The 69,540-nt window shown below is 43.1% G+C and overlaps 1 long non-coding RNA gene, 1 other non-coding gene and 1 pseudogene across 2 annotated transcripts; 1 reads left to right on the top strand and 2 right to left on the bottom strand.

Moving 5' to 3' along the window:
• Positions 1 to 13,795: 13,795 nt before the first annotated feature.
• LOC132225318 (U6 spliceosomal RNA) lies at positions 13,796 to 13,902 on the bottom strand. Its single transcript, XR_009450844.1, has one exon. It is a non-coding gene; the product is annotated as a U6 spliceosomal RNA (small nuclear RNA).
• A 196-nt stretch (positions 13,903 to 14,098) lies between these two features.
• LOC132224177 (uncharacterized) lies at positions 14,099 to 64,558 on the top strand. The gene is made up of 3 exons (XR_009450613.1): positions 14,099 to 14,532; positions 15,002 to 15,065; positions 64,372 to 64,558. It is a non-coding gene; the product is annotated as an uncharacterized LOC132224177 (long non-coding RNA).
• LOC132224607 (small ribosomal subunit protein uS2-like) lies at positions 20,034 to 20,559 on the bottom strand (annotated as a pseudogene).
• Positions 64,559 to 69,540: the final 4,982 nt, after the last annotated feature.

Here is a 69,540-nt window from a genome sequence, read left to right as displayed (position 1 = left end):
AAATAAAGCCTAAACACCCCAAATCTTTCTGCTAGGAGAGCCAGATCTGCAGAAGTGCCTTGAGCAGGGGCCACTTTCTTTTTTAAAGAAAAAAAAAAATAGTAAAGTCTTTGGTAACTTAAAACTTTGGAGTTATGCTGGATTAAAAAGTAAAAAATTATTAAGTATCTAGGTATTTTGAAATAACAGGATACTGAAATATTAATTAATCTTAGTTTGCCTACTTTTGGCTTCTTATTACAGAGAATCTAGAGCAGCAGTTCTCAACCTGTGGGTCGCAACCCCTTTGGTGGTCAAACGACCCTTTCACAGGGGTCACCTAAAACCATCCTGCATATCAGATATTTACATTACAATCCATAACAGTAGCAACATTACAGTTATGAAGTAGCAACGAAAATAATTTTATGGTTGGGTCACAACATGAGGAACTGTATTTAAAGGGCCAGAAGGTTGAGAACCACTAGAGGATGCATTTGAATCTGTTAATGAATATGTCTTGCATTTATTTGAAGTATCTCTTTTTTAAAATTTTGTTTTTATTAATTTCAGAGAGGAAGGGAGGGGGAGAGAGAGGCAGAAACATCAATGATAAGAGTGATCAACCAGCTGCCTCCTGCATGCTCCCTACTGGGAATCAAACCTGCAACCTGGGCATGTGCCCTGTCAGCCATGACTTCCTGGTTCATCGGTTGACATGCAACCACTGAGCAACACTGCTGGGTCTGAAATATATCTCTAAAAATGTGAATGTGGGTGGCTGTTACTCGGACAGGCATGGAGGAATGCGCTTACCTCTGCGGCTTGGGCCCTTCTCGAGGATGCCGCTGTCGCCAGCAGCATCAGGGCACAGCTGAGAGGATGGCGGCCGGCAACTAGCTTGCCTGGCTCTGGCCAGGAAGAGGAGCATGACATCAAGGCAGACATGGCGGCGAGTTGGCGAGGTGCTGTGCGGGTAGTGGCGGGATCACGAGCCCCCGCCGCCTCAGCACTACTTTTGCTGCAGGACCTGCCTCCCCAGATGCTGCTGCTGATGGAGATTGCCTCGCTCCCCAGCACCAGTACCGACCTGCCCAGCCTGCCCCAAGTTCCACCGCATCCTGCACACCGACAGCAACTGGAGACCGCGCTGCCTAGAGGAGTAAGGCGTTTATGAAAACTTGTAGAACCTGGAGATCATGGGTGTGTCTTGACCGGAAGTCTATGCGAAGCTGTCGCACCCAGGCAGACACATTTTGGGATTGTGGCAGCCAGATATCGGGCCCTATGGAGGACTGCTGAATGTAGTGGTGGACGGTTTGTGCATTAGTGGTTGGACTACCTGCCTTCCCACAACACCCATGTGGATAACCCAATGCAATTGAAGCACCTGATGGAGAGGAAATCAGCCACAGTGGAGTGCATGTACAGCCACAGAGGGCCCCACAGAAGGACAAGTTCTCCACCAAGTGCAACCAGACAGACCACCACAAGGTGTCTGGTGGGAGCAGAGAGGAATTACGAACATGGCTGAAGGAAGAATGGGGGTGGACGCTGGAGGACATTTTCCAGGAGGACAGGCTGCAGTTCATCCTGATGAAGTTCATCCACAATTGGTATGACAATGCCTGACCTACTGCCGCATCTACCTCCCATCCCGCTACCTGGATGACCTCATCAGGTCAGGGCTCTTCAAAGGTGCCTGCAATGCCCATGGTTTAGAGATTGCCATGCTCAGCTTCTATGGGAAGCATGGCCAGGGCCACCAAGAGAGACCCTAAAGTCCCTGCCAGGCAGTAGACAATAGAGATCGACCTCATGCTCTGCATCTAGCTGCCTGATGTCTAGATCTTCCACAACTTCAACAAGCTCTCCCGCATCGTCCAGGAGGTTTGCAAGCAGGTGATCCAGGAGCAGCAGCAGCAAGAAGACAGGACTGAGGACTGCAAGGGCCACACCTGGCAGAGCCCTGCCCAGCCCAGTGTCGGGGAGTCTGGGGCAGCAGCTTTGGAGGAGCAGCTTATCCAGTTTGTTCTGCCTGTGGGTGTGAGCTCAAGTAACCATTCTTGCTGGCCATGGCTTCACCAACTCCAAGTGCATCCCTGGAGTCTTCATCCTGTTTGATGAGGGCCGCTTTGGGTTCAACTGGCTGGAGCTGAAATGCTTCAGCCTGTACAGCAGAGTCCAGGTGACCTTCCAGAATGCTGACCCACCATTCCCACAGGACTTTGAGGAGATGCTCAAAATGCCCTGTGCCTACCTCCTGATGGCCCCTCCCTTGCCCAGGGGCAGACAGCAGGGAGAAGCGGCTCCAGATGGAGAGTAGCAGCATGCACTTTGGAGATTTGACCTTCTGAGCAGATTACCCACCTTCTTCTTTGTTTTTGTTTGTTTTTTTAATCCTCACTGGAGGATATTTTTCCATTGTTTTTTTTTTAGAGAGAATGGGAGAGAGAGGGAAAGACAGAGAGAAATATCAATGTGAGAGAGACACATTGGTTGGTTACCTCCTGAACCTGGGCCCAGGCCAGGGAGGAGCCTGCAACGGAGGTATATGCCCTTGACAGAAATGGAACCTGGGACCTTCAGTCTGCAGGCTGACGCTCTATCCACTGAGCCAAACCGGCTAAGCGGGCATACCCACCTTCTTTTTTTAAAAAAAAATATATATTGATTTCAGAGGGGAAGGGAGACGGAAAGAGAGATAGAAACATCTATGATGAAAGAGAATTATTGATTGGTTGTCTCCTGCACGCCTCCTACTGGGGATAGAGACTGCAAGCCAGGCATGTGCCCTTGACTGGAATTGAACCTGGGATCATTTAGTCCACAGGCTGACACTCTATCTAACATTGATGTATTGATTGATTGCCTATTGCATGTGCCCCAACCAGGGCCTGGGCCAGGAAAGAGCGTGCAACTGAGGTAGAATTGAACCCGACCATTCAGTATGCAGGCTGAGGCTCTATCCACTGAGCAAAACCAGCTAGGGGTGAGCATGTCTTTTTAAAAAGAAAAAAAGAGAAAAGGTCCTAAAATTAGATAGTGGTGACAATTAGATTGTACAACTCTGAATGCAATAAAAACCACTAAATTATACATTTTATTTTATTTTTATTTTTTTAAATATAGTTTATTGATTTTTTACAGAGAGGAAGGGAAAGGGATAGAGAGTTAGAAACATCGATGAGAGAGAAGCATTGATCAGCTGCCTCCTGCACACCCCCTACTGGGGATGTGCCTGCAACCAAGGTATATGCCCTTGACCAGAATCGAACCTGGGACCTTTTAGTCCCCAGGAGGACGCTCTGTCCAATGAGCCAAACCGGCTAGGGCTAAATTGTACATTTTAAAAGGATGCATTTTTATAGTATGTGAATTATTCTATATAATAAAAGGCTAATATGCAAATAGACCAAACGACAGAACAACTGAATTGAACTGGTCGCTATGACATGCGCTGACCACCAGGGGGTGTGCGCGGGACATGGCAGGCGTCGGCAACAGGCAGCAGAGGGTGGAACATGGTGGGCATCAGTCACAGTAGGATGGTGGAGCAGGTGAGAGGGGAGCCAGACCAAGGCGGGGCGCCAGTCACTGTCATTGGGGCGAGCCTCTGGTGGTTATTGAAAATTCCTTGCTCGTGCAAACCACAGTCCTGCCCAGTGCTCACACCTGCTGCTGGCACCAGAGCTGCCACTCCCACCAGCTGCCAGTGCCCGGACCCCGGCGCCAGTTCCGATGGCTAGGCAACGTCAGCAGGTGAGAGCAGTGGCTGCTAGCCCTGATGGCCCCTTAGGGCTTCTCCACCTCCCCTTGCTCCTGAGGGACGATCATCACTCCTCTGTCACCTGCTGCTGGTGATGGCCCTCCTTGTAACTGCTGCCGGTGCCAAAGCTACCATTTGCACCCATTGCTGGCGTCGGCACTGGTCCCAATTGCCCTCCACCTCCTCCTGCTCCTGAGGGGTGACTGGGACAGCAGCTGCCACTCTCACCTGCTGATGGTGCCAGCCCTGCTTGCACCTGCTGCTGGAGAAGGCCCCAATCGCTCCTTGCCATCAGCGGTAGTGAGAAGGCTGGCACTGTCAGCATATGGGAGCGGTGGTGGTGAGAGCGGGGCTTCCAGCAGACAGGGGGCCAGGGGCCGGGATGGGGCATGAAAGATGGGCCAAAACCTGCCCCTATGCCCACCGCAGCCTCATGGCCCACAGTTCCTTTCAAGGTGCATGAATTCATACACTGGGCCCCGAGTATCTCAATAAGCTGTTGTTTTAAAAATGTGAATGTCGAGGAAAAACCAAGATGGCGGCATAGGTTAACGCCGGAGATTGCTGCCTCGAACAACCACTTCAGAGATATAACTAAAGGACAGAACGGACATCATCCAGAACCACAGGAAGGCTGGCTGAGTGGAAATTCTACAACTAGGAGGAAAGAGAATATCATACCCAGACTCAGAGGAGGCGCAGTGCTGAAGTGAAATAATCAGGTGCGGAGTGCGCGCGCGGAGCGGGCTGGCGACAGAGGGCGCGGTTGTTGTTTTCAATCGAGAGGGAGTTTCAGACTCTGAGCTCCAGATCCGGGCGAGTCTCTGGGGACCCAGACTCAAACGGGAGAAGCGGGACTGTCTGGCTTCGTTCGGAACTCGAAAGCAGCTTTCTCTCCGAGGTTTGCAGCGGTTGCTGGGACTCTGAGAGGCAGAGCCCCTAGGGACGGAACTGAGAGCAGCCATAACTGCTTGTTCAGCCCGCCTTGTAGATCCCCGGGGACCCACCCTGCCCAAGCCCTGCCCATAGCCATTTGCCAGATAGCCTCAGGTAAAGGCTAGATTAGCACCGCCCTAGAGATCCAGCACAGAAGCTCTCCCACTGCAGACATAGCTGACTCTCATAGCCAGTTAGCCTGGAGGTCAAATCACCCATGGTATTGCCGACAATCAAGGCTTAACTACAACAAGACTGCCCACAAAGACCACTAGGGGGTGCACCAAGAAAAGATAAAAAAAATGTGGAGACAAAGAAACAGGACGCAAATGTCAGAAATGGAAGATATAGAGCTCAAAACCACACTTTTAAGGTCTCTCAAGAACTGTCTAGAAGCTGCCGATAAACTTAGTAAGGCCCTCGAAAAGACTGGTGAGACCGCCGATAAATGTAGTGAGATCCTCAAGAAATCTAATGAGACCCTCGAGGTTGTGATAAAGAGCCAACTAGAAATTAAGCATACACGGACTGAAATAAAGAATATTATACAGACACCCAACAGCAGACCAGAGGAGCGCAAGAATCAAGTCAGATTTGAAATGCGAAGAAGCAAAAATCACCCAACTGGAAAAGCAAAATGAAAAAAGAATCCGAAAATACGAAGATAGTGTAAGGAGCCTCTGGGACAACTTCAAGCAAACCAACATCCGAATTATAGGGGTGCCAGAAGAAGAGAGAGAGCAAGATATTGAAAACCTATTTGAAGAAATAATGACAGAAAACTTCCCCCACCTGGTGAAAGAAATAGACTTACAGGTCCAGGAAGCGCAGAGAACCCCAAACAAAAGGAATCCAAAGAGGACCACACCAAGACACATCATCATTAAAATGCCAAGAGCAAAAGACAAAGAGAGAATCCTAAAAGCAGCAAGAGAAAGAAAATCAGTTACCTACAAGGGAATACCCATACGACTGTCAGCTGATTTCTCAACAGAAACTTTGCAGGCCAGAAGGGAGTGGCAAGAAATATTCAAAGTGATGAATACCAAGAACCTACAACCAAGACTACTTTATCCAGCAAAGCTATCATTCAGAATTGAAGGTCAGATAAAGAGCTTCACAGATAAGGAAAAGCTAAAGGAGTTCATCACCACCAAACCAGTATTATATGAAATGCTGAAAGGTATCCTTTAAGAAGAGGAAGAAGAAGAAAAAGGTAAAGATACAAATTATGAACAACAAACATGCATCTATGAACAAGTGAATCTAAGAATCAAGTGAACAAATAATCTGGTGATCATAATAGAATCAGGGACATAGAAAGGGAATGGACTGACTATTCTTGGGGGGGAAAGGGGTGTGGAAGATGCAGGAAGAGACTGGACAAAAATCGTGCACCTATGGATGAGGACAGTGGGTCGGGAGTGAGGGCAGAGGGTGGGGCGGGAACTGGGTTGAGGGGAGTTATGGGGGGAAAAAAGAGGAACAAATGTAATAATCTGAACAATAAAGATTTAATTATAAAAAAAGTGAATGTGTTGCTAATCTGAGGAATTCTAATTCCTTATTTGTCACCTAAAAATTAAGGTTTTTAAGAGTTAACAAATCTAATTAAATTGGAAAGAAATTGTACGATTTTGGTAATAGAAGGCATGAGGTACGGACATACATTTTGGGTTTTTAAAAATCTTTATTGTATTATTTTTTTTATTATTTTCAAAAGCACTTACCTTTTTTTTTAATTAAATCATTATTGATCAGATTATTACAGTTGTTCCTCTTTTTTCACCCATTGCTCCCCTCCACCTGATTCCCACCCCACCCTCCGCCCTAACCCCGCCCCCCCCCACTGTCCTCATCCATAGGTGGATGATTTTTGTCCAGTCTCTTCCCGCACCCCCCACAACCCTTTCCCTCCCAATAATAGTCAACCACTCCCTTTCTATGCCCCTAATTCTATTATATTCACCAGTTTATTTTGTTCCTCAGATTATTTATTCACTTGATTTTTAGATCCACTTGTTGATAGATGTGTATTTGTTGTTCATAATTTGTATCTTTACCTTTTTCTTCTTCTTCCTCTTCTTAAAGGATACCTTTCAGCATTTCATATAAAACTGGTTTGGTGGTGATGAACTCCTTTAGCTTTTTCTTATCTGTGAAGCTCTTTAGCTGAACTTCAATACTGAATGATAGCTTTGCTGGGTAAAGTAATCTTGGTTGTAGGTTCTTGCTATTCATCATTTTGAATATTTCTTGCCACTCCCTTCTGGCCTGCATAGTTTCTGTTGAGAAATCAGCTGACAGTCGTATGGGTACTCCCCTGTAGGAAACTGACTGTCTTTCTCTTGCTGCTTTTAAGATTCTCTCTTTGTCTTTTGCTCTTGGCATTTTAATTATGATGTGTCTTGGTGTGGTCCTCTTTGGATTCCTTTTGTTTGGGGTTCTCTGCGCTTCCTGGACTTGTAAGTCCATTTCTTTCACCAGGTGGGGGAAGTTTTCTGTCATTATTTCTTCAAATAGGTTTTCAATATCTTGCTCTCTCTCTTCTTTTGGCACCCCTATAATTCGGATGTTGGTACGCTTGAAGCTGTCCCAGAGGTTCCTTACACTATCATCATATTTTTGGATTCTTTTTTCATTTTGCTCTTCCGATTGGGTGATTTTGCTTCTTTGTATTTCAAATCTTTGACTTGATTCTTGCAATCCTCTAGTCTGCTGTTGGAACTCTGCATAATATCCTTTATTTCAGTCAGTGTATGCTTAATTTCTAGTTGGTCCTTTTTCATAACCTCGAGGGTCTCACTAGATTTCTTGAGGGTCTCACTACATTTATCGGGGGTCTCACCAGTCTTTTTGAGGGTCTTACTAAATTTATCGGCAGTTTCTAGAAAGTTCTTGAAAAACCTTAAAAGTGTGGTTTTGAACTCTATATCCAGTCATTTGCTTTCCTCCATTTCGTTCATTTGTGACCTGTTTCTTTGTCTCCTCATTTTTTATGCTTCCCTGTGTTGGAAGAGTGGCTTTGTGTGCTAGGTGTCCTATAGGGCCCAGTGGCTCAGTCTCCCCAATTACCTGAGGTGGACACTCTTGGTACACCCCTTTGTGAGCTTTGTGCACAGTCTTGTTGTAGTCAAGCCTTGATTGTTGTAGGTATCAGTGGGAGGAATTGACCTCCAGGCCAATTGGCTGTGAGAGTCAGCCGTGTCTATGGTGGGAGCAGTTCTGTGCTGAAGACACTCTTATGAGGCAAGACTTGCTTCAGTGGGGCTTTGGAACTCACTGAGTCTGCCCCTGAGTGTATCCCTTATGGATCTGAGGAATTGTAATTGGATGGTCCCACTCTAACCACTGGGTACACTGGCTCTTGGATCTAAGGAGGTGCTAATTTAGCCTTGCCTGAGGCTACCCAGCAGAAGCTATGAAGAGATCTGCAGATTCCCCTTCATTGTTTGGGGTTTGGAGGTGCCCCAAAGAGGCCCAGCTGTGAAGCAATGCAAGCTGCTGTGGGGCCTTGGGCCTTGTTGTGGAAGTTCTGGGTCTGTCTGACCCAGCTGCAGTTTGTTAGGTAATTTCTGATTGTAAAGGGCCAGGCCATTCATATGCAAAAGCCTCTGCTGCAGCTTGGTTGGGGCAGTGTCTCAGGGAATCAACAGGGCGGAGCAAGCAGCTATGGCTGATCCTCAGCCCTGCCATAAGGGTCCCCGAGTCTCAGTGTCCCGGTAATGGGTAATCGCTGCAAGCACCTTTGAGAGAAAGCCGCCCTCAAGTTCTGAGTTCTGCCTGCTGCCAGACAGTCCAGTTTCTCCCTGTATGAGTCTGGGTCACCAGAGACTCACCCAGAACTGGAGTTCAGAGCATTTGGGGGCTTGTGACTCCCGCCCGATTCAAAATGACAGCTGTGTCCTGAGTTGCCAGCCCTTGCCGCATGGGCCTCCATACTTCCGCACTTCCCCACCTCCTCTGAGTGTCAGCGTGCCTCTCTCTCACCTTCCAGTTGCAGAACTTCCACTCAGCCATCCTTCCTGTGGTTCTGCATGATGTCTGTTTTGTAATTTAGTTGTATTTTTGAATTCGTTGTGGGAGGCAGCAATTTCCGTTGTTTACCTATGCCGCCATCTTGGTTTCTCCCACTTACCATTTATTCAAAGTATTTTGAAGTATGAGAAGAAACAAATTCCTAGGCAGTCGGTATATACTACAAGCCAAGCACACTTAAAATCACAAAGGAATTGATTTGACTAAGAAAAATAGTTAATAATTAATTCCACAATTATTTTTTATGTACATTAAAACAAAAATAATATTTGGAGCCCATAATATTGCATATAAATTATTGCTCATAATGAAATGTACCTAGATTTTTTATTAGTCTGAATCACTGTTTTTTAGAAAACAAAACAACCATCCAAGTACATACCTATTATAATTTGAAAATGTAAATTACAGACCTGACTTCAAAGAAATTAAGACAATAACATATTTTTCAAGTACTGTGTCTATCCATAAAGTGCAAACTAATATTTTCCTTATAATAACTAATATCCATTACTTTATGTGTGATGTGTTAGATAACCTTAAAAGAATCATGGTTGAAAAAAAGTTTAAAATACTGCCTAGTTTAATATTCAATACTACCATTCAGTTTTCTTCTTCTTTTTTTTTAATTTATTGATTAAGGTATTACATATGTGTCCTTATCCCCTCATTACCCTCCCCCCCATGACCTCACCACTCATGCCCTCAACCCCTTGGTGTCTGTGTCCATTGGTTAGGCTTATATGCATGCATACAAATCATTTGGTTGATCTCTCCCCCTTACCCTCACCCTCCCCTACCTTACCTCTGAGGTTTGACGGTCTGACCGATGCTTCTCTGTCTCTGGGATCTGATTTTGTTCATCAGTTTATGTTGTTCATTATATTCCATAAATGAGTGAGATCATGTGATACTTATCTTTCTCTGACTGGCTTATTTTACTTAGCATAATGCTCTCCAGTTCCATCCATGCTGTTGCAAATGGTAAGAATTCCTTCTTTTTTTTTACATCAGCGTAGTATTCCATTGTGTTGATGTACCACAGTTTTCTAATCCACTCATCTGCTGATGGGCACTTAGGATGTTTCCAAATCTTAGCTATTGTAAATTGTGCTGCTATGAACATAGGGGTGCATATATCCTTTCTGATCGGTGTTTCTAGTTTCTTAGGATATATTCCTAGATATGGGGATCACTGGGTGAAATGGAAGTTCCACTTTTAGTTTTTTGAGGGAACTGCATACTGTTCTCCACAGTGGCTGCACCAGTCTACATTCCCACCAGTAGTGCAAGAGGGTTCCTTTTTCTCCACATCCTCTCCAGCACTTGTCGTTTGTTGATTTGTTGATGATAGCCAATCTGACAGGTGTGAGATGGTACTGCATTGTTGTTTTGATTTCCATCTCTCGGATTATTTTTGACTTTGAGCATGTTTTCATATGTTTCTTGGCCTTCCTTCTGTCTTCTTTCAAAAAATATCTATTTAGGTCTGTTGCCCATTTTTTGATTGGGTTGTTTATCTTCCTTTTTTAAGTTGTATGAGTTCCCTGTAAATGTTAGAGATTAAACCCTTATCAGTGATAACATTAGCAAATATGTTCTCTCATGCAGTGAGTGGGCTTTCTTGTTTTGTTGATGGTTTCGTTTGCTGTGCAAAAGCTTTTTATTTTGATGTAGTCCCATTTGTTTATTTTCTCTTTAGTTTCCAATGCCCTAGGAGCTGTATCGGTGAAGAAATTGCTTTGGCATATGTCTGAGATTTTGCTGCCTGTGATTCCTCTAGTATTTTTATGGTTTCCCATCTTATGTTTAAGTCCTTTATCCATTTTGAGTTTATTTTTTGTGTATGGTGTAAGTTGGTGATCTAGTTTCATTTTTTTACATGTATCTGTTCAATAAAATCTTTATTGAGAATATTATAGATGTCACCCTTTTTTCTCCCCATTACCCCCCCCCCCCACACACACACACCTGGTTCCTACCCTGCCCCAGGCCTTCCCCACCCTATTTTCTGTGTTATAGGTAATGCATAAATGCATATGAGTTCTTTGGTTCATTTCTTCCCACCCCTCACCCCCTTCCCTCTGAGATTCTTCAGTCTGTTCCATGTTTCCATACCTCTGGTTCTATTTTATTCATCAGTTTACTTTGTTCATTAGATTCCTTGCTTGTTTATTTTGATTTTTAGATTCAATTGTTAAGAGATATGTATTTATTGCCATTTTATTATTCATATTTTTTATCTTTTTTTTTCTTCTTCTTCATCTTCTTGAAGAATACCCTTCAATATTTCCTGTAATACTGGTTTGGTGGTGATGAACTCCTTTAGCTTTTACTTGCCTGTGAAGCTCTTTATCTGACCTTCAATTCTAAATGACAGCTTTCCTGGGCAGAGTAACCTTGGTCGTAGGTCCTTGCTATTCATCACCTTGAATATTTTTTGTCATTCTTTTCTGGCCTGCAAAGTTTCTGTTGAGAAATCAGCTGACAGTCATATGGGTGCTCCCTTGTAGGTATCTAACTGCTTTTCTCCTATTGTTTTTAATATTCTCTCTTTGGGCCCGGCTGGTGTGGCTCAGTGATTGAGTGTTGAACCAGGAACCAAGAGGTAACCGGTTTGATTCCCATTGGGGGCACATGCCTGGGTTGTGGGCTTGTGGGCTTGATCCCTCCCCCCAGTAGGGGGTGTGCAGGAGGCAGCTGATTTATGATGTTTCTCATCAGTGTTTTTTATCTCTATCCCTCTCCCTCTCTCTAAAAATCAATAAAGACATATTTTTTAAAAAGCCCTAGCCAGTTTGGCTCAGTGGTTGGAGTGCCGGCCCATGGACAGAAGGGTCCCAGGTTTGATTCTGATCAATGGCACATAACTTGGTTGCAGGCTTGAGGGAGGCAACCAATGGATGTGTTTCTCTCACAATGATGTTTCTCTCAGTCTCTCAGTCCCTTCCACTCTAAAAATCAATGGGAAAAAATGTCCTCGGGTGAGGATTAAAAAAAAAGATTCTCTCTTTGTTTTTAACCTTTGTCATTTTAATTATGATGTGTCTTGGTGTGGGCCTCTTTGGGTTCATTTCGTTTGTGACTCTCTGCCCTTCCTGGATTTGTAAGTCTATTTTTTTTTCACCAGGTAGGGAAGTTTTCTGTCATTATTTTTAAAAGTATATTTTTATTGATTTCAGAGAGGAAGGGAGAAGCAGAGATAGAAACATCAATGATGAGAGAGAATCATTGATTGGCTGCTTCCTGCACACCCCCTACTAGGGATTGAGCCTGCAACCCAGGCATATGCCCTTGACTGGAATCGAACCCAGGACCCTTCAGTCTGTAGGCTGACAGGAGACAGTTTTCTTATTTTTGGAACAATTACTTATGAATGAGGAAAACTGGGCTATCATAGAGAATGAAATAAGTACTGACTGGACCAGTAGTCCAGGAAGCCAACAGGATCAGCCTTGAGTAGCAAATATTTTAGCCTGGCCACCAACCTCTGTCTCTGGTGTTTCTGCAGGCATTTTTCTTGGTTGGAATGAAAGCAGGCAAACTGGGGAAAATGTGAATGGGTAGAGGCAGGGATATAACTTTTTCACCTTGACTGTAAATTAATATTGAGAGCTTTTCTAAACTTATGTCTCTGGATCTAGCATTTTAAAATTTGAAACACCACTAAATAAAACCAGTGCATTAGGTTTCTTGTCCCCTGAAATTGACTAGGAGCTTCACACATCTATTGTTCTACTATTGCTTCCTGCCAGTCACTTATTTATATTATTTCCTTAAAATACAAATGGTCATTTGTTCCAGAAAAAGTCCTGAGAGTAACCAAAAATAATACTACAATAGGGTTCACTAATTTCCCCCCACCTTTTCTATTTACCATTACATTACTGCAGAGTTGTTATGTGCCTAGATCAAAGTAAATACATTTGTCATTCAACCAAGAGATATGCTACTGGATGGGAAAAGATGTTTGAAGCCACAGATCCCCTGCAGTACTCGGAACTGATCCTTCATTTACCCTAGGTTGACTGGCTGAATACCTCCTCTCTTAGGATGAGTTCTTCCTCAAAAGTTCTCAGTAGACTTCTGGTGTCTGCCCTACCAATTTCCAAGATGTGCACAGACAAGTCTAAACGCTAGGAAATGACACAATTTAAGCTAAGAGTTCTTCATTTTACTACACACATTACTGATAAAACAGGTGGGTTCCATGTAGTGTTTTATACAAGAATGGCCATACATGAAGGCCCAACTGTCTACACAATTCTCTATCATTACATTATATTTGAGGATGAAAATGGAAAAATAAGGAAAAAGTAATGATGTAAATTAATAGCATAAGAGGCATTTTATGCTGGGTTCTTGTAGAAAGTTAGAGATAACTTTAGAATGTAGAGAGAAACTGTATTTTTTTCTAAAGCGATTAGAAACTCTCAACTGTCTTTTCCTTAGCTATGCAGCACAAACTTCCCCTCACTAACTTTTTATACCATTTATACATAATACTTTCCAAACAAATTTCAGCCTTTTCAAAAAAAAATATGTTTTTACTGATTTTAGAGAGAGGAAGACAGGGAGAGAAAGAGAGAGAGAGAGAGAGAGAGAGAGAGAGAGAGAGAGAGAAAAAACATCTATCAGTTGCCTCCTGCACACATCCCCAAAACCTGTGCCCTAACCCCTAATTGAATCAGCAACCCTTCCATGCACAGGACAATGCTCAACCAACTGAGCCCCACTAACCATGGTTCTTCTTCTTTTTTAAAAAATGTTTTTGGGGCTGGCATCCAGATAGTGTATCTTAGAAGAGTCAGGACTTGAACTGAGTCTAAAAGAACAGGAAGGGATTTTATGCTGGAGAACAATATTCTAACACCTTTAGAAAACCGCTTTCTATTGCAGAATCAAAAAAGGAAGAAGCTTGTTTTGAATAAATTTTTGTCATTGACTTACAGTATGAAGTTAGGCTCAAACCTTCCCCATTTCTGTCTTCAGTTTTCCCATCTTTTTAATTAGTTGGTTGAAGTAGAGGAAAGTGAAAATAATTAGGTTCTTGGTGTTTTTTTTTCTCTCAAAAAAAATATGGTCCGCTTCTCGAATTTGCGTGTCATTCTTGCGCAGGGGCCATGCTAATCTTCTCTGTATCGTTCCAATTTTAGTGTATGTGCTGTCGAGGTGAGCCCATTAGGTTCTTGTTTACTCCAACGCTAGCTGTTGCAGTTTTTGGGAAATTGCTTCATTTCTCTGGACCTTAGTTTCAGTAGTAGACTTTTCTCATCTATAAAACAGAGAAAATCAGTCCTTAGCTTACCTTATAATGTTGAAATACTTTGGTGAAATAACAGAAATGCAGGTTTGTTATAAGATGCCGCACCCTTTGAGGTAAATGAAAGTTGAGAACAAGAGATAGCTAGAAATGTAGAAAGAAGAAAGGACTCAGGGCGAAGGTGAAAATATATTGGGGTTGTTAAAAGAAACGAAGGGAAAAGAAAATACGGAAGAACGAAGGAATTTCAACGGAGATAAAGGCTGCGAGAGAACTGCAAGCAGTCAGGAAAACTGGGGCAGGGGCCGCAGGGCTGCTGGGTCACGTTGCCGGCGGAGCCTTTTGGGTAGTGCACGGCGGTTGCGCGCGGGCGTATTTGGCTGTAACGCCCACCACAGGCTTTGTGGTTGTATCGCTCTCGGCTTAAGACCCAAGATGGCGGCGTCCGCTCCGTGCAAAAATACGGCCTGCGTACCAGGTGTGGAAAGGCAGCCAAAGGACGAATTTACTGAGGAAAGTGGTGAAACTGGACAGTTTTTGTGTGGTGGTGAGTGCCGAACCTCAAATCGGTAGAAAAGCGGTCGTTAGCAAGGCTACACACTTCCGGATCATGTGGCCTATCTGAATGGGGGGGTGGGGGGAAGGGGGAGGAGACGGCCTGTATTTCATTTTTCTTGCTAGTCTCTCTTCAGAATATCAGACAATAATTTCTCTCTCCTTAATCACCTTACCACCACTAACGAGGCTAGGTGGTTGCGGACACTAACTTTTAGGAGGGATTTGGGGATGTTTTCCTCTCGTCTTGCCTTGTTTAGATAGTTTTTGTTGATACCATGCCGCCCCCAAATGAAAGATTCTATCTCCCCACAGAGCGCTTTCAGGAGTAACCTAACCTGTTGGGCTTACCCGTCTTATTTCGTGTTCTTTATTGTGTGCAATCATAGTTTTGATAAACTAATCAGTTTGTAACATTCGTTATGTGCTAGATTACATTTTTTTCCCTATGCCCTTTATAGATACTCCAGATGGGGACTTTTAAGCATATTAATACTTATCATTTGTTCTGGAAACATCTCAGAGGTAGGGGTGTGTGTGTGTGTGTGTGTGTGTGTGTGTGTGTGTGTGTGTATGTGTGTGTGTGTGTGTGTGTATAAAGGTAATCTTTGGGGGGGAATTGCTATATTATTTTGTGGATTGTTGATTACTCAGTTTCCTGTGTTCAGATTTCTTGGTGAAAATAAACTTATGTTACACATAATATGTTTACTGTATGGGGAAGACAGTGAAAGATTACATCTAATCTGATGTTAAATGTTATATGATTAAAATAAATTCCCGTTAAGAAGTGCCCTTATCTCACTTTTGTTGCTGGAGAGAGTATGGCTTGCCTACAACCTTTTGAAAAAGTAACCTGGAAATGTTAAAGAGCCCGTCTGTACTTCATAAGCCAGATGAATGGGTTTGCTTGCTTTACTTCTTTAATAAAGATGTATACTTTAATAAATTGACTTTACACAACACAATCAAGGTCTCTCATATATATATTCATTTATATGAGAAGACAAGGATTGAGGTTGGGGACAGCCCTTTCCCACTGACTCAGGGGGCTGTCCAGTAACACCTCTCTGGTGTCCCTGAGAGGTGCCTCTAACATGGTGATGGCGAACCTTTTGAGCTCGGTGTGTCAGCATTTTGAAAACCCTAACTTAACTCTGGTGCCGTGTCACATATAGAAATTTTTTGATATTTGCAACCATAGTAAAACAAAGATTTATATTTTTGATATTTATTTTATATATTTAAATGCCATTTAACAAAGAAAAATCAACCAAAAAAATGAGTTTGCATGTCACCTCTGACACATGTGTCAGAGGTTCGCCATCACTGCATTCTAATGCAATATTTAGGGAAATTAAAAAACGGAACCTAATAGTCTGACTTTTAATAATCTGTTCTACTAGGCCCTGGCTGAGCACTCAGTAAATTAGAATGTTGTTCTGCTATGCCAAGATATGCCATGGTTTTGGGTTTGATCTCCAGTCAGGGCACACACAAAAAGCAATCAGTGAATGCATAAATAAGTGGAACAGCAAATGGATGTGTATCTCCCTATCCCCCCCCCTTCTCAAATCAATAAATAAAAATTTAAAAAGAAAAGGAAAAAAAGAATCTATCCTGTGGGGATAGAAGTACCAATAAATTATTTATTATTATCCTATCTAATAATACAGAAACATGGTGATTAGCCGTACCTCCGCTACCCTTCCCATTGGCTAATCAGGGCAATATGCAAGTTAACTGCCAACCAAGATGGCGGCCAGCAGCCAGGCAGCTTGAAGCAAACAGGAGGCGTGCTTGCTTCAGTGACGGAGGAAGCTAACGTTCCCCGCCTGCCTTGCCAGCCTCTGAGCTTGCAGTTTAAGAAACATTGTTACAAATATAGAAGCTAAACAAAACCCCAGAAACCTTTCAGCCAGCCAGGCTTCAGCCAGCAGGACCACAACATTGTTTCAATTATAGAACAAATGCAGATCCCTGCTTTCAGCCAGCCGGGATCTCAGAGCTGGAGTGAGCAGGACCGCAACAGTGCTACAATTATAGAACCCAAAATAACCAGATACCTGCTTTCAACAGCCGAGGCCTCAGAGCTGGAGCCAAGCCTCAGAGCTAAAGCTGGCCCAGAATAAAAAAAAAAAAAAAAAAAAGGACAGGTTGGGAGCTTTAGTCACCCGCCAGGCTGAAAACAGCCCTCAGCCCCTCACCCAGACTGGCCAGGCACCCCAGTGGGGACCCCCACCCTGAAGGGTGTGTCACCAGCTGCAAATAGCCATCATCCCCTCATCCAGGCTGGCCAGGCACTCCAGTGGGAACCCCCACCCTGAAGGGTGTGTCACCAGCTGCAAACAGCCATCATCCCCTCATCCAGGCTGGCCAGGCACCCCAGTGGGGACCCCCACCCTGAAGGGGGTGTGACCAGCTGCAAAGAGCCATCATCCTCTCATCCAGGTTGGCCAGGCACCCCAGTGGGGACCCCCACCCTGATCCAGGACACCCTTCAGGGCAAACCAGCTGGCCCCCACCCGTGCACCAGGCCTCTATCCTATATAGTAAAAGGGTAATATGCCTCCCAGCACTGGAATCAGCGGAGCAGCGAGGCCTCCCGGCACCGGGATCAGCGTGACGGGGGGCAGCGACCAAACCCCCTGATCGCCCTGTGGCTCTGTGTGTGACAGGGGGCGGGGCCACAACCTCCCTATCCGCCCTGCTCTGTTCGTGACAGGGGAAGGTGCCCCAACCCCCTGATCAGCCCTGCTCTGTGCCTGATAGGGGTGGCATCGCAACCTCCCTATCCGCTCTGCTCTGTGTGTGACAGGGTGCGGTGCCCCAACCCCCACCCACCCCCCACGGGCCCTGCTCTGTGTGACAGGGTAGAGCATAACCTCCCCATCAGCCCTGCCCTGAGTGTGACAGTGGCGGCGCCCCAACCCCCTGATTGGCCCTGCTCTGTGGGTCATAGAGGGCAGCGCCCCAACCCCCTGATCCACCCTGCTCTGTGCGTGACAGGGGATGGTGCCCCAACTCCCCTATCGGCCCTACTCTGTGAGTGACAGGCGGGAGCTCCTCAACCCCCTGATCGGCCCTGCTCTGTGCGTGACGGGGGGGAACTCCTCAACCCCCTGATCGGCCCTGCTCTGTGTGTGACAGGGTACGGAGCCCCAACCCCCCTGATGGGCCCTGCTCTGTGCGTGACAGGGGGCAGTGCCCCAACCCTTTGATCGGCCCTGCTCTGTGCATAACAGGGGGTGGCGCCGCAACCTCCCTATAGACCCTGCCTTGAGTGTGACAGGGGGCAGTGCCCCAACACCCCAATCGGCCCTACCCTGAGCGTGACTGAGGGTGGCATTGCAACCTCCTGATCTGCCCTGCTCTGTGCATAACAGGGGGTGGCGCCCCAACTCCCCAATAGGCCCTGCTCTGAGCCCGACCAGGGGCTGCACCTAGGGATTGGGCCTGCCCTCTGCCACCCGGGAGCATGCCTAAGCCAGCAGGTCATTATCTCCCGAGGGGTCCCAGACTGCAAGAGGGCACTGGCTGGGCTGAGGGACCCCCCCCCCCCCAGTGCACATATTTTTGTGCACCGGTCCTCTAGTTTTTATAATAATAATAGAGAGAAACATCATTGATGAGAGAGAATCATCTGTTGGCTGCCTCCTGCATGCCCCACATTGGTGATCAAGCCTGATACCCCTGCATGTGTCCTGACTGAGTATTGAACCTTGACCTCCCTGGTTCATAGGTTGACGTTCAGTCACTGAACCATGCCGGTCTAGCAAAAGTACTAGTATATTAGAACATGAACAGGATGCCTTTGCAGCTTTGTTTTTGTGACAAGTAACTGGAAACAACCCATGTATTCATCAGTAGGAGAATGTTTTTTGTTTTTTTTTAATTTAAAATTTTTATTGTTTAAAGCAGTGGTCGCCAACCTGTGGTCTGTGATGTCCGAAAGGTTGGTGACCGATGGTTTAAAGTATTACATGTGTCTCCTTTTTCCCAGATTGACCTCTCCCAAGCTCCCAGCACATGCCCCAGCACATGCCCTCACCCACTTACTGTCTGTCTCCATTGGTTATGCTTATATGCATGCATACAAGTCCATTGGTTGATCTCTTACCCCCACTCCCCCGCCTTCCCTCTGAGGTTTAATGGCCTGTTTGATGCTCCTATGTCTCTGGATCTGTTTTTGTTCATCAGTTTATGTTCATTATATTCCACAAATGAGTGAAATCATGTGATATTTATCTTTCTCCAACTGGCTTATTTCACTCAGCATAATGCTCTCCAGTTCCATCCATGCTGTTGCAAATAGTAAGAATTCCTTCTTTTTTACAGCAGGGTAGTATTCCATCGTGTAGATGTACCACAGTTTTTTAATCCACTCATCTGCTGATGGGCACTTAGGCTGATTCCAAATCTTAGCTATTGCAAATTGTGCTGCTATGAACATAGGGGTGCATATATCCTTTCTGATTGGTGTTTCTGATTTCTTGGGATATATTCCTAGAAGTGGGATCACTGGGTCAAATGGAAGTTCCATTTTTAATTTTTTTGAGGAAACTCCATACTGTTTTCCACAGTGGCTGCAGTAGGAAAATGTTTTAATAAATTGTCGGACATTTGTATTATGACATTTTGCAACCGTGGAAACATTTACCTCTTTATACTCTTGAGCTGGCTAATGCTATAATGGATTGTCATGTGAGAAAAGCAAGTTGAGTAATAATCCATCTAGTGTGATCTTGTGCTTTTGGTTGTGGTAGTGGAGGTGAAAGAATGTAAAATTAGCCATAACCGGTTTGGCTCAGTGGATAGAGTGTCGGCCTGCGGACTGAAAGGTCCCAGGTTCAATTCCGGTCAAGGGCATGTACCTTGGTTACGGGCACATCCCCAGTAGGAAGTGTGCAGGAGGCAGCTGATCGATGTTTCTAACTCTCTATCTCTCTCCCATCCTCTCTGTAAAAACTCAATAAAATATATTTAAAAAAAAATAATATAAAATTAGCTTTCTTTTGTTTGTCTTTTTTTTGGGGGGGAGCTTTCTTTATGTGTTATGAAATATTTAAGGAATATACCGACACCAACCAAACATCAAAAATAAAACATTACCATTATAGTTGAAGTTCTCTGTGTACCCACCCCTGATTGCATCTCTCTTCTCACATCCCTAGGGGTAACAATTGTTTTAAACAGTGATTATTTTTCCTATGCATTTCTTTTTTTCCACTTTTAGAAACAATTTCTTTTCCATCAACCTTATTTCCATTCTGTTAAAAGTTTGTGGAAGAACAGTTTGAGACCACTCAGTGGTTGTTCCTACCCATTCAGTGGCCTGAGCAGTGGGGGCTGCAGACCAGTCTTCAGTGGCAGGCTGAGGGCTCCAGTCTTCAGTAGGAAACTGCTAAATAGGAAAGGAAGACACCTGCACCTTCAGACCAGTCTGCGATCTCAGGCTGAGCAGCAGTGAACTCTGAAGCTGGAGCAGTCCTTTCACCCTAAAATTCTTCCTTGGTCAAAAGCCTTTTCAGCAGCAGTCTGCTCTTTTCAATCTCTTCAGGGTCTCTGTAGAAGTTAAGATGAGACATGACCTCCCATGGGTGTTCATGGGAGATGGTGCCACGCATGTGCAGTACTTTCGGGCGAGCATTCACCACATCAGACCCACTGAGTAAGCCCTCGTGTTGCTAGGGATGGCAATGTCCACACAGTGCAGAGGAGAGTCTCTGTTACAAAGAGGAATGGTAGGCAGGTTAATATAAGATGCCTCTGTGAGAGGCTGGTGGTCAGCCCTTGGATCAGTAACCACCAGAAGTCTCAGTTCCTGAAAAGCTGCCTGGATCTGGTTAGTGAAGGTTCTAGGAGTAAGGTGGCCAGCAATAGGAGTAGCTCCAGTGGCAGCAGCAAACTTCAGCACAGCAGGGTTTTCAATGTCAACAGTGTCATGAGCTGCCAGCAGAAGCTTCTAGATTCTCTTCAGATTTATGATGCAGATGCCATCACTTTTACATTTGTAGATTTATACTACTCTTCCATTGGAAGTCAAGGTTGGTGCCAACTAAATGGGTTCCTGTTGCAAGGAATTTGAGGACATCCTCCTCGTCCATTTGCTGGACATCAGGGGCTTCAGACATTGAAAGTTTCCCTTTACTAGTAAGTTATGTGGGAACCCAGAGCAACATTGTATGGGCCCTTCTCTGGGTAGCTCCTATGCATTTCTTAAATTTTTGTGACATGTGGACTTTTTCTAGCATATGTTTTTTGTTTGTTTGTTTAGAATTTTTATTTATTGCTTTTTTGCGAGAGAGGGAAATACCGATTTGTTGTTCCACTTATTTATGCATTCACTGATTGATTCTTGTATGTGCCCCGACTGGTGATCTGACCTGCAACCCTGGTATATCGGGATGATATTCCAACCAACTGAGCTACCTGGCCAGGGCCTAGCACAGGGGTGGGCAAACCTTTTGACTTGAGGGCCACAATGGGTTCTTAAACTGGACCGGAGGGCTGGAACAAAAGCATGGATGGAGTGTTAACACTGCTCCTGGTGAAGGAGCGGAGGGGAGAGCAAGAGAACCCTCCACTCTTTCGGCTCCGCGGGCCGGATAGAACAGCCGAATGGGCCGGATCCGGCCCGCGGGCTGTAGTTTGCCCACGGCTGGCCTAGCATGTGTTATTTTTATATATATTTTTGAAGAGAAATTTTTAAAAAGTCAATTATAAAAGGTTATTTTTACCTAAATTACAGTAACAGGTCAATTGAAGTTTCTTGTTAATTAAGGGTAGAATTTAATTTTTTTTAAAGAAGGAAGTAAATCTTGGAAAGAAGTAGAGAAATTGGACCCTTTGTACATTGCTGCTGAGATACATAATAGTACAGCAACTGTGGAAAATAGTTTAATGTTTTCTCTTTAAGTGAAGCTTAGAATTACCATACTTCCTTGCCAACATTTGTTATTTCCTGTTTTTGGTTTTTAGAACAATTACAACCATCCTAGTATGATTTAAGCATTATGTCATTGTGGTTTAGATTTGCATTTTCTGAATGACTGATTATTTTGGGTATCTTTGTACTTATTGGCCATTTGTGTATTTTCTTTCCAGAAATGTCTATTCAAGTACTTTGCCCATTTTTAAAATTGGGCAGCTCATTTTTTAAAAATGGGTTCTTTTTGTTGTTTTTGAGTTGTAAGAAGTCTTTATATATATATTTTGGATATAGACTTATCATATATATGTGATTTGCAATTTCCCCCTCATTCTGTAGGATTTTTTAATACTTTTTGATAATGTCCTTTGGTGTACAAATTTGAAGCCTAATGTATCTATTTTTTTCTTTTGTGGCTTGTGCTTTTGGTGTCATATATAAGAATTTCCTTTCCAAATCCAAAGTCTTGAAGATTTATCCCCAAGTAGTCCTCTTAAGTTTCCTATGATCTTAGCTCTTACATTTATGTCATTGATCTGTTTTGAGTTAATTTCCTATATAATGCGAGGTCCAACTTCATTATTTTACATGTGCATAGACAGTTGTCCCAGCACCATTTTTAAAAAATGTTTATATTGATTTATTTTAGTGAGAGGGATAGAGAGACAGAAACATCAATGAAAGAGAAATATCAAGATCAGCTGCCTCCTGCATGTTCCCTATTGGGGATCAAGCCCTTACCTGGGGTATATGTTCTGACTGGGAATCGAACTGATGACCTCCTGGTTCATGGGTCCACACTCAACCACTGAGCCAAAACAGTCAGGCACCATTTTTTGAAGAAGCTTTATTTCTCATTGAATGGTCTTGGCACCCTTTTTGAAATCAATTGGCCAGAGATATATGAATTTATTTCTGGTCTTTCAAATTCACTTTATTTGTCTCTGTGTCTATCCTTATGCCAGTACCATACTGTTTTGATTACTATAGATTGTATGTCATAAGTTTTAAAACTGGGCAAAGTCAGTCCTCCAACTTTGTTCTTTTTCAAAATTGTTTTGGCTATATGGGGCCCCTTGCCATTACTTATGAATTTTAGGTTCATCCTGTCCATTGCTTTTTATGTCATATAGAAAAGAAAGAAAAAGAGGAGTTATAAACCAAAAATATGATACTGGCTTTTTACATTTAGCTATGTAGTTACCTTTACCCATATTCTTTATTTCTTTTATGCTTTTGAGTTACTGTCTGTTATCCTTCCATTTTATCCTGAAGAACTCCCTTTGATAATCCTTTTTAAAAAAATGTATTTATTGATTGAGAGAAAGACATCGATTTGTTCCTCTTATTTGTGTATTGATTGATTGATTGATTGTTCTATGTGCCCTAACCTGGGGTTGAACCCACAGCCTTGGTGTATTGGGATGACACTCTAACCAAGTGAGCTACCCGGCCAGGGCTATCTGAGAATGCCTTAATTTCTCCTTTCAGTTCTCTTTTGACATTTATTGAAATATAATTCACATACCATGCAATTTACCCATTTAAAGTGTACAATTCAGTGGTTTTTAGTATATGTGTAGGCATCACCACAGTCAATTTTCATCACCTCAAGATGTCCGTATTTGTTAGCTATAACCCCATACCTCCTTGAACCCGATCTACCCAGCTCTAAGCAACCACTAATTTACTTTTTTTGTCTATAGATTTCCCAGTTATGAATATTTCATATGAATGGAATAATATAATAGAATGTGTTGTCTTTTGTGATTTTTTTAAAAAAAAAATTTAAATTCTTTCTTGTTTAAAGTATTACATATGTCTCCTTTTTCCCCCATTGACCTCTTCCCGGCTGTTCCCACCCCCCTGTCTTTTGTGATTGGCTTCTTTAACTTAGCACAATGCTTCAAGTTTCATCCTTGTTGTAGTATGGATATTTGAGATTTTGTTTATTTGTTTATCCATTAATGGACATTGGGATTGTTTCCATCTTGAGGTGATTAAGAATAATTCTGGGTGGGTGAAATAGTTGAATGTGATCAAGAGTTACAAATTTCCACTTAAAAGATAAATATGTGGATGTGGTGTACAGCATAGTGACTGTGGTCAACAATATTGTATTGCAAATTTGAAATTTGCTGAGGAAGTAAATCTTAAAATGTTTTCATCGAAGGAAAAAATGTGTTAACTTTGTATGGTGACAGATGGTAAATAGCCTTAGTGTGGTGATCACTTTGCAGTGTATGCAAATGTCCATTATGTTGTACACCTGAAACTAATATAATGTTGTATGTCTGTTATATTTCAATAAGAATGGTGGAGTATTACCACCCATTCCACTCACCAGATAATGACATGAATTAGTCTATATAGTTTAGTTCCAATTAAAAAGGAGAATTCTGCTAAAACATTCATTACAATTTCTGTGTAGACATATTTTCATTTTTCTAGGTGTATACTTATGAGTGTTATTGATGGGTCATATGATAACGCTATGGTTAATTGTTTGAGAAACGCCAGACTCTTTCCCAAAGTGACTGCACTATTTTACACACACATCGGCAGTATGTGAGGGCTCAGATTGCCTACATTCTCACCAACATTTGTCATTATCTGACTATCCAATTCTAGCCATCCTAGTGGTGTAAAGTGCTATTTCATTGTGATCTCCTTTCCTACCAGGTTAGTGCCCTGATGTTGCTCCATAGGGAGGTGCAATTTGAATATGTCCACAATCACCCTGGGGTGGAAGTGATTTTGTTAGGGCTGTCTTTCTCTGATCACACCCAGCAGCCAAACTCCACTAACTGGAATGATTGTTTAATTGTTTTCCACAATACCCTGGGGTACTGAAAACGAATCCAGTCAAACTGCAGGTCCTTTGTGGATAAAGTTTTTGAAATTAGTGATTGATGTTTTGACCCCAGAACTCCCAGTTGCCTTGTTCCCTAGTTCTCTGCAAACTAATTGTCCTACAGTTTACGGTGTATTTTGAATCTTTTCCTAATTGCCTTTTCACTGAAACCTCATTCTCTTTTTCAGGGTTCTTTCACCATGCTCTTGCAAATGAAGTGAGTTCCTTTGGGAAGAGATTAGGAGCTCTTGATTTTAGTACAGCCGCGGGCAAACTATGGCCTGCGGCCAGCCATTTGAAATGAATAAAACTAAAAAAAAAAAAGACCATACCCTTTTATGTAATGATGTTTACTTTGTTTTTTTTTTTTTTTTTCTAGTCTCTCATTTTTTTAATTAAATTTATCGGGGGCAACAATGGTTAATAATTATATAGGCTTCAAGTGTACGATTCCATGATACAACATCTGCATATTGCATTGTGTGCCCACCACCAGTCAAATCTTTTTCCATCATCATATATTTGACCCCCTTAACCCTCTATTACCCCTCACCCTCCTTCCCTCTAGTAACCACCATATGGTTGTCTGTGTCTATAAGGGTTTTTTGTTTGCTTGTTTGTTGTTCCTTTGCTGCTTTCAGTTTAATATCCCACGTATGAGTGAAATCATATGGTTCTTTTTTTTTTTTTATTGCTTAAAGTATTACAAAGGGTATTACATATGTATCCATTTTATCCCCCCGCCCTAGACAGTCCCCTAACCTCCCCTATCCCCCAGTGTCTTATGTCCATTGGTTATGCTTATATGCATGCATACAAGTCCTTTAGTTGATCTCTTACCCCCCTACCTCCTGCCCCCCAACCCTCCCCGGCCTTCCCGCTGCAGTTTGACAATCTGTTTGAGGCAGCTCTGCCTCTGTATCTATTATTGTTCAAAAGTTTATAATGGTCTCTATTGTCCATGAATGAGTGAGATCATGTGGTATTTTTCCTTCATTGACTGGCTTCTTTCACTTAGCATAATGCTCTCCAGATCCATCCATGCCGTTGCAAATGGTAAGAGTTCCTTCCTTTTTACAGCAGCATAGTATTCCATCATGTAGATGTACCACAGTTTTCTAATCCATTCATCTACTGATGGGCACTTAGGCTGTTTCCAGATCTTAGCTATGGTGAATTGTGCTGCTATGAACATAGGGGTGCATATATCCTTTCTGATTGGTGTTTCTGGTTTCTTGGGATATATTCCTAGAAGTGGGATCACAGGGTCAAATGGGAGTTCCATTTTCAGTTTTTTGAGGAAACTCCATACTGTCTTCCATAGTGGCTGCACCAGTCTGCATTCCCACCAGCAGTGCACAACTGTTCCTTTTTCTCCACATCCTCTCCAGCACTTGTCGTTTGTTGTTTTGTTGATGATAGCCAGTCTGACAGGTGTGAGATGGTACCTCATTGCTGTTTTGATTTGCATCTCTCGGATGATTAGTGACTTTGACCATGTTTTCATATGTCTCTTGGCTTTCTGGATGTCCTCTTTTGAAAGGTGTCTATTTAGGTCCTTTGCCCATTTTTTGATTGGATTGTTTATCTTTCTTTTGTTAAGTTGTATGAGTTCCCTATAAATTTTGGAGATTAGGCCCTTATCAGATATGTCATTGGCAAATATGTTTTCCCACACAGTGGGTTTTCTCGTTGTTTTGTTGATGGTTTCTTTTGCTGTGCAGAAGCTTTTTATTTTGATGTAGTCCCATTTGTTCATTTTTTCTTTAGTTTCAAGTGCCCTAGGAGCTGTATCAGTGAAGAAATTGCTTCGGCATATGTCTGAGATTTTGTTGCCTTTGGATTCTTCTGGAATTTTTATGGTTTCCTGTCGTACATTTAAGTCCTTTATCCATTTTGAGTTTATTTTTGTGTATGGTGTAAGTTGGTGGTCTAGTTTCATTTTCTTGCATATATCTGTCCAATTTTCCCAGCACCATTTATTGAAGAGACTATCTTGGCTCCATTGTATGTTCTTGCCTCCTTTGTCAAATATTAATTGAGCATATTGGTTCGGGCCGATTTCTGGGGTCTCTATTCTATTCCATTGATCTATATGCCTATTCTTGTGCCAGTACCAGGCAGTTTTGAGAACAGTGGCTTTGTAATACAACTTGATATCTGGTATTGAGATCCCACCTACTTTGTTCTTTTTCAGGATTGCTGCAGCTATTCGGGGTCTTTTTTTATTCCAGATGAATTTTTGGAGAGTTCGTTCTAGATCTCTGAAGTATGCCATTGGTATTTTAATGGGAAGTGCGTTGAATTTATAGATTGCTTTGGGTAGTATGGACATTTTAATGATGTTGATTCTACCAATCCATGAACACGGTATGTTCTTCCATCTGTTTATGTCTTCCTCTATATTTTTTTTCAACGTCCTGTAGTTTTCTGAGTAGAGGTCTTTTACCTCTTTAGTTAAGTTTATTCCTAGGTAGCTTAATTTTTTTGGTGCAATGGTAAACGGGATTGTTTTTATAATCTCTCTTTCTGAAAGTTCACTATTGGTGTATAGAAATGCCTCAGATTTCTTGGGATTAATTTTGTATCCTGCTACATTGCCAAATTCATGTATTAAGTTTAGTAGCTTTTTGATGGAATCTCTAGGGTTTTGTATGTATAATATCATGTCGTCTGCAAATAAGGACAGTTTTACTTCCTCTTTTCCAATTTGGATGCCTTTTATTTCTTCTTCTTGCCGAATTGCAATGGCTAACACTTCCAGTACTATGTTGAACAGGAGTGGTGAGAGGGGGCATCCCTGTCTTGTTCCTGTTCTTAGGGGAAATGGTGTTAGTTTTTGACCATTGAGTATGATGTTGGCTGTGGGCCTGTCATATATGGCTTTTATTATGTTGAGGTATGATCCTTCTACTCCCACCTTGCTGAGAGTTTTTATCAAAAATGGGTGTTGAATTTTGTCAAATGCTTTTTCTGCATCAATTGATATGACCATGTGGTTTTTTTCTTTCAATTTGTTTATGTGATGTATCACGTTTATTGATTTGCGGATATTGTACCATCCTTGCATCCCTGGGATAAATCCTACTTGGTCATGGTGTATGATCTTTCTGATGTACTGCTGGATCCGATTTGCTAAGATTTTGTTGAGGATTTTGGCATCTATGTTCATGAGGGATATTGGCCTGTAATTCTCTTTCATTGTGTTGTCTTTACCTGGTTTTGGTATTAGGGTGATGCTGGCTTCATAGAATGACCTTGGAAGTGTTCCTTCCTCTTGAATTTTTTGTAGTAGTCTGAGGAGGATAGGTTTTAGTTCTTCCTTGAATGTTTGGTAAAACTCCCCTGTGAAGCCGTCTGGTCGTGGGCTTTTGTTTGCTGGAAGCTTTTTGATGACTGCTTCAATTTCTTCCATAGTTATTGGCCTGTTGAGATTTTTAGATTCTTCCTGATTGAGTTTTGGAATGTTGTATTTTTCTAGGAATTTGTCCATTTCCTCCATGTTGTCTAGTTTGTTGGAGTAGAGCTGTCCATAGTATTTTTTAACAATCATTTGTATTTCTGTGGGGTCTGTTGTTTCGCCTCTATCGTTTCTGATTTTATTTATTTGGGTCCTCTCTCTCTGCTTCTTGGTGAGTCTGGCTAGAGGTTTGTCAATCTTGTTTATCCTTTCAAAGAACCAGCTCTTGGTTTCATTGATTTTCTGTATTGTTTTTTTGGTCTCTATGTCATTTATTTCTGCTCTAATCTTTATTATCTCCTTCCTTCTGCTCACTCTGGGGTTTTCTTGTTGCTCTCTTTCTAATTCTTTGAGTTGTAGAGTTAGATGATTTACTACCATTTTTTCTTGTTTTTTGAGATAGGCCTGTAGAGCTATAAACTTCCCTCTCAGGACTGCTTTCATTGTGTCCCATAGGTTTTGGATTGTTGTGTTTTCATTGTCATTAGTTTCCAGGATGTTTTTAATTTCTTCTTTGATCTCATTGGTAACCCAATCAATATTTAATAACATGCTATTCAGCTTCCAGGTGTTTGAGTATTTTGGGTTGTTTTTATTGTAGTTTATTTCTAGTATTATGCCATCGTGGTCTGCGAAGATGCTTTTTATGATTTCAATCTTCTTGAATTTGGGGATACTTTGCTTGTGACCCAATATGTGGTCTATTTTTGAAGATGTACCATGAGCACCTGAGAAGAACGTATATTCCCTGGCTTTGGGGTGAAGTGTTCTGAAGATGTCTATTAAGTCCATCTGATCTAGTGAGTCATTTAGGATTGCTGTATCTTTGCTGATTGTTTGTCTATAGGACTTATCCAGTGCTGTCAATGGTGTATTAAATTCCCCTACTATGATTGTATTGTTGTCGATCTCTCCTTTGATATCTTCCAGGAGTTTTTTTATGAATTTGGGTGCTCCTACATTGGGTGCATATATGTTTACCAGGGTTATATCTTCTTGTTGTATTGATCCCTTTAGTATTATGAAGTGGCCTTCCTTATCTCTTGTTAAGGCCTCCACTTTGAGGTCTATTTTGTCCGATATAAGTATTGCTACCCCAGCTTTCCTTTCCTTTCCATTTGCCTGAAAGATATTTTTCCATCCTTTCACTTTCAGTCTGTGTGAGTCCCTTCTAATGAGGTGGGTTTCTTGTAGACAGCAGATGTATGGGTCATGTTTTTTTATCCATTCAGCCACTCGATGTCTTTTGGTTGGAGCATTTAGTCCGTTTACGTTTAAAGTTATTATTGAAAGGTACTTGTTTGTAGCCATTTCTTTGTGTGTGTGTGTGTGTGTGGCTGTTTTCTTTCTGAGCTTTTTATTTCTTCTTTTTATACCAGTCCCTTTAGCATTCCTTGCATTGCTGGCTTGGTGGTGACAAACTCCCTTAGCCTTTTTTTTGTCTGTGAAGCTTCTTATTTCCCCTTCAAGTTTGAATGATAGCCTTGCTGGATAGAGTATTCTTGGATTCAGTCCTTTGCTTTGCATCACTTTGTAAATTTCAGTCCATTCTTTTCTGGCCTGATGTGTTTCTGTTGAGAAATCATTTGACAGTCTAATGGGAGATCCCTTGTATGTAACTTTCCGTCTCTCTCTTGCAGCCTGTAAGATTCTCTCTTTGTCCTGAACATTTGCCATGGTGATTATGATGTGTCTTGGTGTGGGTCTTTTCGGGTTCACCTTGTTTGGGACTCTCTGGGCTTGTGTGACTTTTTTCTTCCCCACCTCAGGAAAGTTTTCTGATATTATTTATTCAAGTAGGTTTTCTAATCCTTGTTCATCCTTCTGTTGTTCTGGTACTCCTATTATTCGTATGTTGTTTCGTTTCATGTTGTCCCAAAGCTCCCTTAGGCTCTCCTCCTGTCTTTTAATTTTTTTCTCCAATTGCAGTACATTTTGGGTGTGTTTTGCTTCCTTGTCTTCTCATTCACTAATTCGGTCCTCCGCTTCTCCTAGTCTACTGTTGATACTTTCAATGGAGTTTTTCATTGCAGCTATATCACTCTTCGTTTCTTCTTGGGTCTTACTTAAGTTGTTGATTTTTTCATCTGTTTCTTCTAGCTTCTTCCATATGTTATCGATTTTTTCATCTGTTTCTTCTTGCTTCTTGAAGAGGTTGTCGATTTTTTCCTCCATCCGGTTTATGCACTCTAGGACCCTTATTCTGAATTCTTTATCTGTCATGTTGCATGCCTCTGTATTACTTAGCTGCTTTTCTGGAGAGTCCTCCTTCTCTTTCCTTTGGGGGTTTCTTTGTCTACCCATGTTTGATTTCACTGACATATCTAGATGTTGAGTTGTTCAGTGGTTGCTCCCTGGGTGGCAGTGACTCCTTTGTCTGTGGTTGCTCTTCGGGCGGTTGCGGTAGCTGCTGCTCTTCAGTTGGCAGCAGCTCCTCTGGTGGGTGCTGTTCACAGCTGTGGTGGCTCTTCTGGCTGGTGGGGCGAGGTTTCACGTACAGCTGCTGTTCCTCAGCAGAGGATGTGGTGCTCAGGAGGTTGCTGTTGCTTGGATCTGCTGCATTGATTTAAAGGCACAAAATACAACACAACAAGGCACCACGTACCATGCACTATACACAAATATATTCACGATATTAATAACCCCAAATAAAGGTGACCACCTGAATTAAGAGAATTAGGGGATAAGGAAGAAGGAAGGGAAAAAGATAAAAGAGAAAAAAGAAAAGAAAAGTAGGGACCAAAAAAAGGAGTGCAAAAATGAAATCGGGAAAAAGGAGGGGGGAAAATAAAAGCGAGAAAAGAAAGAAAGAAAGAAAAGCGAAAAGAGAGAATGAAGTGGAAGAGGGGAAGAGACTTTTTATATGAGGAGAATACTCCTATAGAACAGCCATTAATCCCAACAAATTCCAGCAACAGCTCCCTGGATATGGATGCAAACTAGAATCAAGCAATAATATAACAATGAAAATAGAATGGAGAACACTAATCCCAAAATAAAATAAAGAGAAAATAAAATGGCACTATAAAAAATGGTAAAATGGTAGCAGTAATAATACTGGTTAAAAAATAAGAAGGTAGTAATTAAAAGGGTAAAATCAGGTGATGGAAAAAGAAAAAAAAAAAAGAACAGAAAAAAAAATTAAAAAAAATTGATTTCTTAGTTAAAAATTGAAAAAAGAAAAAAAAAATGCAGTAGTGAAGGTCCTTCGGTTCTTCTATTCTTCAGTGTGGCTCGCCTTAGACCTTCCAGGTATTCAGGAGAGTGTTGAGTTTCCCTTCGATATACTGTTCCTCTGTGTTGTGAACCACAGTCCTTATTTTAAAGCAGGTCGCATTTATTTCCCAGACTGCCTTATTTTGTGTTTAGCAAAGAGTCAGTTTGTGGGTCAGCCTCTGGGTGGCAGTGTTCTGGGGTTGGCCTCTGAGGCTATAGGGCCTCTCTTTCCAGTGGAAGTTCACTGCCCAGAGCTGACTGCGTAATAGTTAGTTACCGGCGCTATGTTGTTGCTGGGATTGAAAATCCCTCTATAGGCCAGACCCTGTTAACTCCCAGGGACTGATAAGGTTATTCTAATCCTTGATCTCATACAGGGTGGAATCTGGGTGTGGCTGTGCTCCTTGCCTGGGGGCCGGGGGGAGGAGTCTCATTCTCTGGAGAGAATGGCTGCCCCAGTCTTGGGCTCAGGGGTGTCTCAGCACTCAATTCGCTGCCACCTCTCCCGGCTCCCCCTCTCTCCCCAGTCTCTCCCCAGATTCCACTCCTCCGCACACTCTCCCTCTCTTCAGCACAGGTGAGTGTCTGTATCCGAAATGTCCCATGAACAGGATTCAGTGAAAACAGACAAACAAACGCCGGCCGCGGAAACGGGGAAGGCTTGGTTTCTGGAAGCTTCTTCTCTTACCGGGACTGCATGGTCAGGTCAGCTCTTCAGGCTGCCCCCTTTAGGCCCAGTCCTCCGCGGTCACAGAACCCAGCTCTCAATTTCCCTGGCGGCGCCAGGAATCCCGCGGTTCTCCTTTCCCCAGTCAGGGGCTGTGCCTGTCCCAGGGGACGCGGCTGTCTGCCACGCGATCTCCCTCCGACTCTCTGGGCTCAGAGGTCCGGCAAACTTTCCTGCCCAAATCCCTGGGTTTTTTTTTTACCTTTCCAGGGGAGTTCTGCTCTTCCCGGCTGCAAACCCTCTCACCAGCTGAGCAATTTCGCCAATTCGGTGTGGGTGTTACTAGTTTCAGCTGCTCATTCCATTTGCTCCGGGACACGACCTCAATGATGTTTACTTTGAATTTATATTAGTTCACACAAACACTCCATCCATGCTTTTGTTCCGCCCCCCCCCCCCCCCCCCCCCCCCCCAGTTTAAGAACCCATTGTGGCCCTGGAGTCAAAAAGTTTGCCCACCCCTGTTTTAGTATCTGCTTTCTTCCTGGTACAAAAGCTCTCAGCCTGGTCTCTGGTGGTAGGGATAGGAACAATGGCAAGTTTCTCTCTGAGTGACAGTTCTGCTCTCTTAGCTGAGTGTTTGGTGGAAGGGAAGGCATAGCCAACGATCTTTTCAGTTTGCCTTTCCTCACAACCCAGGAGCCCAGTCTTTTCCATGCACCACACCCAGTTAAAGTCTACATTCAATCAGTGGTGCTAGGTGGCAGAAGAGAACCTCTGCCTCTCAACCACAGTTGTCAAGGACTCAGCCCTAGCAAGAAGCAGCTGGGTGCTGGATGGGAAACTCTAATGCTCCGTTCTTGGAAGAAAGCTTTCTGAATAGGATCTGAGGGGGAGAGGGAGCCCTGTGTTCTTGGCTGCAGGAGTCTTTGAGTGGAATCTCCCCTTCCTTGAGTTAAGATGGGAGCTGGAGGGAGGGAGTAGACTTGGTTCAAATACTACTGACACACCTTTCTTACGATTTTTTGAAGCTGTTCTTGAATAGGTGTCTCTTCATTTGCTGCTTGTCCTTAGAACTGTTTCCAAATGCTTTATAAAAGGTTGTTAAAAATAATTTTTATCAGTTTCAGTAGGGAGCAGGTTACTTGAGCTTCTCACACTGTCATGCTGTAAGTTGATATCTTTATTTTGGAAAGATAGTTTTGTCACATACAGATTTGTTGGTTGACAGCTTTCCCCCCCCAGCACTTTAAATGTGCTATTTCATTGCTTCTCCATTTTTTGGCTAAGATCAAATGTAAATATGTAATTTCACTACCTTCTAGCTTCTGTGGTTTCTCACAATGAGTTACTTTTGTTGCTTTTAGGATTCTCTTGTTTTCTTGGGTTTCAGGAATTTGATTATACTTCATCTCAGTGTGACTCTTGAATTTATTCTCTTTGGGGTTCATTGAATTTCTTTTTTTTTTAATTAAATCTTTATTGTTCAGATTATTACATTTGTTCCTCTTTTTCCCCCCCCAGAATTCCCCTCCTTCCAGTTCCCACCCCACCCTCCGCCCTCACTCCCCACCCACTGTCCTCATCCATAGGTGCACGATTTTTGTCCAGTCTCTTCCCGCATCTCCCACACCCCTTTCCCCCCTAAGAATAGTCAGTCCATTCCCTTTCTATGTCCCTGATTCTATTATAATCAACAGTTCATTCTGTTCTTCAGATTATTTATTCACTTGATTCTTAGATTCACTTGTTGATAGATGCCTATTTGTTGTTCATAATTTGTATCTTTACCTTTCTCTTCTTCTTCCTCTTCTTAAAGGATACCTTTCAGCATTTCATATAATCCTGGTTTGGTGGTGATGAACTCCTTTAGCTTTTCCTTATCTGTGAAGCTCTTTATCTGACCTTCAATTCTGAATGATAGCTTTGCTGGATAAAGTAATCTTGGTTGTAGGTTCTTGGTATTCATCACTTTGAATATTTCTTGCCACTCCCTTCTGGCCTGCAAAGTTTCTGTTGAGAAATCCGCTGACAGTCGTATGGGTATTCCCTTGTAGGTAACTGAGTTTCTTTCTCTTGCTGCTTTTAAGATTCTCTCTTTGTCTTTTGCTCTTGGAATTTTAATTATGATGTGTGGTCCTCTTTGGATTCCTTTTGTTTGGGGTTCTCTGTGTTTTCTGGACTTGTAAGTCTATTTCTTTCACCAGGTAGTGGAAGTTTTCTGTCATTATTTCTTCAAATAGGTTTTCAATATCTTGCTCTCTCTCATCTTCTGGCACCCTTATAATTCTGATGTTGGTACGCTTGAAGCTGTCCCAGAGGCTCCTTACACTATCTTCGTATTTTTGGATTCTTTTTTCATTTTGCTTTTCCGGTTGGGTGTTTTTTGCTTCTTCGCATTTCAAATCTTTGACTTGATTCTTGCGTTCCTCTGGTCTGCTGTTGGGAGTCTGTATAGTATTTGTTATTTCAGTCCGTGTATGCTTAATTTCTAGTTGGTTCTTTATCACAACATCAAGGGTCTCATTAGATTTCTTGAGGATCTCATTAAGTTTGTCGGCGGCTTCTAGACAGTTCTTGAGAGACCTTAAAAGTGTGGTTCTGAACTCTATATCTTCCATTGACAATTTTGTCCTGCTTCTTTGTCTCCACATTTTTTTTTTATGCTTTCTTGGTGCACCCCCTAGTGGTCTTTGTGCGCAGTCTTGTTGTAGTTAAGCCTTGATTGTTGTAGTTAATACTGGGGGGATTTGACCTCCAGGCCAACTGGCTGTGAGAGTCAGCTGTGTCTGCAGTGGGAAAACTTCTGTCCTCTGGGGAGGTGCTAATCTAGCCTTTGCCTGAGGCTATCTGGCAAATGGCCTCCTCTGTGTCTCGGTATGCTGTTCTCTTTGCTTCTAGTTGAAGAATTTCCCCTCAGCCAGCTTTCCTGTGGTTCTGGGTGATGTCCGTTCCGTCTTTTAGTTGTATTTTTGAAGTGGTTGTGCGAGGCAGCATTCTCCGGTGTTTACCTATGCCTCCATCTTGGTTCTCACCCTCATTGAATTTCTTAAGATATGTAGAGTGGCCATTGTTTATTCAATTATTCTTTATGCCCCCTTTTCTCCCTCCTTTTCTTCTGGACCTCTCATTTTGTATGTATTGGTACCCTTGATGCTGTCTGCAGGTCTCTTAGGCTGTTTTCATTTGTCTTTATTTTCTCTTTCCTTTTTTTAAAAAATATTTTTATTCTTTTTAAATATTTATTGATTTCAGAGAGGAAGGGAGAGGGAGAGATAGAAACATTAGTGATGAAAGAGAATCATTTATCGGCTATCTTCTACACACTGGGGATTGAGCCCTCAACCCAGGCATATGCCCTGACCAGGAATCAAACTGTGACCTCCTGGTTCATAGGTTGACGCTCAACCACTGAGCAAAGCCGGTCAGGCTAGTTGTTTTCTCTTTCTACTCAGACTAGATAATTTTACCTATCTTCATGGTCATTTATTCTTTTACCTATTGAAGTTTTATGTTAACCCCTCTAAAATTCAGTGAATTTTTTAGTTATTGTACTTTTCAGCTTTAGAAATTACATTTAACCAGAGGCCCCGTGCACGGCACCCGGGTAGGGTCTCTAGGCATGCCCGGGGATCAGGGCTGATCAGGTTCCCCACCTCCCTGCTTCCTCCTTCCCTCACCACCCACGCGCCACCCACCACCCTGTGGTTCTCCCCACCTCCCCCTTCGCTTACTCCCTCAGCACCCTGCTGTCACTGGTCGTGCCCCGCACCCCCCCCCCCCCCCCGGTGGTCAGCGCATGTCATAGTGATCGATCAAACTCCCGTTCTCCCAGTTGAACTCCCGAGGGGACACTGCATGTTAGCTTTTATATGTATAGATTCTATTTTTGTGATTTCTGTCTATTTAATTTATATTTGATATATATTGATACACTTTTCTACTTGTTTTCTTTAGATTTGCCTATGGTTTCTGTTAGCTCTTTGGCATATTTCTGACAGCTGAATTTTCTAATTAGTGTAATGTTTGGCTTCCTCAGGAACTCTGTTTATGTTTGTTTTTTTTTTTCTTTCTGTGAATGAGCCATACATGTTTCTTTACATGCCTAATAATTTTTTTGTTAAAAAGTAACCATTTTGAATTTTTAATATGGTGGCTCTGGACATCAGAATATTCCTCCTCCCCAAGGTTTGCTGTTGTTGCTTTCAGTGGCTGCAATCATTCACTTATTTAATGACTTCTAAACTATTTTTGCAAAGACTGTACTCCTTGTCATAGGTGGTTCCTAAAGTTTCCATTCCATTATTTCAGTTGTAGGTGAGTGACCTGGTAAGATTTCCTTAAGTGACAAAATGTACAGCCCCCTTTTTCACTAAGCACTGTCCTGATTGTAGTACATTTCTGATTAGATTCTAGAGTTATGAAAAAGTTGATTCTTACAGTTTTTGCCAGCTTCATCATTTCTGTGGAGGGATGGATCCTAGGCACTTCCTAACCTACACTTTTTTTTTTTAAAAGAAATTATTTTTTTTAATTAAATCTTTATTGTTCAGATTATTACAGTTGTTCCTCTTTTTTCCCCCCATAGCTTCCCTCCACTCGGTTCCCACACCACCCTCTGCCCTTGCCCCCCCCTCCCCCACTGTCCTCATCCATAGGGGTATGATTTTTGTCCAGTCTCTTCCCGCACCCCCACACCCCTTTCGCCCTCGAGAATAGTCAGTCCACTCCCTTTCTATGCCCCTGATTCTATTATGTTCACCAGTTTATTCTGTTCATTAGATTATTTATTCACTTGATATTTAGATTCACTTGTTGATAGATGTGTATTTGTTGTTCATAATTTGTATCTTTACCTTTTTCTTCTTCTTCCTCTTCTTTTTTTAAAAAAATATATTTTATTGACTTTTTACAGAGAGGAAGGGAGAGGGATAGAGAGTTAGAAGCATCGATGAGAAAGAAGCATTGATCATCTGCCTCATGCACATCCCCTACTGGGGATGTGCCCACAACCAAGGTACATGCCCTTGACTGGAATCGAACCTGGGACTCTTCAGTTCCCAGGCTGATGCTCTATCCAGTGAGCCAAACCAGCCAGGCTTCTTCCTCTTCTTAAAGGATACCTTTCAGCATTTCATATAATACTGGTTTGGTTGTGATGAACTCCTTTAGCTTTTTCTTTTTTTTTTTTTTTAATATATTTTATTGATTTTTTTACAGAGAAGAAGGGAGAGAGATAGAGAGTCAGAAACATCGATGAGAGAGAAACATTGATCAGCCGCCTCCTGCACATCCCCCACTGGGGATGTGCCCGCAACACAGGTACATGCCCTTGACCGGAATCGAACCTGGGACCCTTCAGTCCCCAGGCCAACGCTCTATCCACTGAGCCAAACCGGTTTCGGCTAGCTTTTTCTTATCTGTGAATCTCTTTATCTGACCTTCAATTCTGAATGATAGCTTTGTTGGGTAAAGTAATCTTGGTTGTAGGTTCTTGGTATTCATCACTTTGAATATTTCTTCCCACTCCCTTCTGGCCTGCATAGTTTCTGTTGAGAAATTAGCTGACAGTCATATGGGTACTCCCCTGTAGGTAACTGACTGTCTTTCTCTTGCTGCTTTTAAGATTCTCTCTTTGTCTTTTGCTCTTGGCATTTTAATTATGATGTGTCTTGGTGTGGTCCTCTTTGGATTCCTTTTGTTTGGGGTTCTCTGTGCTTCCTGGACTTGTAAGTCTCTTTCTTTCACAAGGTAGGGGAAGTTTTCTGTTATTATTTCTTCAAACAGGTTTTCAATATCTTGCTCTCTCTCTTCTCCTGGCACCCCTATAATTGGGATGTTGGTATGCTTGAAGCTGTCCCAGAGGCTCCTTACACTATCATCATATTTTTGGATTCTTTTTTCTTTTTGTTTATCAGCTTGGGTGTTTTTTGCTTCCTATTTCAAATCTTTGACTTGATTCTTGCCATCCTCTAGTCTGCTGTTGGAATTCTGTATTCTTTCTTTCAGTTAGTGTTTGCTTAATTTCTAGTTGGTCCTTTTTCATAACCTCGAAGGTCTCACTAGATTTCTTGAGGGTCTCACTACATTTATTGGCAGTTTCTAGAAAATACTTGAAAAACCTTATAACCGTGGTTTTGAACTCTATATCCAGTCGTTTGCTTTCCTCCATTTCTGTCATTTGTGACCTGTTTCTTCGTCTCCACATTTTTTATGCTTCCCTGTGTTGACAGAGTGGCTTTTTGTGCTAGTTGTCCTTTAGGGTCCAGTGGCTCAACCTCCCCAATTACCTGAGGTGGACACTCTTGGTGCACCCCTTTGTGGGCTTTGTGCACAGTCTTGTTGTAGTTAAGCCTTGATTGTTGTAGGTATCAGTGGGAGGAATTGACCTCCAGGCCAATTGGCTGTGAGAATCAGCTGTGTCTACATTGGGAGAACTTCTGTGCTGGAGACACCCTTCTGGGGCAAGACTTTCTGCAGTGGGGCTTTGGTACTCACTGAGTCTGCCCCCTGAATGTTTCCCTTATGGAACTGAGGAGTTGTAATCTGGATGGTCCCACTCTGACCACTGGGTACCCTGGCTCTTGGATCTAAGGAGGTGCTAATTTAGCCTCTGCCTGAGGCTACCCAGCAGGAGCTGTGGAGCGATCTGCAGATTCCTCTTTGTTTGGGGTTTGCAGGTGCCCAGATGAGGCCCAGCTGTGAAGCAATGCAAGCTGCTGTGGGGCCTTGGGCCTTCTTTTGGATGTTCTGGGTCTCTCTGACCCAGCTGCCGTTTGTTAGGTAATTTTTCATTGCAAAGGTCCAGGCCATTCATATGCAAAAGCCCCTGCGCACAGCTTGGGTGGTGTTGGGTCTCAGGGAATCAACAGGGAAAAATAAACAGCTATGGCTGATCCTCAGCCCTGCCCTAAGAGGCCCCGGGTTTCAGTGTCCCGGTAATCGCTGCAAGCACCTCTGAGAGAAAGCTGCCCTCGTGTTCCGACCGATGCCAGACAGTCCAGTTTCTCCTCAGAGACTCAGCCAGAACTGGAGTTCATAGCAGTTGGGAGCTTGTGTCTCCCTCCCGATTGAAAAAGAGAACTGTGTCCTCAGTTGCAAGCCCTTTCCACGTGTGCCTCCATACCTCTGTACTATACTTCTGTACCTCCTCTGAGTCTCGGTATGCTGTTCTCTTTCCTTCTAGTTGTAGAATTTCCACTCAGCCAGCCTTCCTGTGGTTCTGGATGATGTCCGTTTTGTCATTTAGTTGTATTTTTGAAGTGGTTGTGCGAGGCAGCAATTTCCAGTGTTTACCTATGCCGCTATCTTGGTTTCTCTCTCTCTCTCTTTTTTTTTAGAATGGTTTTAGATTTACAGCAAACTCGAGACTCGAGAAGAAGGTAGAGGTTCCCCCCATACCTCCTATCCCCACACATGCATAACTTGCTCATTATCAATAATCCACAATTGGAGTGGTACATTTGGTACCACTACATTTGGTACCACTATATTGGCATATCATTATCACCCAAAAGTCCATAGGTAACATTATGGTTCATTCTTGATAGGTTTGGACAAATATATAATGAGATGTGTCCACCATTATAGTATCATATACCTGGTATAGTATTTTCACTGCCCTAAAAGTCCTCTGTGCCTCACCTATTTTTTCCTTCATTCCACCCTCCCTCCTAAGCCCGAGCAATCACTGATCTTTTTACTCTCCATATTTTTGCCTTTTCCAGAATGTCTTATAGTTGGAATCATACAGTACATAGCTTTTTATATTGGCTTCTTTCACTTAGTAATATGTATTTTCAAGGCTCCATAGCACATTTCTTTTTTAATGCTGAATAATACTTCATTGCTGAGATGTACCGCAGTTTATTTAATGCTTCACTGAAGAATACCTTGGTTTTCCCCTCAAGTTTTAGCAATTATAAGTAAAGCTGCTGTAACATCTGTGTATAAGTGTTTATGTGACATACTTTCTCATCTTATTTGGGTAAGTACCAAGGAGCTCGATTGCTGCATCATATGGTAAGACTATGTTTAATTTTGTAAGTTGCCAAACTGTTTTTCAAAGTGGCTGTACCATTTTGCATTTTGACCAGCAATGAATGAGAGTTCCTGTTTCTCCTCATCAGCATTTGGTGTTGTTAGTATTCTGGATTTAGGCTATTCTAATAGGTATGGGGTGGAGGGATTTTTTATTAAGACATCAAAACATTTTTATTTTTATTAAAAAAATTTTTTTCAATTACAATTTATATTCAGTTCTATTTTGTACCAGTTTCAGGTATACAGCTTAGTAGTCAATCTACAAAGTGCTCCCCCTCATATCCCAAGAAGCTGGGCGGCACTATACATATTCATCGCAATGCCATTGATTGTATTCCTCATGCTGTGCTTTACAACCTCATGTCTATTATGCAATTGCCCATGTGTACTTGCTCCCCCAACTCTGATTGATTGAGAGAGCAAAATCACTTACTAGTATGTGAGAGAAACATCGATTGGCTGCCTCTTGCCTGGTCCCTGACTGGGGATCTAAACCACAAATTGGCTATATGCTCTAACTGGGAATCGAACCTTCCACCTTTTGGTGTGTGGGATGACACTCCAACAAACTGAGCCTCACTGGCCAGGGTATGCATATGCACTTTTTATTTTTTTCAGAGAGAGGAAGGGAGAGAGGGATAGAAATGTCAGTAATGAGAGAGAATCATTGATCAGCTGCCTCCCGCAGGCCCCACACTGGGGATCGAACCCTGACTTCCTGGTTTATAGGTCAGCACTCAACCACATCCACGCCAGTTAGGCCCATTTGTACTTTTTAATTCCTTCAACTTTTTCGTCCAGTCCCTCAAACCCCTCCCCTCGGTATATATGAGTTGTTTCAGTTTTGTTTGCTGGTTTATGCTGTGCTTTTGAAAAAATATATTTTTATTGATTTTAGAGAGAAAGGGAGAGGGAGAAAGAGATAGAAATATCAATAGAATCGTTGGTCAGCTGCCTCCTGCACACCCTGCACTGGGGATTGAGCCTGCAACCCGGGCATGTGCCCTGACTGGGAATCCAACCCTGATCTTCTGGTTCATAGGTTGATGCTCAACCACTGAGCACACTGGCTGGGGCCCTATGTCATCTGCGAATAATGACACGTTTACTTCCTCCTTTTTAATTTGGGTGCCTTTTATCTCTTCTCTGATTGCTTTAGCTAGGACTTCCAGTAGTATGTTGAATAAGAGTGGTGAAAGCAGACATCCTTGCCTTATTCCTGTTCTTGAGGGAAACGCTTTTAGTTTTTGCCCATTGAGTTGTAAGTTTGTCATATATGGCCTTCATTATGTTCAGGTATGATCCCTTTATTCCCAGTGTACTGAGAGTTTTTGTCAAAAAAGGGTGCCTCCTGCACATGCCTTGACCAGAGCCTGGGCCAAGGAGGAGCCTGCAACTGAGGTACCTGTCCTTGACAGGAATCGAACCCAGGACCCTTTGGTCCACAGGCTGATGCTCTATCCACTGAGGCACTGGCTAGGGCCATGGTATATGATTTTTTTAATATATTGCTGGATCCGATTTGCTAATATTTTGTTGAGGATTTTAGCATCAGCTTTCATCAGGGATATGGGCCTGTAATTTTCTTTCTTTGTAGTTTCTTTCTCTGGTTTTGGAATTAGGATAATGCTTCCTTGATAAAAAGCTTGGAGGTGTTCCTTCCTCTTGAGCTTTTTGGAATAGTTTGAGTAGTATAGGTGTTAGTGCTTCTTTGAATGCTTGGTAAAACTCCCCTGTTAAGCCATTGGGACAGGGCTTTTGTTTGCTGGGAGTTTTTTGATCACTGCTTCAATTTCATCAGTTGTTATTGACCTACTCAGGTTTTCTGATTCTTCCTGATTGAGTGAAGATTGTATGTTTCTAGAAATTTGTCCATTTTGCCCAGGTTGTCCAGTTTGTTGGCATATAGTTGTTCATAGTATTTGCTTACAGTTATTTTTATTTATTTTTTTAAAGATTTTTTTTAATTTTTAAATTTTTATTGATTTCAGAGAGGAAGGGAGAGGGGAGAGAGATGTAAAACATCAATGATGAGAGAAAATCATTGATCGACTGCCTCCTGTATATCCCCTACTGGGGATCGATTAAGCAACCCGGGCATGTGCTCTTGACCAGGAATCAAACCGTGACCTCCTGGTTTATGGGATGAGTTTCAAACACTGTGCCACGTTGGCTGGGCCATTTCATTCTTTTCTAAAGCTTAGTCATATTCTATTGTATATATGTACCACATATTTGTTATCCACTAGTCTATTGATGGGCACTTAGGTTGTTTCCATATCTTGGCTATAGTACAAAATGCTGCAGTGAATATAGGGGTGCATGTATCCTTTTGAATCAGTGTTTTGGATTTCTTCAGATAAATACCTAGAGGTGGAAATGCTGGGACATAGGGTAGCTTTATTTTTTGAGGAACCGGCATACTGTTTTCCATAGTACCTTTTTTTTTAATTGCTTAAAATATTACAAAGAATAGTACATATGTCCCCCCCTTCCCCCACTCCTTGACCTTCCCCCGGCCTCCCCTACCCCCCAGTGTCTTGTGTCCATTGGTTATGCTTATATGCATGCATACAAGTCCTTTGGTTGATCTCTTACCCTGCTCCCCCCCACCCCCCACCCCAACCATCCCCGGCCGTCCCGCTGTAGTTTGACAGCCTGTTCGATGCTGCTCTGCCTCTGTATCTATTTTTGTTCACCTGTTAATAATGGCCTTTATTATCCATAAATGAATGAGATCATGTGGTATTTTTCTTTCATTGACTGGCTTATTTCACTCAGCATAATGTTCTTCAGTTCCATCCATGTTGTTGCAAATGGTAACAATTCCTTCTTTTTTACTGCAGCATAGTATTCCATTGTGTAGATGTACCACAGTTTTCTAATCCATTCATCCGTTGATGGGCACTTAGGCTGTTTCCAAATCTTAGCTATGGTAAATTGTGCTGCTATGGACATAGGAGTGCATATATCCTTTCTGATTGGTGTTTCTGGTTTCTTGGGATATATTTCTAGAAGTGGGATCACTGGGCCAAATGGGAGTTCCATTTTTAACTTTTTGAGGAAACTCCAAACTGTCTTCCAAAGTGGCTGCACCAGTCTGCATTCCCACGAGCAGTGCACGAGTGTTCCTTTCTCTCCGCATCCTCTCCAGTACTTGTCATTTGTTGATTTGTTGATGATAGCCATTCTGACAGGTGTGAGATGGTACCTCATTGTTGTTTTGATTTGCATCTCTCGGATGATTAGTGACTTTGAGCATGTTTTCATATGTCTCTTGGCTTTCTGAATGTCCTCTTTTGAAAAGTGTCTATTTAGGTCCTTTGCCCATTTTTTGATTGGATTGTTTATCTTCCTTTTGTTAAGTTGTATGAGTTCCCTGTAAATGTTGGAGATTAAACCCTTATCGGAGATATTATTGGCAAATGTGTTCTCCCATGCAGTGGGCTTTCTTGTTGTTTTGTTGATGGTTTCCTTTGCTGTGTAGAAGCTTTTTATTTCGATGTAGTCCCATTTGTTTATTTTCCCTTTAGGCCCATTGCCCTAGGAGCTGTATCGGTGATGATACTGTTTCAGCATATATCTGAGATTTTGCTGCCTGTGGATTCCTCTAATATTTTTATGGTTTCCCGTCTTATGCTTAATTCCTTCATCCATTTTGAGTTTATTTTTGTGTATAGTGTAAGTTCGTGGTCTAGTTTCTTTCTTTCTTTCTTTCTTTTTTTTTTTTTTGCATGTGTCTGACCAAATTTCCCAGCATCATTTATTGAAGAGACTGTCTTGACTCCATTGTATGTTCTTGCCTCCTTTGTCAAATATTAATTAAGCAAATTGGTTTGGGTCAGTTTCTGGGATCCCTATTCTGTTCCATTGGTCTATATGTCTGTTCTTGTGCCAGTACCAGGCAGTTTTGAGAACAGTGGCTTTGTAATACATTTGTATATCTGGTATTGAGATCCCTCCTACTTTGTTCTTTCTCAAGATAGCTGCAGCTATTGGTTGTTTTTTTTTTTATTCCAGATGAATTTTTGGAGAGTTCTTTCTAGATCTGTGAAATATGCCGTTGGTATTTTAATGGGGAGTACATTGAATCTATAGATTGTTTTGGGTAGTATGGACATTTTAATGATGTTGATTCTACCATTCCATTAACATGGTATGTATGTTCTTCCATGTGTTTATGTCTTCCTCTCTCTCTTTTTTCAACGTCCTGTAGTTTTCTGAGGAGAGGTCTTTTACCTCCTTAGTTAAGTTTATTCCTAAGTATCTTATTTTTTTTTAATGTACAATGGTCAATGAGATTTTTTTTTTAAATTTCTCTTTCTGTAAGATCACTATTGGTGTATAAAATTTCCATACATTTCTTGGCGTTAATTTTGTATCCTGCTACATTGCCGAATTCATTTATTAAGTCTTTAGGGGTTTGTATGTACAGTATCATGTCATCTGCAAATAATGACTATTTTATTTCTTCTTTTCCAATTTGGATGCCTTTTGTTTCTTTGTCTTCTCTGATCACTTTGGCTAGCACTTCCAGTACTATGTTGAACAGGAGTGGTGAAAGAAGGCGTCCCTGTCTTGTTCCTGTTCTTAAGGGAAATGGTTTTAATTTTTGCCCATTGAGTGTGATGTTGGCTGTAGGTTTGTCATATAAGGCTTTTATTATGTTGAGGTATGATCCTTCTATTCCCACTTTGCTAAGCGTTTTTATTAGAAAAGGGTGTTGGACTTTGTCAAGTGCCGTTTCTGTATCAATCAATATGATTATGTGATTTTTATCTCTCAGTTTGTTTATGTGATGTATTACATTTATTGATTTTTGGATATTGTACCAGGCTTGCATCCCTGGAATAAATCCCACTTGATCATGGTTTATGGTTTTTCTAATGTAATACTGGACCTGGTTTTCTAGAATTTTGTTGAGGATTTTAGCATCTCTGTTCAAGAGGCATATTTACCTGTAATTTTCTTTCTTTGTGGTGTCTTTATCTGGTTTTGGGATTAGGGTAATGCTGGTTTCATAGAACGAGCTTGGAAGTGTGCCTACCTCTTGAATTTTTTGGAATAATCTGAGAGGGATTGGTTTTATTTCTTCTTTGAATATTTGGTAAAACTCCCCTGTAAAGCCATCTGGTACAGGGCTTTAGTTTGCTGGAAGCTTTTTGATAACTGTTTCAATTTCATTAGTAGTTATCAGCATATTCAGGTTTTTTGATCCTTCCTGATTGAGTTTTGGAAGCTTGCATTCTTCTAGGAATGTGTCAGTTTTGTCGAGGTTGTCCAGTTTGTTGGAGTAGAGTTGTTTGTAGTATTTTTATACAATCCTTTGTATATCAGTAGGGTCAGTTGTTACTTCACCTCTTTCATTTCTGATTTTGTGTATTTGGGTCCTCTCTCTTTGTTTCTTGGTGAGTCTGGTGAGAGGTTCATCAATCTTGTTTATCCTTTCAAAGAACCAGCTCTTGGTTTCATTGAGCTTTTGTATTGCTTTTTTCGTGTCTGTGTCGTTTATTTCTGCTCTGATCTTTATAATTTCCTTCCTTCTGGATACTGTGGGCTTTTCTTGTTGCTCTCTTTCTAATTCTTTAAGTTGCAAGGTTAGATAGTTTATTACCAGTTTTTCTTGTTTTTTGAGGTAGGCCTGTAGAGCTATGAACTTTCCTCTCAGGGCTGCTTTCATTGTGTCCCATAGATTTGTATTGTTGTGTTTTCATTGTCATTTGTTTCCAGGATGTTTTTTATTTCTTCTTTGCTCTCTTTGGTAACCCAATCATTGTTTAATAGCATGCTATTTAGCCTCCAAGTCTTTGATTTTTTTTTCATTGTTTTTATTGTAGTTGATTTCTAGTTTTCTGCTATTGTGATCTGAGAAGATGCTTGCTATGATTTATATCCTCTTGAATTTGAAGAGACTTTGCTATGTCCTATGACTTTGCCTGTGGTTTATCTTTGAAAATGTACCATGTGCACTGGAAAAGAATGTATATTCTGTAGTTTTGGGCTGAAATATTCTGAAGATGTCAATTAATTCCATCTGATCCTAGTGAGTCATTTAGGATTGCTGTTTCCTTGCTGATTTTTTGTTTAGAGGATTTATCCAGTGATGTCAGTAGGGTATTAAAGTCCCCTACTATGACTGTATTGCTATTGATCTCTCCCTTGATATCTTCCAGAAGTTGTTTTATGTATTTGGGTGCTCCTGTATTGGGTGCATATATGTTTACCAGAGTTATATCTTCTTGTTGAATTGCTCTTGCTCCCTTTAGTATTATGTAGTACCCTTCCTTATCTCTTGTTATGGCCTTTACTTTAAGGTCTATGTTGTCAGATATAAGTATTGCAACCCCAGCTTTTTTCTCATTTCCATTTGCCTGAAAAATTTTTTTCCATCCCTTCACTCTCAGTCTGTGTGAATCCTTTGTTCTGAGGTGGGTCTCTTGCAGACAGCAAATATGTGGGTCATGTTTTCTTATCCATTCAGCTACCCTTTGTCTTTTGATTGGAGCATTTAATACATTTATGTTTAATATTATTGGTAAGTACTTATTTTTTGTCATTTTTATTCTTAATGTTTGTGTTTCTTCTTGCCTTTTTGTTTCTTCTTTTTACAGCAGTCCCTTTAGCATTTCTTGCATTGCTAGCTTGGTAGTAATAAACTCTCTTTCAATCCATTTTTTCTGTGAAGCTCCTGATTACACCTTCAATTTTGACTGATAGCCTTTTTGGGTATAGTATTCTTGGATTCAGTCCCTTGCTTTGCATCACTTTGTATATTTCATTCCATTTCCTTCTGTCCTGGTGTATTTCTATTGAGAAATCAGTTGATATTCTAATAGGAGATCCCTTGTAGGTAAACTTTTGTGTCTCTGTGGCAGCCTTTAAGATTCTTACTTTTTTGTTGGTTCTTTCCAATTTAATTATGTGTCCTGGTGTTGGTCTTTTGGGTTTCATCTTGTTTGGGATTCAGTATGTATCTTGTAATTGTGTAGTTTTTCCTTGCCAATATCAGGGAAGTTTACTGTCATTTTTTCAAACAGGTTTTCTATTCCTTGCTTCTCTTCCTCTCCTTCTGGTACCTCTATTATGCAAATGTTGTTTTGTTTTCTGTTTTCCCAAAGCTCCCTTAGGCTCTCCTCCTGCTTTTTAAATCTTCTTTCCAGTTGCTGCTGTTTGTGTGTTTTTTCCTACCGTGTCTTCTAATTCGCTGATGTGGTCCTCAGCCTCTTGTAGTCTACTGTTTAAGCCTTCCATTGTGTTCTTTATTGCAGCTATGTCGTTCTTCATTTCCTCTTGGTTACTTTTCATGTTGGTGACATTCTCATTGAGCTCCTTATAATTCTCATTGAGTTGTGTGTATTTGTCATTGAGTTGTGTTTATTTGTCATCCAGCCGTTTGAGCATCCTTATAACCATTACTCTGAATTCTTTCTCTGATATGTTGGTAGCCTCAATTTCCTTTAACTCCCTTTCTTTTGAATCCTCTTTTTCTTTCCTTTGGGGATTGCTTTTTTGTCTTCCCATGTTTTGCTGTAATGTCTTAATTGTAGATCCGATTGCCTTGCTACCCAGGTTCTTTTGGGGATGGTGCTACTGGTATGACCTCTGAAGTCTCCTGGACTTGGTATTCTAGCGTAGCTCCCTACTTGAGCTATTTGGGTTCTCTTGATGTAGGCCTGTGAGCTGGAAAGGCACAACTGTGGTGTCTAGAACTCAGCAGCCGTAGAGGGGGTGTCCCAATTTTTGCTATCTTGAGCCCTTGGTTCAAATGACGCATGCCCAGCGGGGACTCACTGTGGCACCCAGGGTGGTTGGGCTCAAGAGGCCTGCACTCTCCTCCCTCACTCACATCCTCTCCCTCACCTCTGTCCTGCCAGCTGCCATCTTTTTTCCTCTCCTCTGTAACATTACATTTTTTAATTTTGGTGAAGTCCAGTATATCAGTTATTTTGTGTATGTAAACTTTCATCAACACTATACTGTTTTTTTTGTTTTTTTATTAATCCTCACCAGAGGATATTTTTTCCATTGATTTTAAGATAGCGGAAGGGAGGATGGAGGGGGAAAGAGAAAGGAAATAGAGAAAGAGAAAGAGAGAGCGATGGGAGAGAGACACATGATTGGTTGCCTCCCGCATGCACCCTGACTGGGCCTGGTGGTTGAACCTGGAAACCAGGTACATGCCTTTGACTGGGAATTGAACCCACAACCCTCAGGTCCACGGTCCGACACTCTATCCCCGGAGCCAAACTGACCTGGGCAATGCTATACTGTCTCGATTGCTGTAGCATTAAAGCAAGTTTTAAAATATGGTAATGAAACACCTACGGCTTTGTTGTTTTTTAAAATTATTTTGGGTGTTCTGCATCCCTTAAATTTAGGATCAGCTTGCCATTTTCTATTAAAAAGAAAAATCCTGCTGGGATTTTGATAAGGATTGCATTGACTTTGTAGATCAGATTGGTGAGAGTTGTTTATGTAATAACTAGAGGCCCGGTGCACAAAAATTTGTGCACTCGGGGGGGGGGGGAATTGGGGGTCCCTCAGCCCGGCCTGTGCCCTCTCGCAGTCTGGGACCCCTCGGGAGATAATGACCTGCTGGCTTAGGCATACTCCCGGGTGGCAGAGGGCATGCCCAATCCCTAGGTGCAGCCCCTGGTCGGGCTCAGAGCAGGGCCGATTGGGGAGTTGGGGCGCCACCCCCTGTCATGCACAGAGCAGGGCGGATCGGGTGGTTGCGATGCCACCCTCAGTCATGCTCAGGGTAGGGCCGATTGGGGGGTTGGGGCACCGCCCCAGTCACACTCAGGGCAGGGCCGATGGGGAGGTTATGGCTCTACCCCATCACACACAGAGCAGGGCCCGTGGGGGCGGGGGGGTTGGGGCGCTGCCCTCTATCACCCACAGAGCAGGGCCGATCAGGGGGTTGGGGCGCCGCAACTCTCACACTCAGGGCAGGGCCGATGGGGAGGTTATGGCTCTACCCTGTCACACACAGAGCAGGGGCCGTGGGGGGCGGGGGTTGGGGCGCTGCACCCTGTCACACACAGAGCGGGCCGATCAGGGGGTTGGGGTTCTGCACCCTGTCACACACAGAGCCGCAGGGCAATCAGGGGGTTGGGGAGCTCCCCCGTATCAGGCACAGAGCAGGGCTGATCAGGAGGTTGGGGCGCCTTCCCCTGTCACGAACAGAGCAGGGCGGATAGGGAGGTTGTGGCCCCGCCCCCTGTCACACACAGAGCCGCAGGGCGATCAGGGGGTTTGGGCGCTGCCCCCTGGCACGCTGATCCCAGTGCTGGGAGGCCTCTTGGCTCCGCTGATCCCGGTTCTCGGAGGCATATTACCCTTTTACTATATAGGACAGAGGCCTTGTGTATGGGTTGGGGCTGGCTGGTTTGCCCTGAAGGGTGTCCTGGATCAGGGTGGGGGTCCCCACTGGGGTGCCTGGCCAGCCTGGGTGAGGGGATGATGGCTGTTTGGAAGGGTCACACACCCTTCAGGGTGGGGGTCCCCACTGGAGTGCCTGGCCAGTCTGGGTGAGGGGCTGAGGGCTGTTTTCAGGCTGGCAGGTGACTGAAGCTCCCAACTGCTCCTTTTTCTCTTTTTTTCTTTAATTCTGGGTCAGCTTTAGCTCTGGCTCCAGCTCTGAGGCCTCTCCTGCTGAAAGCTGGTATCTGGTTTGTTTGGGTTCTATAATCGAAACAATGTATAACTCCAGCTCTGACATCCCGGCCGGCTGAAAGCAGGTTTCTGGGGTTTTGTTTAGCTTCTATATTTGTTACAATGTTTCAAACTGCAAGCTCAGAGGCCGGTAAGGCAGTCGGGGAACGTCGGAGTCCTCCGTCACTGAAGCAAGCAAGCCTCATGTTCGCTTCCAGCTGCCTGGCTGCTCTCCGCCATCTTTGCTGGCGGTTAATTTGCATATCTCCCTGATTAGCCAATGGGAAGTGTAGTGGTTGTATGCTAATTACCACGTTTCTCTTTTATTAGATAGGATATTGCATCTTCCAATCATGAACATGGGTGTTTCAAGCATCTCCTTCAGTTTCTCTAAGCCAGTGGTCGGCAAACTGGCTCGTGAGCTACATGCGGCTCTTTGGCCCCTTGAGTGTGGCTCTTCCACAAAATACCACGTGCGGGTGCGCACGTACAGTGTGATTGAAACTTCGTGGCCCGTGCGCAGAAGTCAGTATTTTGTGGAAGAGCCACACTCAAGGGGCCAAAGAGCCGCATGTGCCTCACAACCCCCAGTTTGCCGACCACTGCTCCAAGCAATACTTTGTAGTTCTTATTTTCTAGTTTGTGTGAGTTTTATTTTTTTAGTTTTTACTTTTCAGTTAAAGTTGACACTCGAGATTATTTTATACTACTAGCCCAGTGCATGAATTTGTGCACAGTGAAAGGAAATTAATTAGAAGAAACATTTTCATATCACTATTCGCCCTTTCTTTATAATAGAAATTTTAGCCAAATTCACGATCAACAATGACAGATCAAAACACATGTGTGCAATTGGCTCCAGGGAAAGCTTCATATGTATTGTTCATGCGTTACTAAACTTAACCTTTTCTACATATACAATAAACTTGCTTAATTAGATCTGCTTTCTGACTTAGCTAATTTTTTTCCAGCCCAGTGAAGCATGCACCTTCTCTTTCAGATAACTGTCAGCAACACAGCAGTAAATATCAACAGGAAGCAGATTATTATTGTAGACCACACAGGGAGAACAAGGGTAAAATATTTAACTGCAGCAGTGTTTGACTATATTCTGTGCAGTGAGAAAACTTGAAGTCATTTTCAGGGTCCACCATTTCTTACTTCTTTTCTTTCGGGTCAAGTTTCTAAGCTTTGTAAATCTCTGTTTTCCGGCTAATGACAAGAAAATAGGATTCCATCGAGTCTCCTGTCTACCTCCTCCAGGACTTCTGTGAGGATCAAATGAGATGAAGTACGGGAGAATGCTTCACAGACATTTGGTTACAGTGTAAAATGTTTCCACTTGTGCCCTAACTGGTTTGGCTCAGTGGATAGAGCGTTGGCCTGCGACTGAAGGGTCCCAGATTCGATTCCGGTCAAGGGCATGTACCTTGGTTGCCAGCACATCCCCAGTAGGGGTTATACAGGAGGCAGTTTATCGATGTTTCTCTCTCATCGATGTTTCTAACTCTCTATCTCTCTCCCTTCCTCTCTGTAAAAAATCAATAAGATATATTTAAAAAAAAATGTTTCCACCTGTGTTCCTGGGCTGAAGAAACTGCAAGGAGGCTAGTTGTTAGGGAGAGGAACCTGGCCGTTGCTACGTGATGTCATTACCCGGAGCCCACAGCGACCATTTTCAGGCTGTGCTGGGTTGTGGCCTGCATTTTGTGCCATGGGTCTTGGCAGTTTGCCGGGGTCCAGCCCCAGCGGGTCCAGGGGTCCCCAAAGGTGTGGACGGAGTCGGCGAAGAAGGAATGACACAGAGGCAGCGTTCAGTTGATCAGCAGCCTTGCCAGGATCTCTAGCCAGGATCTCCAGTGAAATTTTGGTTAGGATCTTTTGCCATGTTCTCTTGCTAGGTTCTGTCTCTAGGTTCTGAGGCCAGTTTCTGTCCAGGATCTTATCTCAGTCCAGGATCTTTTGCCATGTTCTCTCCAGCGAAGTTCTTCTGTCTGTAGGTTCTGTGTAGGTTCTGTCTTCTTGGCTCTCTTCTAAGTTCTGTCTCTTTCTGTCTTGTTACATCTGTATTTATAGCAGTTGATTCAATCCTATCAATCTCTATTACAAAGGTTAGGGTGTTTCTTATCTCCATTCCAGGGAGTAAAGATTATGTAGCTTAAGCATGATGGTTCCTAGTTAAAATGATTAATTACCCGCCTGGCACTTAGTTAAGGGGTTTTATTCCCTCCCTAACTTCAGGGGAAAATCCCTACCAGGGGAAACAACCTTTCTCAGAGACCTTGGTTAAAACACATAGTGCCAAGAAGGTGAGCAAACATATTAAGAACAGTATGCCATATATGCCAGGTCCCTTGAAACAGCAAGCATGGACCAGCTCCCGGCAAATTCCCCCTTTTTTATTTTTTAAAAGCAGGCATTAAAAACAAAAACCCAAATGCTCTCTTATATCCATTTTAAGAGTAGGATTGGCACTTTCCGCTATTACCTGAGTCCTGATCTATCATCCCAGGGAGAGCTTGCCAATCCTGCACTTTCCCAGGGTAGAAAGGCTGCAGTGGGGTTAAGGATAAGGCTCCTTGGGCCTACCTTCTCCCATGCCATTACATTTACCTTTCCTTCCTCAGAAAAGCATGGACATACTTGCCGGGAGCCGGTCCATCCTTGCTGTTTCAAGGGACCTGGCATATATGGCATACGGTTCTTAATATGTTTGCTCACCTTCTTGGCGCTGTGTTTTAACCAAGGTCACCTCTCCGAGAAAGGTTGAATCCCCAGGTAGGGATTTTCCCCTGAAGTTAGGGAGGGAATAAAACCCCTCAACTAAGTGCCAGGCGGGTAATTAATCACTTCAACTACGAACAATCATGCTTAAACTACATAATCTTTTCTCCCTGGAATGGAGATAAGAAACGCCCTAACCTTTGTAATAGAGATTGATAGGATTGAATCAACTGGTATAAATACAGTTGTAACAAGACAGAAACACTCAGAACTTAGAACACAGAATTCAGAAGACAGAACTCAGAACACAGAACTGAGAACACAGGGCTTGGAAGACAGGACCAAGAGAGACAGAGCCTAGGCACAGAACCTACACAGAACGTTCTCTACGGACAGAAGAACTTCGCTGGCGAGAGCATGCCGGAGGATCCTGGACAGGGACTGGCCTCGGAGCCTGGAGGTGGAGCCTGGCGAGAGAGCATGGCAGGGGATCCTGGACTGAACCTGACTGCGGAGATTGGCAGGAGAGCCTGACTAGAACCTGGTGACTGGACCTGCCTGGAGAACCTATAGAACCTGGCAATAGAACCAGGCAAGAGAACCCAACCATGCTGATTAACTGAACGCCGCCTCTGTGTCATTCCTTCTTCGCCGACTCCGTCCACACCTTTGGGGACCCCTGGACCCGCTGGGGTTGGACCCCGGCACATACTTCTTGTATAAAACGTTCTGTCTGACTGGGAGTAACCTTAATTCCTCTGCTAGCAAGCATATATGTTAAAAGGTCAATACAGAGTCTTTTTTCTTGAGACTCAGTATGGCACATCTTCTTAATCGAAAGATCAATACAGAGTCTTTTTTCTTTAGACTCAGTATGGCACATCTTCTTAATCTAAAGATCAATACAGAGTCTTCTTTCTTTGGACTCAGTATGGCACATCTTCTCAATCTAAGTTCTGTACTATCCACCTTCTTACCCTACTTATCTTCTATAAGGAGGTCTGCAGTACCCTGGTGGAGTCCTATCCGTCCCGAGCGTGGGGGTTCTCAATGGGGGAATCCTGTTCCAGGGGTTCCCAAAGGTGTGGACAGAGTTGGCGAAGACTATCCACCTTCTTCCTATGGTGGAGTCCTATCCGTCCCGAGTGCGGGGGGACTTACCTAAGGGAACCCTGTTCGGGCGCCAGATGCCGGGGTCCAACCCCAGCGGGTCCAGGGGTCCCCAAAGGTGTGGACGGAGTCGGCGAAGAAGGAATGACACGGAGACAGCGTTCAGTTGATCAGCAGCCTAGCCAGGATCTCCAGCCAAGTTCTGGTCTCGATCTCCAGAGAGGTTTTGCTTCAGATCTCCAGCCAGGTTCAGTCACCAGGTTCTAGTCAGGTTCTCTTGCCATGTTCTATAGTCAGGTTCAGTCCAGGATCTTTTGCCATGCTCTCTCCAGCGAAGTTCTTCTGTCTGTAGGTTCTGTGTAGGTTCTGTCTGTAGGTTCTCTCTTGGTCCTGTCTTCTAAGTCCTGTCTCCTAAGTTCTGTGTTCTAAATTCTGTCTGTTGTTGTCTTGTTGCATCTGTATTTATACCAGTTGATTCCAATCCTATCAATCTCTATTCCAAAGGTTAGGGCGTTTCTTATCTCCATTCCAGGGAGTAAAGATTATGTAGCTTAAGCATGATTGTTTGTAGTTAAAATGATTAATTACCCGCCTGGCACTTAGTTAAGAGGTTTTATTCCCTCCCTAACTTCAGGGGAAAATCCCTACCTGGGGATTCAACCTTTCTCGGAGAGGTGACCTTGGTTAAAACACAGCGCCAAGAAGGTGAGCAAACATTAAGAACCGTATGCCATATATGCCAGGTCCCTTGAAACAGCAAGCATGGACCGGCTCCCGGCAGCAGTTGGCTGTGATTTGGTGTGGTATCGCTCTGGGGTGGTGGCGGGGCCTGTGTCCCACTTGGGGGAAGCTGAGTGTTGGTTTGTTGGCGCCAGGTCCGTGGGATTGGCCAGTGTGCGTCATGACAGCTCCTGCATTAAGTGTCTGCCCTCTGGTGGTCAGTGCATGTCATAGCGACCGGTCAGAGGGTAGGAGGAATAGAGCATATTAGCCTTTTATATATATAGCTTAGTTTCAGGTTCACAGTATAGTGGTCAGGCATCCATGTAATTCATCAAGTGTTCTCCCCAGTAGCTCCAACACCATATATAGTTATTACAATAGTATTAACCATATTCTCTAATGCTGTATTTTATATTCCTTTGTTGATGTAAGAAACATCCAAACCTGTAGAGAATTTTTATGAGTTTACTTGTGCCAGACTGAGGACAATTGCTCGGAAGCAAAAGCTCAACAGATTGAAAAAATGCTTTAGAGAATGGCAGTTTTGTAGCTTATTTTATAAAATAGAATCAAAGAAGATGTAAGGAGGTTTACATGAAATCGTTTGGTGGTAGATTAAGGGGGTGGGAGAAAGCCAAGTGGAGAAATCCCTGGGATTGGATAAAAAGTAAAATGGAGAGACACATACATCTTTTTCACTAATGAATATAGGATAGTTAATATTCATAGCACGTAGAGATGGTATGGGGGAACAAGTTAACAGTGATGGGGGTCTCAGAGTCTGTTTGTCTTGTGCTCTGGTGCAGAGGGCGTGCTCTGAAGGGTCAGGAAAAGGAGAGAGATTACTCTGACATTTCGAAAGCATGTTTTCTTAGATGCAAAAACACAATAGGTAGTCTCACTTACTATAAAGATTGATAAGGAAGTTGCAGGCCTAGGACATGACTACCCATCATGACCCACTTTTAGTTAGGAATTTTTATGTGCAGACCATTCTATGTGGTTACATTTGGTCTCTGAGTTTGTAGAGCCTGCCATGCTGGCCTCCCCTGAGCTTGTCACCTTTAGTATATGGGCCCTCTTTCGTCCACACAAGTAACTACTTTGTAACTACCAATTTGTACTAATTAATTCACTCTTTTACCCAGTTCCCCAAACCCCTTCCCAACTGACAACCATCAATTAGTTTGTTCTCTGTACCATTTTTAGTGAGCCCCTTGTGATTTTAATGTCCCTAGTATTTTTGGCAGCTAGAATTAAATAATTTAATTCTTAATTAGGCCTTTGTTCACATGCTAAAGTCCCTTCCTGCTCAACTTTTGTTCTTAGGAATGTAGTCATTAAGTTGCTGATGTCTCCTTCAGAAGGAGGGGTAACTTCTCCTTGTTAAGCAGGAGAATTTATGAGAATTTGTTTTATGGAAGGAATGTGTCTCTTTAAAGAAGCTGTGACCAGCTGCTTACACCAGGAAGTCTCCTAGTAATCAAGAAAATGATTTACTGCATACAGACCGAGTGCAGCCCAGCATAAAGTTCCTGCTATTTTCCCATCCTTTCTCCCCTTTAAAAACTCTTTTGCTTGCTCTGGAACTTTGGAGATGGTCTTTAGACATTAGTCTGCTTTCTTTCCAGTCTTCTGGCTTTCTGAATGAAGCAACTTTTCTTTTCTACCAAGCACTTGTCTCTCAGTATTGGTTTTCGATTGGTGAGCAGCCGAACTTGGGTTTTTTGGTAACACTTTGAGTCTGTGTCAAGTTTTATTTGTCTCTTCTTTCGTTAAATTTATCTTTAAATGTTTTATTCTTTTTGATGCTACTCAGAATGCAATATTCTGAATTTCATTTTTGGATAGCTTATTGGTAGTTGTAGAAATACAATTGATTTGTGGGTTTTAATCCATGTATCCTATTACTTCCTCAACTTCTTTGTTAGTTGTAGTTTTGTTGGGGATTCCTTAGGATTTTCTGCATATAGGATCCTATTGTTACAGAATTTACCAGGCGACTGGAAAATACACAACGAATACTCGGGGATTCAGGAAAAACCCTTTCTTTAAAGCAGCGCTGCTACCTCAGGGGATTCTAAGATCCAAAGCTTGAACAACCAGTACAATGAGATCACCCCTATATATATTTCTAAATTCTTTCCTTACTTCCGGGCTTTTGTGGTGGGCTTTCACAGCCTCTCCTGAATCACTTAGAATGGGGAAGTTAGATTGTATCTAAATGCCTGGCCTGGGTGGCACCAGCAACTCCCACTCTGGCCAAGATGCCAGATTCCCTGCCCGTGGCCCCTGCAAACTGGGAGCACCCAGGAAAACAGACTATTGCCTAAGGAAGGGGCAGTGACTTAATTATAGGCTAACAAAACTGCACTAGGACACCGGTCACTGGCACAGATTCAGATTGCTAGTCCCCCCCCCCCCAGGTTGCCCCCTATATTCCTCCTTACTATCACCAGCAAGTAAGAACAATTTTACTTCTTTTCTAATTTCATTTACTCCCCCCCCCCCCCCCCCCCTTATTTACTGCCTAGGACACCTATAATTTTGAATAGAAGTAGTGAAAAGGTTTTACTCTTAGGCATTATTGTAGCCACAGGTTTTTGTTTTGTAGATTTCCTTTGTTAGGTTAAATGAGTTTCTTTTTATTCTTACCTTTTTGAAAGTTTAAAGTCTAGAATGTGCTTTAAATTTTCATGTTTATTGAGCTAATTATATAGTTTTACTTTTTAAATTCAATATATTGAACTACATTGATTGGTTTTTAAATTCTGAAACAGGACTACTTTTCTGGGGTAAACCCTGTTTTGTCAAGATGATTAGGTAGGGCTCTAGCTGGTTTTGCTCATTGGATAGAGCGTCGGCCTTCGTACTGAAGGGTCCTGGGTTCGATTCCGGTCAAGGTTGCAGTCTCGAATCCCAGTAGGGGGCATGCAGGAGGCAGCCTATCAATGATTCTCTCTTATCATTGATGTTTCTATCTCTCCCTCTCTCTTCCTCTCTGAAATTAAAAAAAAAAAAAAAAAAGATACGAGTTAGGAAGTTAGACATGAGCAGCTGGGGTTGGGCCTACCATGGGTTCCTGAACAACATTGCCTTAAAACAACTCTCTATGGGTGGCCTAGCAGACTGGCAGTTCTTTGCACAGGCTCAGAGGAAAATGACATGACCTCAATACCAATATGACCTTATTAGGGCCTGGACTATTAATAATAAAATTCGCATTTTGGTTTTAACACCCCCTCCACCTCAGGTCCCTCCTGGTCCCTTAGGTTTTTCTGTATACATTAGGGGTAAGGGGATGCCCAGAAAAATATAGCTCCTGTCAATCATCCCTGAATGCAAATGAAAGGCTCCACTCAGAAAATCCCTCTTTTAAACCCAGGAGTTGGGGGCCATTCTCCCTCTCCCTCGCCCGCTCCCCCGCTCTCCCGCCATGCTCCCCTGCTCCCCTACTCTCATGTGTGCTCTACCTCCAAGGACTGAAAGAACCAAGCAGAAACACCCCCTCCTCCCTCTTCAAGGACGAAGCAGAGACACACTAACCTCCCCCTCCTCTATCTTGTCTTGCAAGGCTGGGCCCTCAGCCCAAGCCCCCTCCTTTTCTGAGTGACCACAAGAATGCCAGTATTGACCTAACTCCCCCAACCACCACCTGAGTGGACCAATAAAGCTCCAGGAATGCAGCTAAGGTCCTAATAAGGCTATAGTGGGGGACGGCTCTAACCTTCAGAATGTGCTGGTCACTTCCTGACCCTTATGCTGTAAAACCCTGACCTAAATGACCAATCCCTGTAACACACGTCACCCCCTAAGCCTACCCAAATAACTAGCCCTATATACCCTTTGTTCTCCTGGGATACGCTCTCTCGCCTTACTGCTGCATCAGACAGGCTGGGAGCCAATCCTAGGATTGATTAAAGACTCCTTGCTTTTGCATCGGAAGAGGCTCCCTGGTGGATTTTTGGGGACCCCCGAACTCTGGGCACAACAGGACCATGCCCATGACATTCCCTTAGGCACATATCCCCCAACCTCTAAGGGACCTCATGAGACTTGCAATCGGGGGAGAAAAGGGCAGTTGCAGCTCTTTCTGGGCTAACCCCCTGAACCTGTCTCCAAGGCCCTTTTTCTCTGACTTTCCAGTGAGCTAATACAGCCCAGCCTTTGTCTCTCAACTGGAATATAAGTAGCCCAGTCATTTTCTCTCTCTCTCTCTCTCTCTCTCTCTCTCTCTCTCTCTCTCTCTCTCTCTCCCTCTCTTCCTCCCTCCCTCCCTTTTGTCTGGCCTGTTCCTCATTTGGAATGTATCTTCCATAAACCCATTTTGCTTTACTTTCATTTTCGTTGACCTTAAAATCTTTTCTACTATGACAAAAAGAACCAAGGTCCTGTTAACATAAAAACATTCAAATCTGTAAAGAATTTTTGTGAGTTTATTTGAGCCAAACTGTCGACAATTGCCAGGAAGCAGAACCTCAATGGACTGAGATAATGCTCTGGAGAATGGCAGGTTACATCTTGATTTATACATTGCAATCAAAGGAAGGGACATAGGTGGATTACATGAAATTCATTGGTGATAGACTAGAGAGGCGGGAAAAAGCAAAGCGGGGAAACCCCTGGGATTGGATAAAAAGTAAAATGATAGACACATACTTAGGTGGGTGCAGGAACAATTAACATGATAACAATGTAGGAATTTGTGGCATCTGTCCTGGTGCCCAGGCACATTAAGTTGTGCCCCAAGGGGTCCAAAAAAAGGGAAGTTACAAATTACCCAGACACTTCAAGGGTATCCTATATAATAAAAAGCCTAATATGCAAATCAACTGAACTGCAGGACGACTGGTTGCTATGATGACCACCAGGGGGCAGATGCTCAATGCAGGAGCTGCCCCCAACTTGCAGGCCCCAGGCCAGCCATGGCAGGTACCAGCAGGGACACCGCCAGTCACCCGGTAGAGGGAGTCAACCGGTGGTAGTGGTGGGGGCAGGGCCAGCAAGAGGGGGGCGCCAGGTCACCCAAGGCAGGTGCCAGCAGGGGCCCCCAATGTCCCCACCGGTCCCCCCCTGATCGGCCCTCATCACCGGCCAGACCTAGGGACCTTACCCATGCATGAATTTCACTCATCAGGCCTCTAGTCTATATAATAAAAGCCTAAGCGACCATTACAGCGGAACAACGAGAACCACCGGTCGCTATGATATGCACTGAGTACCAGGGGGCAGACGCTCAATGCAGGAGCTGCCCCCTGGTGGTCAGTGCACTCCCACAGGGGGAGCGCTGCTCAGCCAGATGATGGGCTCATGGCTGGCGAGTGCAGCAGTGGTGGCAGGAGCCTCACCTACCTTCATGGCAGTGCTAAGGAGCAGTGAGCCGAGCGGTAAGGAGCCTGCTGCTAAGGAGCAGCAAGTCGAGTGGTAAGGAGCAAGCAGGTGGGTAGTAAGGAAGGAGGGATCCTGGATTATGAGAGGGCTGTCCGCCTGCCGGCATGTGGACATCCCCTGAGTGGTCCCGGACTGCAAGAGGTTGCATGCCAGGCTGAGGGACCTCTCCCCCCCCCCCCCCACCTCCAGTGCACGAATTTTGTGCACTGGGCCTCTAGTGTTATTATAGATACTAAAAGACAGATATACTCAGTTAAAGTAAAGGTTTACCTTGTCAGGGAAGATACTGGCCTAGGATGTAACTACCCAACATAATTCCTTTTAGTTAAAGTTTAATTTCAGACCATCTTTTGTGGTTACTTTAGGTCTCTGAGTCTGCAAGACTGCCATGCAGACCTTCCCTGACAATGGGGTAATGTCAGGTTAGCGTTTGGTCGCATTCATCCACAGTCCCACCTGGTAATTAAGACACATTACCCTATTCATACATTGTTGGATTGAATTTGCTAAGATTTTGTTAAGAATGGTTACATTTACTTTCATGAGGGAGATCAATTTGTACTTTTCTTACATCTTTGTGAGGTTTTATTACGATTGTGGCCTAATTCATTAAAATGAGGTGGAAAGTAATATCTCTTCAGTTTTCTGAAATAATATTTGCAGAATCCATATTATTTTATTCTTATACTAGTGGCCCGGTGCACAAAATTCATGCACATTAAAAGGGAATTAGAGGAAATATTTTAATATTGCTATTTGCCCTTTCTCTATAATAGAATTGTCAGAGATGAAAGAAAATTAGTAAAATGCATATGAAAATCTTCCTCCTGTCAGAGTCTAGGGCACAACACAGGACCCAGAGTCAAGTTCCCGCCCACTCATGTGCACCTCGAAATCACATGAGACCCAGACCCAGCCGGCCCCACCCCCGTTGGGCTAGATCCAGACCCGGTCGGTCCCACCCTTGTCAAGCCCCGCCGGGCAGGGTCGCAGCCTCAGGTTCCCTAGCCCAGCGCCTGGGCGGGGGTCACAGCCTGAAGTCCCCCAGCTCGGGCCGTGGTGGGTGGCGCTCCTTGAGGTCCCCCATCAAGCCCCGCTGGGAGGAGGGTGCAGACTCAGGTCCCCCGTCAAGCCCTGCTGGATGCGGGGGCATGGCCTGAGGTCCCCTGTTAAGCCCCAAGGGGGGGTGGTGTCGGAAGGGCACAGCCTCAGGTCCCTGCTGATTGCTTGTTAAGGCTCGTTATGGATTCTGGATGTCCTGGTTGGTGTGCCCTGCCTGTGGTCTAGGCTTCTTTTCTCTCCCAGAAAGCCTTCCTCACCCTTGGACTGCCACTCCCGAAAGCTAGGCCAGCTCCTCTCATAACCCCGCCCTTTCTACCAGTCTCAAGGTGGTTTCTGCCCTTTCATGTTTAAAAATCTCTTCAGCCAGTTTTCAGCTGACATTTTAGGGTGAATATTCCCCAATTTAGTACTAATTCCAGCTAGATTCTAGGAAGAAGTGGGAAAGATTGGCTTACTCCGCCACCATCTTCCAACGCCCCTTTTAAAGTGAATTTTAACCATAAATCAGTGGCCTGTAATGGCTATTTTCAAGGTTGTATTGAGTGCTCTTTAAATGTTTGGTACAATTTACTTTTGCAGCCTATGCATTTGAACATTTATTTTGAGGGGGGTTTTTATTTACTGATTCAATTTTCTTGCTCAGATTTCCTATTTATGATTTAGTGTTGGTTAAGTGTTTCTTGGAATTTATCCATTTCATCAAAGTTATGTAATTTGTTGGTGTAGAACTGTTCATAGGAGTTTCATGTTTGGGGGGCTTTTTTTGTTTGTTTTTTTGGTTTTCATTGTCATGTCTCCTTTATCATTTTTAAGTGTAGTTATTTGATCCTTTTTTTTTGGCAAGCTAGAGGTCTCTCAAATTTTTTTAATTTTCAAATAACTCTTTTCTAGCCAATGTGACTCAGTAGTTGAACGTTGACCTATGAACTAAGAGGTCACAGTACAATTCCCTCAGGGCACATGCCCATGTTGTGGGCTCAGTCCCCGGTGGAGAGCATGCAGAAGGCAGCCAGTCAATGATTCTTTTTTTTTTTTTTTCTTTGCTTAAAGTATTACAAAGGGTATTACATATGTCTCCTTTTTCCCCCCCCACCCTTGAAAATCCCCTGGCCTGCCCTACCCCCCAGTGTCTTGTGTCCTTTGGTTATGCTTATATGCATGTATACAAGTCCTTCAGTTGATCTCTTACCACCCCCCACCCCCCCTCACCGTGCCCCCCAACCCTCCTGGGCCTTCCTGCTGTAGTTTGACAATCTCTTCGATGCTGCTCTGCCTCTGTATCTATTTTTGTTCACCTGTTAATAATGGCCTTATTATCCATAAATGAGTGAGATCATGTTATTTTTCTTTCATTGACTGGCTTATTTCACTTAGCATAATGCTCTCCAGTTCCATCCATGCTGTTGCAAATGGTAAGAATTCCTTCTTTATTACAGCAGCATAGTATTCCATTGTGTAGATGTACCACAGTTTTTTGATCCATTCATCTACTGATGGGCACTTAGGCTGTTTCCAAATCTTAGCTATGGTAAATTGTGCTGCTATGAACATAGGGGTGCATATATCCTGTCTTATTGGTGTTTCTATTTCTTGGGATATATTCCTAGAAGTGGGATCACTGGGTCAAATGGGAGTTGCATTTTTAACTTTTTGAGGAAACTCCAAACTGTCTCCCAAAATGGCTGCACCAGTCTGCATTCCCACCAGCAGTGTACGAGTGTTCCCTTTTCTCCGCATCCTCTCCAGCACTTGTCGTTTGTTGATTTATTGATGATAGCCATTCTGGCAGGTGTGAGATGATACCTCATTGTTGTTTTGATTTGCATCTCTCGGATGATTAGTGACTTTGAGCATGTTTTCATATGTCTCTTGGCTTTCTGAATGTCCTCTTTTGAAAAGTGTCTATTTAGGTCCTTTGCCCATTTTTGGATTGGATTGTTTATCTTCCTTTTGTTAAGTTGTATGAGTTCTCTATAAACGTTGGAGATTAAACCCTTATCAGTGATAACATTGGCAAATATGTTCTCCCATCCAGTGGTCTTTCTTGTTGTTTTGTTGATGGTTTCTTTTGCTGTGCAGAAGCTTTTTATTTTGATGTAGTTCCACTTGTTTATTTTCTCTTTAGTTTCCAATGCCCTAGGACAGTGATGGCGAACCTTTTGAGCTAGGCGTGTCAGCATTTTGAAAAACCCTAACCTAACTCTGGTGCCGTGTCACATATAGAAATTTTTTGATATTTGCAACCATAGTAAAACAAAGATTTATAGTTTTGATATTTATTTCATATATTTAAATGCCATTTAACAAAGAAAAATCAACCAAAAAAATGAGTTCGCCTGTCACCTCTGACATGCATATCATAGGTTCGCCATCACAGCCCTAGGAGCTGTATCAGTAAAGAAATTGCTTTGGCATATGTCTGAGATTTTGTTGCCTTTGGATTCCTCTAGTATTTTTATGGTTTCCCATCTTACATTTAAGTCCTTTATCCATTTTGAGTTTATTTTTGTGTATGGTGTAAGTTGGTGATCTAGTTTCATTTTTTTGCATGTATCTGTCCAATATTCTCAACACCATTTATTGAAGAGACTGTCTTGACTCCATTGTATGTTCTTGCCTCCTTTGTCAAATATTAATTGAGCATATTGGTTTGGGCCGATTTCTAGGTTCTCTATTCTATTCCATTGATCTATATGTCTGTTCTTATGCCAGTACCAGGCAGTTTTGAGAACAGTGGCTTTGTAATACAGCTTGATATCTGATATTGAGATCCCACCTACTTTGTTCTTCTTTCTCAGGATCACTGGAGCTATTCGGGGTCTTTGTTATTCCAGATGAATTTTTGGAGAGTTCGTTCTAGGTTTGTGAAATATGCTGTTGGTATTTTAATGGGAAGTGCGTTGAGTTTATAGATTGCTTTGGGTAGTATGGACATTTTAATGATGCTGATTCTATGAATCCATGAACATGGTATGTTCTTCCATCTGTTTATGTCTTTCTCTATCTCTTTTTTCAGTGTCCTGTAGTTTTTCGCTTGTAAATCTTTTACCTCCTTATTAAATTTATTCCTAGGTATCTTAATTATTTTGGTGTGATGGTAAATGGGATTGCTTTTTTCGTCTCTCTTTCTGTAAGTTCACTATTGGTGTATAGAAATGCCATAGATTTCTTAGTGTTAATTTTGTATCCTGCTACAGTGCTGAATTCATTTATTAAGTCTAATAGTTTTTTGATGGAGTCTTTAGGGTTTTTTATGTACAATATGTCATCTGCAAATAAGGACAGTTTTCTTCTTTTCCAATTTGGATGCCTTTTATTTCTTCTTATCTAATCGCAATGGCTAATACTTCCCAGTACTATGTTGAACAGGAATGGTGAGAGTGGGCATTCCTGTCTGCTGGAGACCAAGATCAACAGTAATTGATATAAATGTGAGGAGTCTGGCAGAAGGCTGACCAGGAATCCTTTTGATATTCACAGGGTGAATATCTACATTTTATTTATTTATTTATTTATTTATTTAATATATTTTATTGATTTTTTACAGAGAGGATGGGAGAGAGATAGAGAGTTAGAAACATCGATGAGAGTGAAACGTCGACCAGCTGCCTCCTGCACACCTCCTACTGGGGATGTGCCCGCAAACCAAGGTATATGCCCTTGACTGGAATCGAACCTGGGACCTTTCAGTCCGCAGGCTGATGCTCTATCCACTGAGCCAAACCGGTTTCGGCGAATATCTACATTTTATTACCTGCTGCTGACTCAATAGCCTAAAGCAAACTCCCCAAAGACCTGGCAATCTTACTGTTTGCTAAACATTACCATTGATATGTCTGTTTGCATTTCTAAAGGCAATTGTGTATTCTAGCTAATAAAAGCAGCTGGGAAAGGAGCAACAGGGTGAACTTGACTTCTTTAGTTGGGTTATTCTCTGGTTCCCCCGGTAATTATAAAAATTAATATTCCGTCTTGTGTATCATTTGCGCGTCAGCCCTCCCTCCAAGTCTTGAACCCGCGAAAACCATGCTGGCGGTGGACTCTCACTATTGGCTTCCGAAACAAGGAACTTGAAGGTAAAGGATTCGCCAGAGCGGTAACATATCATCCGACCTGGTGGTGGAAGTTTAACTGCGTGCAAAATTCACATCAGCTGCAGATCTGTAAGTGCTCGAGTGATTTCTTTTGTTTCAACCAGATCAAAATGGGGCAGAATTTGTCAAGAGAGGAGAGACTTTCCTATAGACTTCTGACTTGCTTATTAAAGGATAAGGGAGTTGCAGTTTCAGAAGATCTTGTTTTACAGTTTCTAAAGTTTATTATAGAATATAATCCATGGTTTTCTGATGAGGGTACATTGGATATTGAATGTTGGGAATGGGTAGGTCAGAACTTGAAAGAAGCTCAACAGCAGGGGAAAAAATTGCCCCCAAATTGTTTCTCCTTGTGGGAAACGGTATTGCATTTGCTAGAGCCTTTCAAAAAAGAAAGACCTCCTCCCGTTGCACCCTCCACTCCTAAAGAGAAGCAGAAAGATAAATTGGAGGAGTGGCCTTCATGTCCTGATTCTGAGACATTTAAATCGCCACTAACAGAATCACCTATGCAAAAAGCCATCAGAAAAGGATTAAAGGACATGACAGTAGAATATAGACTTGCTTTTCCTATTTTACAGGTAGCTAATCCACAATTCCCAAATCAAATAATAAGACAGCATGAAAGATTTGGCTTTAAAATGATAAAGGCCTTGCGTGAGTATAATACAGAATGGTGCAAATGCTCCATTTACTGGATAAATGATAAGTAATATTTCTGAAGCATTCCTAGCTCCTTATGATTGGTATTCTCTAGCCCGTGCAACTATGGATGGAGGAGATTATTTGCTCTGGAAAGGAGAATTTTTAGAGAAATGTCAAGAGCAAGCTTCTTCAAATCTCAGGCCCATAACTTTTGAGATGGTTGCAGGACAGGGACAATTTAGTGATGTTCAAAATCAGCTCCAATACATCCAGCAGGCGTATGAGGAAATTAGACTTTGTGGACGAAAAGCCTGGTGGACTTTACCAGCAAAAGGGGAACCTGAAAAAGCCTTTAGTAAGTGCATGCAGGGTCCCACTGAGTCATTCTCTGATTTTGTAGCTCGCCTCACTCGAGCAGTGAGAAGGCAGATTCAGCATGAGAGAGCAGGAAATATTTTGACTCAGCAAATAGCTTATGAAAATGCAAATGCTGATTGTAAGAAATGTTTAATGCCTCTAAGAAAAAATAGTACCGATTCTGAATGATAGCTTTGCTGGATAAAGTAATCTTGGTTGTAGGTTCTTGCTATTTATCACTTTAAATATTTCCTGCCACTCTCTTCTGGCCTGCATGGTTTCTGTTGAGAAATCACCTGACAGTTGTATGGGTACTCCCTTGTAGGTAACTGACTTTCTTTTTCTTGCTGCTTTTAAGATTCTCTCTTTGTCTTTTGCTCTTGGCATTTTAATTATGATGTGTCTTGGTGTGGTCCTCCTTGGATTCCTTTTGTTTGGGGTTCTCTGGGCTTCCTGGACTTGTAAGTCTATTTCTTTGACCAGGTAGGGGAAGTTTTCTGTCATTATTTCTTCAAACAGGTTTTCAATATCTTTTTTTTTTTTTTCCATTTAAAAACATCACTTCTTTATTTCAAAGGAAAAGTAAAAGACCCTCCCAACCCTTTCAAAAAGCAAAACAAAAAACACAAACCACCCAATAATAATAATAATAAAAAATCCTATTAGAAACCATAAGGAAGCACTGAGAGTTTGAGTATTACATTCTTCAAGTATGCTGTTTGGATTTTTTTTTTTAATTGATGACTATACACGTTTTTAAAAAAAACCGTAAAAGTGCGGCCATGGGATTTTGCTTAAAATTAAGTATTTGGAGGGCTACTTCAAAACACTGTAGTAGGACTATGCAGTGATCTTGTGGGGCACGATGCTCTCACACTTGTATCCTAGCAAAGGTTAAGGGACCAGGTTCAAAAGCAATCATACTTCCAGCATTAGCACGAGTGGCCAACTTGGGTGAGAAAGCCAGGGAGATCCATGTGTTCTTCCACGGACAAGGAAAATCCGCCCTGAATCCAAAAATTCAGACATGGAATGTGGTAGGATTTCACAGTAAAGTTAGTCTGGGAGGGGAGAGGTGGTGAGCCCAGACAAGGCAGGGTGTTAGGTTTAACTGGTTTCCCTAATCAGGTTTTTGCATCTTTTTAGTGGGTTTTAGTGCAGTTTTTCAAGCCACATTTTAGATGCCCTTCAGTGTGCTCCAGATTGTTGGTTCATGTTAAAGGACTGTTTAAGATTTGCATCTCAAGGAAAATCATGCTACATAAAAATGATCCAAGAATTTTGCCCAAAAAACTTCTTGGATAAAATCTAAAAAATACTATTGCAATTGTGTCTCTTGAAGAAAAAAACATTATTCTAAATGTAAACAGATTCACTCAACTCTTTTGTTGTTGTAGAAAACTTCAGAGTAGGTAAGTTGCTGTCTAATTCTTTGCTGCATGCACTCGCCAGAGGGTAGGGGAGCACTGCCTTCTTTTGCCAGCATCATCTGGGGGATGAAAAGAACCGTTCCACATAGCTGAAGAGGGCATCCCAGTGCTTCCAGAGAAAGGCAATGAAAACCACAAGAAATAAAGTGCTGAACGTCCTGTTGCGAGTCTTCATAAGAGGAACCACGCAGTTGGCTACGGTGGAGACAAAGACCAAAAGAACTGCCATGACAGCCAGAAGAATGTTGATGAGTTTGCTCAGAAGGTTCCGGGCAGTGGCATTCTCCAGCCCTTCCAGCTGCACCACCTGCTGCTGCTGCTGCTGCTGCTGTAGCTCCATCTTGGAGATGCGGGTCTGGCACGCCTCCAGGGCCTCCCGCTCTACAGTTGCCTCATCCCCTGGAAGACATGCAGCAGCAGCAGCAGCACAAGCTATTTCCATAACAGCAGAGCTGGTAGGAGCATCAGTAGTGGATGAAGACCTGGGTCGGCCAGACTGCATAACAGTTGCCATCTCCTGGCCAGATTTCCTGTTGATTTGGGGACTTCCCTTTGGGGCCTCTGGCTTGCCCCGCCTACTATGCAAGCTCGTCCCTCTCTTCATCTTGGGTGGCACTCGGATCTGTTGCAGGACACGATTCAGAGCTGTGGGGTGGGTGGGGACATCATCAATCTCTGCACATGTGTTCTGGCTTTCCAGATCCATTTCAGGTTCTGGATCTGCCTGAATTTGTTGCACATCATGTGGAGACACAGATGACCTCCTGCGCTGGTGCTGGAAGAGATGCTTCAAGCCTTGGCCAATCACATTAATGTTCTCCAAAGCATTGTGAGTCATTTTAGACAACTTTTGTTCTGATTCTGTCTGCTTTCTGGCCTCTGCATCTTGGGATCTGCCTCCAGGATCACGGTCCTCATATAACTGTTCACTGCCCGAAGGCTCCATCAGTAGACTTAATATGCTTATTTGCAAACTCAAAAATTTTAAACACACCAAGACTGTCAAATTAGGTAGGCATTTGCTTCAATAGTAACTACACATGCAGCTGTGAGATGGAGGCTTCATGCCTATCTAATGCTTTATCACTCTTCCTCAAGCACTTCTAAAGTATACAGGAATCCTTTTACTAAAAGCGGCAGGGAGGGGAGGAGCAGCCGGCGTCTCCGCCAGCCCGGTCGCTCGAGTTCAGGCACCGGCTCCTGCCGCTGCGGCCGCCGCGCCCGGTCCATCCCCCCCAGCCAGCCCCCCTCCCGACCCTCCCCCCACGCCGCCTCAGCCGCTCAGCCGCCGCAGCCGCCGCTGCAGCCGCCGCCGCCGCTTCCAGGTTTTCAATATCTTGCCCTCTCTCTTCTTCTGGTACCCCTATAATTCTGACATTGGTACGCTTGAAGTTGTCCCAGAGGCTCCTTACACTATCTTCATATTTTTGGAATCTTTTTTCTTTTTCAGTTGGGTATTTTTTGTTTCTTCGTATATCAAATCTTTCACTTGATTCCTGGGATCCTCTTGTCTGCTGTTGGATCTCTGTATATTATTCTTTATTTCAGTCAGTGTATGCTTAATTTCTAGTTGGTCTTTTTTCATATCCCCCAGGGTCTCACTAAATTTATCGGCGGTTTCCATAAAATTCTTGAAAAACCATATAAACGTGGTTTTGAACTCTATATCCAGTCGTTTGCTTTCCTCCATTTCTGTCATTTGTGACCTGTTTCTTTGTCTCCGCATTTTTTATGCTTCCCTGTGTTGGTAGAGTGGTTTTGTGTGCTAGATATCCTGTAGGGCCCAGTGGCTCAGCCTCCCCAGTTACCTGAGGTGGACACTCTTGGTGCACCCCCTTGTGGGCTTTGTGCACAGTCTTGTTGTAGCTATGCCTTGGTTGTTGTAGGCTCACTGGGAGGAATTGACCTCCAGGCCAATTGGCAGCGAGAATCAGCTGTGTCTGCAGTGGGAGAACTTCTGTGCTGAAGACACCCTTTTGGGGCAAGACTTGCTTCAGTGGGGCTTTGGTGCTCACAGAGTCTGTACCCTGAGTGTGTCCCTTATGGATCTGAGGAGTTGTAATCTGGATGGTCCCCCTCTGACCACTGGGTACACTGGCTCTTGGATCTAAGGAGGTGCTAATTTAGCCTCTGCCCGAGGTTACCCAGCAGGAGCTACGAAGAGAACTGAAGATTACCCTTCCTTTTTTGGAGTTTGGAGGTGCCCTGATGAGGCCCAGCTGTGAAGCAATGCAAGCTGCTTTGGGCCTTGGGCCTTCTCTTGGAAGTTCTGGGTCCGTCTGGTCCAGCTGCAATTTGTTAGGTAATTTTCAGGCTGCAAAGGGCCAGGGCATTCATATGCAAAAGCCTCTGCCCCAGCCTGGGTGGGGTGGGGTCTCAGGGAATCAAAGGGCGGAGCAAGCAGCTATGGCTGGTCCTCAGCCCTGCTCTAAGGGGCCACACGTCTCAGTGTCCTGATAATTGCTGCAAGCACCTCTGAGGGAAAGCCGCCCTCAAGTTCCGAGTTCTGCCTGTTGCCAGACAGTCCAGTTTCTCTCTGTATGAGTCCTGGGTCCCCAGAGACTTCCCGGAACCGGAGTTCAGAGCAGTTAAGAGCTTGTGACTCCCTCCTTATTCAAAAAGACAGCTGCGTCCTCA

This window comes from Myotis daubentonii, chromosome X (assembly GCF_963259705.1).
Source record: "Myotis daubentonii chromosome X, mMyoDau2.1, whole genome shotgun sequence".
Lineage (NCBI taxonomy): Eukaryota > Metazoa > Chordata > Mammalia > Chiroptera > Vespertilionidae > Myotis > Myotis daubentonii.
Note: the sequence above shows the minus strand (reverse complement) of the source record. Positions and strands in the feature narration are given on the sequence as shown.